General features: G+C 39.4%; 1 protein-coding gene across 2 annotated transcripts; it reads left to right on the forward strand.

Moving 5' to 3' along the window:
- The first annotated feature begins 29,236 nt into the window (after positions 1 to 29,236).
- TANK (TRAF family member associated NFKB activator) lies at positions 29,237 to 59,141 on the forward strand. 2 transcript variants are annotated; one of them, XM_054209559.1, is made up of 11 exons: positions 29,237 to 29,390; positions 30,015 to 30,147; positions 33,988 to 34,134; positions 37,226 to 37,334; positions 38,182 to 38,294; positions 46,865 to 47,044; positions 48,332 to 48,408; positions 50,602 to 50,720; positions 52,353 to 52,936; positions 57,304 to 57,472; positions 58,667 to 59,141. In XM_054209559.1, exons 3-10 carry the CDS (start codon positions 34,036 to 34,038, stop codon positions 57,469 to 57,471), a joined length of 1,449 nt encoding a protein of 482 aa, XP_054065534.1. In that variant the 5' UTR covers positions 29,237 to 29,390; positions 30,015 to 30,147; positions 33,988 to 34,035; the 3' UTR covers position 57,472; positions 58,667 to 59,141. The 2 variants fall into 2 exon arrangements, with proteins under 2 accessions (XP_054065534.1, XP_054065533.1); XM_054209558.1 differs by having other exon boundaries at positions 57,304 to 59,141.
- Positions 59,142 to 72,089: the final 12,948 nt, after the last annotated feature.

Raw genomic sequence — 72,089 nt, forward strand, 5'->3', positions numbered from 1 at the left:
TACAAGTGCAGCATGTACTGAAATGTATCAAGAAAGGAGAAGCAGTGTTACTTTCACACCTCAAATATACACAAAGAAGAAAATCATGAGCTTTGTGATTAAAAATTTTGACAGAACATTATATCCATTAAGTAAGAAACACCGAGTTAGATGTACTGCTTTTCTGTGGACTACTTCCCACCCCATCTCCTACTCTCAGCTTTCCTTTTCTTCTAATCTCATTACATTTCCTTTTCCAGTCCACAATTCTCCCACTTCAGGCATTGCTTCCTTTTCATTCAATTTTTCATCCAGTATTTTCTCCCCTATTTTTCACAAGGATAGTAGGGGTTCTATCTGAACCAAAAACATCATAAAAGAAAGCTGGCTGCAGTCAGTACAAAGACAGTGTGCTCATCTCAGTCCAGACTGTACTGGCTTGCAACATAAATAGTCATTTTGTGTGGATGGTAGTCTGGTCATCACAGAGACATGATGCCAGCACAGATTTAGTTGATTTCTAGATTAGACAAATTGATTTCTAGATTAAGATGTATTCAAAGATTTAAACTTGCCAGAATGCTTCAAGGGCTTACAACTAAACCAGAATCAGGAGGATTTTCATAGGGATGACAAAAGCAAATCTACCTGAAAAAGTATAGTTTCAGTCAAATTCTCAGTCCTTGCCTTAATTCAAAGTTCATTTCAGCATCTCAAATAAAGGTTATTCCATTCAATGTAGAAGAAGATAATTATTTGCTCCCCTTGATTTGCTCTAAGAAATTACTGCTGTTTGGAATTTTTTTCTAAACAGTTGTGAAAATCTAGGATGAGTAAGATGCTCACTAGTTAAGTGACTAATAGTTCAATCACTAACAGTTAAGATTATGAAAAATTCTATCAGCTAGAAATAGATCATATACGGGAAGGTTTGGGGAAAGTGATTATTGGGCCAGTACTGTCAGCCACATGTATTTGAAGAAAATTATTTTGGTCTCTCCAGTGTAGAAGCTTTCACAAAATAAAGAACTTAATGAAAGCTATAGAATTGCCAAAGAGAGAGAGGTCCAGAGAGCTGGTCACATCCCACTCCATCTGGCCTCATGTAGCACTCATCTGTAGAGCTCTCCTGCTCTACGACCAACTGTACCAGATGTAAGTGATCCACCTCATCTGTGGTGGATTAATTTCTAATCTCTCTAGAGAAGCTATGTTACTTCACTAAACTACAAAAGAGTTTGTGCTACTTAGCAGGACCCTGTGCTTAATGAAGTCATGCTAGAAGGTACATCCCACAGCAGCAGCTTAGCATTAGAGCTTTTTTTCCCCTTGGTCACTTGCCCAGATACAATTCCTACACCCAGCCCTCAGTCATATCACTCCAATATATGAGGTCTTGGACACAATGGGAAAAAAAAAGACTTGAGATTTTAATGGGCAAACATGACAGCTGTTTCTATGGAAAGCCCTGTGATAACTTAAACTGGCTTTTAAATCTCTCTGTATTTTTAAGGTGACTTCAGTTACTTTAATGAGCAGGGCAAAACACCAGAGCACTGTATTTCAAAACCTGCTATGATAACTTGAACCAGCTCTCTATTGCACCAGCTATTTCCAGGATATTTTTCCCCTCTTCCAAAAAGTGCACACATAGTTCCCCAGTTTCACTTTGAAAAAACTGGACTTTCTTAGTCTTCAGAGGAAATTATTATGACACAGTAATCCTGGTTTGCTTTGTCAAGTTGCAGAATAGATTTGCACCTTAATGCGGGTGACAGTGTTTGTCATTCAGTGAGATAAAAACATTTCATACTTGGTATATTTTATGCTCTGTAAGTACAAAAGCTGGACATTCCATCAAAGAGATTTCAATGTAAAATTAAGAAGAGTTAAAAAAAAAATCCATTGAAGTTCAGCATTTGTGCAGCATATTAGCAAATACAACCCAGTTTCAACTATTTTTATAGAAAAATTTCCACATTATAAATTTAATACAGTTTATCTGATAAAAAACATCCTCTTTATGTTTTGTATTTTGCATTTATTACATTTAGAATGTATGCAACACTGTGGTCTTCCACACCATATCTGAAAACCAGTTAAATGCTCTTGATCAAAATCCTGTGAAGTTATATGATACATATGGACATCAGTTAATTAGAAGAAATACTCAAATTAGAATTAATGATATATCATGGTTAGAAAGAAAGATGAGTTAATTAATTGTTAAATTAATGAAATGGAAATTTTTATTTCACGGTTCAATTTGCATCATATTTTGGAATACAGTTCACCCCATCTCCATGAAGTTGGTCTTCAAAAGTGTTATTAGCTTGAAGTGGCTAATATTTTTTCGTATGCTTTTCGGGTTGCCTGAAATGGCTGGAAAGTGATTATATATTGGCTTGATAACAGTGACTTATCCATTTGTCAGACTCAAGAAGAATTTTCTAAAAAGATATACCTGAACATATTCTTTTGCTGTCTTAGTATGTAAATACAAAAGACTCTTTGCGCAGGTCCACAGAATGACTTCAGCCCTCTCTAGCCTATCCACTTAGCTGTTACGGGCTGTGGACTCATGTATATATACCCATAGTTAGGTCTGGGATGGATTTGATATGCAGAGAGAAACCACACACAACAGTCAGGGTGAATCAAAGCCAAGAACTGGAGAGAACAAGGGAAGCAACAGTTCAAAGCAAAGAATGGTCAAGGACAAATATAAGGCCTAGTTTGAGTGCTAGAGAGCCCATATTCAATGGAAACAGCAAAAAGATACTCAGAAGTCAGTCAAGTCAACCAGGAGAGTCCAAGGTGAGGAGCAGGCAGAAATGCAACAGATCTAGGCAGGATGATCACCAGTAGGAATCAAGGCTAAAAGATGAGAAGGTCAGAGCTGGTATTCCAGGATCGGGGATGAAAAGAAATCAGAAATGGACCAAGACGGTGGGTCTTCCCCTCCAGCAGTATTTCTTTAGACCAATTTCATTTCCACTGCATAGCTGTGAGGGTTGAGCACAGAGGTTTGAGCTACTGCATGATTCCTGCTGGCTACAAGTTTCTAGGAGCCAGTAAAGATACTTATAAGCAAAAACCTGACTTGAGACTAGCAATAAGAGCACTTCTCTGGGAGAAGGGAGACCTGCACTCAGGTCCCTAATCTGCAGGACTGCTTCTTTTTCCAGTGTTTTCAGACAGTAAAACACAGAAATAGAGCATAAGTTCTTGGGGAGGGGTAAGGAGTGGCAGGAAGGAAGGTTTGTTTGAGGAACTTTGGAATTTAGGAACTTTGAGTATCTAAACTTCTGACATGGTGCGGAAGGGAAACACCTAAAATGTAAAGACACAGGTTTTCAGACAACCTTTCTGCTTTGGCACTTTTACTTATGTAAGTGTGCTGTCACATTCTTCATTATTTTACTTTCCAAATGTAGAGTGTCCCAGCTATTGTGGTCGGCCAGCGTGGGGTCTGTGTACATTAAAAACAGTTTCCCCCAGCTTGCACTTCTTAGAGCTCTCTGAGAATTGAGCGAGCTAGTAGGGACGATAGATTAGCATAAACATCATAATTACTAGTACTATATCGAGTCCTGAGGACTCAATATTGCCATTAGGAACGGGACCCTGGGCCAAGACACACTCCAATACGCAGCACGTGATGGCGGTGGCTTGCTCACCCAGTACTTCCCGAGCAGAGGCAAAATGCGGGATGGGGGGCCGCAGTTTCTGAGGACACTGTATGCTAGGGAAGACCTCAGCACTTCACATCTTCTGTGAGTCAGAACACGGAAAGTGGTAAAAATAGGTATGTGGGAAGTGGGGAAAGTGCATTCTAGTTCTACTTTAATTACAAATGGATCATTCAAGTCATGGCGCCTGTACGGAGAGGCCATTTTGTATTGTGCAGAAAATAGCAACAGGAGGTTTAATGTACTGCAGAAACTAGCAGTGTTGATAAGTGTGGGGCAATCCTAAAACAGGTGGGTGTCATGGGTGTCTGCGTGATGTCAAGGGATTATAATTTTTTAACAGAGATCGTGCTGGTCACCAAGCTGAGCTGATCTGCTGGTTTTTTGCCTCCCTGAAGTTTCCTCTCACAGACGCATAAAATAGAACAAACAAAATTAGCCCAACAAATTGATTAATTACCTACAGTTTAACCTTCTCTTCAGCTTCTATGTGTCTGAAGCTCATCTGAACTATCTCTGAAATGTACGTGTTTCTTAAATTACATTTCAAAGGGAGATTTTCATTTTGGACTTCCCAAAGTGTGGGAAAAGGTGAATTGATTCTTCTGAAGTATACTGATCTCCCACCATTCAAAGCTATAGTCGAGGATTTGCTCACAGTAGTTTGAGCCAAGCCAGAACATTTTATGTTCAAGAGCTATTGCAGATGCAGGTTTCTCTCTTTACTTTGTAAAGTAGCTATTTAAAAGTTTATTTTTACCCTTTGATTTTAATATAAAATCTAGATAAATGCTGGTTTGTACTGTGTATACAAACTAGATGTCTGCTGTTCGCTGAAAGATGATGGTATTATTCATCATTTGTGCTGTAAATGTATAAAGAACATAGCAGTACAGAGTGAATTATTTGGTACTGAAGAATTATCTATCTAAATTAAAATGAGAACTTAGGCATGAAACATCAGCCAAAGTAAGAGGAGGAGAAGGGGAAGATGAGGAGGAAAAAAGAATTTTTACAGGGTCACATGGAAAGCTAATCCTGGTTCTCGATAGGAATGAAGACTTTTCCTGTTCAAAAAAAAGAGATTATTTATAGCCTATGGTGACAGTATGACTGGCTCTTGGTTTCTCAAAATTACATCTCTAGCATGTCTATGTATAAAAATTACCCATAAAACTCTGTTGGACTACCTAATTGCATCTTGTTGAAGACAGCTTGCTTTTTTCTTCCGAAAAGCTCACTGAAGTAAGAGCTATTGAGTAACAAACTCAGCATTTGAACCTTGCAATGCACAAAAGCAGTGTGAGACTTCCATGCTGCTTTCTGAATGAAACTTGCATTGGAGAGGAAGATTCGCACAAGATGAATAAGCGAATTATACTTAGATACTATTCAGTATCTAATTCTCAGAGTTTAGTCCCCAGGTCCCAGCTGGCACTCAGCACAGTGCTAAATTTCTCCTGAGTCAGTTACACGTACTGGATTCAGTTCTCATTTGGTCTGTCCCTGGAGATATTCTCATCTTGATTTTTAATACATGGCTGTTCTTCAGCCATACCTCTGAAAAGATCCTCGCTCACTTGCTATCCTGACACTGACAGTGGATCGCGCGTGAATCTTTACCCCGTGCCAGACTGACTGGGGAAGCCCTTGTACCGGTTGTGCTTTCAGGAGACTGTTCAGCCCATCTTGAACTAGTCTGAGTGCACACCTACAGCTGAACACAAAGTAGAACTGAATACTTGTGGCAAAATTTTCAGAGCAAATTCAAATTATTGGTATTGTCATAGGTAATATTAAAACATATCATTGTAATGGCTATCACACATGTGTATGAAATTGCAGCTCAGTTCAGAACTCGGCAATAAAAAGGGCATCTTAGGGTATGTTTACAAGTATGCCTGCCATATGCTACACTTAGGAAAAATAATGCTAATTACTTAGCAAAGACATAGAATTGTTTCAGGCCTCTGGGTACACGAAATACCTGCTTTTTGCAATGGGACTAGCTTTGCTCGATTTAGAAACTAAAATAGTTTCAGGTGATTAACCTCCCAGGCTTAAAGACGTAACAATACAACACAACAAATCAGAGTTGAACCATCTAGCAATACAAACAAGATCAGTGCATGTCTCTGATAGCCAAAGTCTGCGGGACATTTCTATTTTAGAACTCATTATTTATTTAGGCCAAAGAAAATGCTTAGTGCTTTACAAAAAGGAAAATTAGAAAGTTCCTACTTTCAAATAAGCAGCACATAAATCTTGGCAGCTGGAAAACAAAACTGCTGACACAGAGATTTGAAGTACCACCTGCCTAATCCTGCATTCATCACTTTTTGTCAGAACTTATTTCAGAATCAATGTGAATCACACTTCTATGAAAATTACAAAATTACCCCCCTACTTTGTTAGCATGATTACTACTTCAGCTCTTATTTCTGTTATGACAGCACAGTATAGGTCTCAGATTTTGAGAGTTCACATACTGTACAAATACACAGAAAACAATACTGGCAGTCCTGAAAATCTTAATTTGATTTGGAGAAACTGTGAAGAGAGGAAGAGAATAAGAAAGCGAGGGTCATTTATTTATACAGACAGAGGGGGAGTACTAGTATACATAAAGGTATCAGTATGTGGCTTCTATTTTCATATGACCATAATTTCTATGCAGAATGTACTTCTGTTTCCTGTAATTAATTTCTTGTGAGGAATCCGTTTTTGTGACAGGTTTTGGGGAGGTTTTTTGTTTGTTTTTTTTTTAGCTGCAATTATTCTTTGAATTCTTACTCATGTACTTATGTATGTTATTTCTCTCTGCTTTTTATGTCATATACATGTAGATTTCTAAATATTCTGTACACAAGAATAGCCTCCATTTTTGAGGGAAAGTTAATACAGCATATTACAGAGGAGACATATGCAGGGATTTCATTAATTCTTTTGTTTTCTCTTTAGCTTTTTTTCTCTTAATTTAAAGGAAAATTAATTCAGACAGAATGTCTAGAGTTGATCTTTGGGTAGGGAAAAACATGATTATTATTCATGCAGCAGTGTTTATTTCCATCTGTCACCATCACAGTTCTTTTAATAACTTATTATACAATTAGTTCAATAGCCTTTCTGCTCTTTTTCTACCACTGCAACTTGGAACTCTCTTATTCCTATAACGTTTTCACTGTCCCCATTTTACCATCCAATCTATTTTGAAGGTTTTAGTGGTATGCTGAATATATTTCCTATGTAGATTCTAAGATGAATCTCCTAAACACTTTTAGAAGCTACATATTAAAATGCATACAAGGTGAATTGTGAGAGAAGAAACCAAGGACCATTTCTAGAATCTAATGAAATAGTTCTTACATCTCAAATTAAAAATAAATTTTACACCTGCAGAACTTCTACGCATTTCTTCATGAGGACATCAAGGCTCCCATTTCATCTTCAGGTAGGTGGTTGAGCTCCTTCAGATCAGCAGCTTTTGGAGGATTCACCAAGGAAAACCAAAATGCATAGGCCTTGCAGTCCTTCACAGGAAGTTTTGGAGCAGACAGAGGACATATGTGGTAAGTTTATATTTACAGAACCAGCAGACAGTCCCTCGCAAAAAAAAAAAAAAAAATTAAAAAAAAAACCAAAAAAACAACACCAAACAAACCAAAAAACAATTGAGTGAAATGTTATGGGGAAAGGAAAGTAGATGTTGGGAGTGGAGGGGAGAAAGAATAGGAGACCAACTGGCTAGATAGCATCTATGCAGAAAAGGACTCGGGGTCCTGGTGAGCAAGTTGGACATGGGTCAGCCGTTGTGCATTTGTGGTGATGAAGGCTGTATTAGCAAGGGCAGAGGTAGGAGGTTTAGAAAAGTGATTTAGCACTGGAACAGGCTGCTCAGAGAAGTTGTGGAATTGCATTTGGGGGTGGATTTTTGAAACTCAACTGGATGAGTTCCTCAGGCACCAGATCTAACTTTGAAGTTGACCCAGCTTTGAACTTGAGGTTGGGCTAAATGATCTTCAGAGGCATCTTCCAACCTAAATTACTCTGTGATCCCAAGTATAATGCTACAGAGGCACATCTCTTTTCTTCATCATATCTCATCTTTTTGGCTAGGTCTGCTTAGTTAATATTCCCACCCTTATAGGAGAAAACATGAACCTGAGAGTTCATTTGATCAGTTCTGTTCTTCATTTCCAGCCCATGTATCTCTAAAGATCTGATATCCAGAGGATAATTTCCTGCAAAATCTATCCCACAGAACTACAAAGAAAAAAGTATGTATTAGTTAGGGAAGAATGTTTTATTTCTATTTTTTTAAAACATGGGGGAGAAATGCTTTTGATATAAATGTTTTAAATGATCACACTAGGCCACGAGATCCATTTAAAAATCTGTTAGAAATATATAAATACAGAACAAGTGGACGAAAAAGAAGTTGTGACTGCCATCTGGTAAAAAAAACCAAAGAGGCCAAGGACATCTATGGCCTGTGGAGATGCAGATGAACAAATACAATGAATAGATACTGATATTTCAATAGTTGTTATTTCAGTAAAAAAATACAGAAACCTGTTAGTGAGTGTTGTACTACTGCTTATTACTTCTCATTGTAAGGCTAAAAAAGCACCCATCTGCCATTCTGAAACTTTAAACAGTCTTCGAACAGGAAATGTAACTAAAAATTTTATATCCAATAGGAAAAATGATAGCATCACAGTACCAAAGAACACAAAGCTTTACAGTTTTATATTTGTGGCAAATTGTACATAGATTTCTGCAGTCCTGGAAGAATGAAAATGTATTAATGTTATTCATTCTGTTAGATATATTGTAGAAATGGTAACAAGCTTCTAAGTCACTCTATGGATGGTCATCACTGAAGAAGTCAGAGAAGAACCACATTAGCAAGAAATAGCAAAAAACTTGCGGGAATTTTAAATCTCTCATGGCTACCTGGATTTCAAGCATTGTGCAAATAGTAATATTAACCTGTTTCCGTCAGCTTCTGTCAATACTTCTGGTCAGCCAGCTTTTCCTGAACTTACCTCATCCTCGCTCACTGTTTGAGAAACATTCCTTTGTTAGTTGCCTCAGATGAATGCTATGGGATAGTTATGACGTTCTCCCCCCGTCTCTTTCATAGGTCAGAACATGACGTCTTCTTAAGCTGCAGCATACTGCTGCCAAGACACTTCTGTTTGTTTAGTTCAAAACAATTCAAAACTCATGATCTAAAATCTAAATATGTTGAGAGATAAGAGAGACACTCAAATAAAAATAGGCATGCTGATAGAATATATATATATATATAAAAAAAAAAATAATGTTTAACTAAAAAGGCTTTCTTCCTGCTGTAAAATGAAGATAACCAGTGTTTCATAGGCAGCTGGTAGCCCATATGCCAGATCAACCAGATCTGAGGAAAGGAGTTTGGACTAATCTAGTAAGTGTGCTATGGGAGAAATGGGGGCAGATCCTGCAGCATTTTATTATATCAAGCAAAATGCCAAGAAATGTAGCTATTTTGGCCTGACCTAAACACATCACTGGCAAAAAAGGGATCCTGGCCATAAGAAACTTGGCCATCACCAAACCACATATCATTTGTTTCTCTTCACTCCATTTGTCAGACATGTAACCTTTTCTTTCCTGTATCTTACAGAACCTCAGTTCTTTCTGCTTGGTTGGGTTTTTTTATTTTTTTGATTCAAGTTGCTAGCTTTTTTTCCCATTCAAAGTAGAGAAACAAAGGTACTTAGAGACATCCCCTTTCTGAAGAAATAGGACAGCTTCTTATGAAAACCCATGGTTTATAATAGAACCTTTCTCTATTAATTATTGCCTTCGTGCAAATGCGTTTGGATTATAGGTTTTCTTTCTATCGCACCTCTTCCTGCAGAAGTTCCTTTCAGCATATGCCCACAAATCTGACTTCCCACTGTAGTCACCCACCCTCTGACTTACTTGTGCTGAAAAAGGCACCTTCGCAATGCCAGTAACATTCTTTCAAATACTCACTCCCCTAAACCCCAGTGTTAGACTGAGAAGAAAAACACACACGAGAAACTCCAACCTGTTAAAAGACAGCTTAGGTATTTCTGTATTGTGTCAGTCAGGAATTTTCGACAGCTAATCCTTATTGGCCATATTTACTAAATTCACATCTGAAAGCTCTCCTTATTCTTCCCAAAAAACTTTTGAGATTTGTGACCAATCCAATAAATTACCTGTTAACTCTTTCATTCAGAGTTTATCATAGTGCAGTCTACAGTGAATGGTTCTTCCTATTTCCAGTTATAAAATAATATAGAAAGACAATTGAAATCTCAACAGTACTTTTCTAATAATACTTTTTCACCTGAAAAATGGATATTGCTACAGCTGGACAGAAGCTTCAACAAAGTAATATTCATGGAAGCACTATAACTTCAAATAAGGAAGGAGAGGTTTAGTCTCTGAAATACTGATACATATCAGAGTTTCTGCGTTAGAACACACAAACACAGTTATAAAACATCCTTTGTGACCATTCTAATACAGAGGGCCCTAAAAATCTCTAGTTCATTGAAGCTGAAGAAAAACTGGTACATAAAGTTTTGACATTACAAGCACAATCTAGTGAATGACAGATAAGGAAAGAATACCATACATTTTGTGATCTATGTGTTTTTCTCTTTTGAAAGAAGTATACATGTGTGTATTGCTCACTGCTTTGTAAATGTCGTATCCTTTCTTTACGTTTAGCTTAACTGTACAAATAAGAATGACTGACCTGGGAAAGATCACAGGATCAAGCACTTTGCTAGAACTAGACTGTTTAATGTTTTAATTAATGTCACAATCCCCGTAACTTCTAAATAATTGATTTGGCTTTGTGAGTAGGTAGCAAAAATAATAGCAGTATCCAAGGGTATATCATGAATAATCAGTAAGAACCTGTATTATAATGTGCATAGAAAGGTATTTGCAAATAACAAAAAAGTTCTCTAAATGTCAAAATATAAAATGATATGATGAATTTCTGTATTGAGGAGAAATTATAGATTGACACGTAGAATTCTGTCTACAGCATAATTCATATTTAACAGATGAATCTGAGGCATGATGAGTGTAAAGGAAATGTTTTCAAAAGCACCTTAATTAGTCAGCAAGAGATTGCACATAGCAGGCAAACTTATCATACAACAAATTTATAACACCATTATCACCTGTCTTGTGAAGTCAATCATTCTAGCTTGGACACCTATTTATGGCACTATTTTGATGAGGGGTCTTTTGAGTAGGCTTCACTGGTACAGGGGAAAGACCTGAGCAAACGAGAACACCATCTGCCCAAAGGGTTCCCTGCTAGTACCAAAGGTGCAGGTCAGATGATAGTGATGATTGGGGAACTTGGTAAAAACTATGTATTTTTGAGAGGGCCAAAAAAGTCGATGACAAATAGTGAACAGAATGTTCAGAATGTTTTGATTCCCTTGTGAACAAACCACAGACCTTTATTTCACAGCGTGCCCAGAGAAGTTATCATCATCAATATTGGTACACTGGGCATAGGCAAAGAAAGCAGAGAATGCAGCAAGCATCAAGACAGAGTATGGTACGAACCAGGGATTATACCCATCCACCGTTGCATACTAAATTACAAGAGCAGAAAAAAACCAGAAAAAGCGAAGAGGAACAGAGAACTTCTGTGTTAGTTGTGGGGAAGTGGAATCTGTGCACATTTCTGACAGCTAGAAATGTTTAGCGCATATTTATACTGGAAATCATAAAGCCATCAAGCCTGTTTGATCTGCAAGCAAACAGAAATCTAATTAGAGTCAGGTAATTCTTGGTTATTCTAATTGGAAGAAGCATTTTAATGAGACAGCTAGAAACTATCATAGAAACAAATGGCACTAGGTTGTACACAGATCTAATGAACAATGATGCTATAAACCAAGGTTCCCCTTGGGAGTGGCTGCAAATTTTAAAAAGGGCAAAAAAAAGGCCAGCAAAGCATAGGACAGTCATGTGCTACACCTTATAAGGGAGTCAAGGCAGCTACTTTGGGAAGCAGGAGCAACTGAGAAGTCAGACACAGAAATTGTTAGCAAAGAACTCTCTGTTGTTGTTTATTCCTAAAGTATTCACTGAAAAGACCTGACCAGAAAACAAAACAAGAACCCTAAAATACTTGCAACCATTAATTAACTCATTCATATAACAACCAATCATACAAGGTCTCAAATGCTGGCTCACTGCTTGGGTCAGGGAGCAGTAGAAAAGCCTGTTGGTAAGAACTACCTAGTTTTGAAAAGTCTAGAATGCCAGTTCAAAGAATTTTAAAAAAACACAATAATTTAAGACGTTATCAAGCTCAGTAATATGAAGCTCACCATAAAGCACCTTAGCAAGCCCAAGGCTGTCTTAGCTCTGAAGAAAAAACACACAGACCATTGCCAAAAAGGAAGGGAAACTAAACTGAGGTTGCAAATGCTGCTCTACCCATACATGGTTGGTGAAAAAGAGGAATGCAGAAAAGGAGACAAACCAAGGACCAAGGATGAGGAAAAGGCTGAGGTACTTAATGAAGTCTTTGCCTCAGTCTTCAGCAGTAGGACCAGTTGTTCCCTGAATACCCAGACCCCTGAGCTAGAAGACAGGGATGGGGAGCAGAATGAAGCCCCTGTAATCCAAAGGGAAACGGTGAGGGACCTGCTTCAGCACCTGGAGGTGCACAAATCTATGGGGCCGGATGGGATCCACCCAAGGGTATTGAAAGAGCTGGCGGAAGTGCTCGCCAGGCCACTTTGCATCATTTATGAGCAGTCCTGGACAACCGGGGAGGTCCCAGCTGACTGGAGGTTAGCAAATGTGACACCCATCCACAAGAAGGGCCGGAAGGAGGATCCGGGGAACTACAGGCCAGTCAGTCTGACCTCGGTGCCTGGGAAGGTCATGGAACAGATCCTCCTCAGTGCCATTACACGGCACATGCAGGAGAACAGGGTGATCAGGCCCAGTCAGCATGGGTTTGTGAAGGGCAGGTCATGCCTATCAAACCTAATATCCTTCTGTGATAAGGTGACCCACTTAGTGGATGAGGGAAAAGCTGTGGATGTTATCTACTTGGATTTTTGCAAAGCTTTTGACGCTGTTTCCCACAGCATTCTCCTGGAGAAACTGGCTGCTCATGGCCTGGACAGGTGTACTCTTTGCTGGGTAAAAAACTGTCTGGATGGCCGTGCCCAGAGAGTGGTGGTAAATGGAGTTAAATCCAGTTGGTGTCCGGTCCCAAGTGGTGTCCCCCAGGGCTCGGTGCTGGGGCCGGTTCTCTTTAACATCTTTATCAATGATCTGGATGAAGGGATCGAATGCACCCTCGGTAAGTTCGCAGATGACACTAAGCTGGGCGGGCGTGTTGATCTGCTTGAGGGTAGGTTGGTTCTGCAGAGCGATCTGGACAGGCTGGACCGATGGGCTGAGACCAATGGTATGAGGTTCAACAAGGCCAAGTGCCGGGTCCTGCACTTGGGTCACAACAACCCCATGCAGCGCTACAGGATTGGGGCAGGGTGGCTCGAAAGCAGCCCGGCAGAAAAGGACCTGGGGGTGTTGGTGGACAGCCGGCTGAATATGAGTCAGCAGTGTGCCCAGGTGGCCAAGAAGGCCAACAGCATCCTAGCCTGTATCAGGAACAGTGTGGTGAGCCGGACTAGGGAAGTGATCATCCCCCTGTACTCGGCACTGGTGAGGCCCTACCTCGAATACTGCGTTCAGTTTTGGGCCCCTCGCTACAAGAGGGACATTGTGGTGTTGGAGCGTGTCCAGAGAAGGGCTACAAAGCTGGTGAGGGGTCTGGAGGACAAACCTTATGAGGAACGACTGAGGGAGCTGGGCGTGTTTAGCCTGGAGAAGAGGAGGCTGAGGGGAGACCTTATCACCCTCTACAGCTACCTGAAAGGAGGTTGTAGAGAGATGGGGGCTGACCTCTTCTCCCTGGTGACAAGTGATAGGACGAGAGGAAACGGGTTCAAGTTACGTCAGGGGAGGTTTAGATTGGATATTAGGAAACATTTTTTCACTGAAAGGGTTATTAAACATTGGAATAGGCTGCCCAGGGAGGTGGGGGATTCACCATCCCTGGAAGTGTTTAAAAAAAGGGCAGATGGGGCACTTAGGGACATGGTTTAGAAGCGGCTTTTGTCAGGGTAGGTTAAAGGTTGGACTTGATGATCTTAAAGGTCCCTTCCAACCTCAGCAATTCTATGATTCTATGATTCTATGATTCTATTGCCTCTTAAGTGGTAGGAAAAATATAACTGTTTTTAAACCAAAATAGAACCTGCTCTCTCTCCTTTCTAGCCCTGCTTTGTAAATACTAAGCCAAATTCCAAAATTAAGTTTCTTCTAGATTAGAAAATTATTTACTGAACAAGGCCAGGAGTTGAATCCATAGTTCCAAGGGCAAGTTATATCCAAGTTAATGCCCACCTAATAGTCCTCAGTTTGTAGTTCCTGGCCATCAATATTCTGTGGAAAAGACTCAGTGTGGAAGTCAACTGTTGCATGGAGACATTTTCAAAGGAAATTTTGCAGGAGGAAATATGATAGAAAGAAAATCAAGAGCTCAAACCTATTTACTCAAAGGCAATAATAAAGACTTAGGAAAATCTATGGTCTAGAAAAAATCATCCTATCTCTTTAGAAATTACATGTTTATAAATACCTTGCTCCTATGCTTTGGGTAGGAATACGGGTCTGTAGTCCTTGCCTCTTCAGAAGATGGGCATAATATTTGTCTTTTTACTAGTCACGAGGAACTTTCCCTAATCATCACAACTTTTCAAAAAATCTTGAGAGAGGCCTTACACCACCAACAACCAACTCCTTTAGCACCACCACATAAATCCCATCTGTCCCATGGACTTACATATGTCCACTTTACTCAAGCTGATTCTGATTCAATTGTCTATTGTGGACAGTAACCTTCTCCCCCAAACTTCCCTGCTAGGAGCTGCTGTGAGGCCTCAGAGCAGCCTTTGCCAATAAAGACAGAAACAAAGACAGCATTGCTGTCAGCCCTCATCCTCATTATTAGATTGCTTGCCCTGTTCATCAAGGGGCAACGTTTTCCCAGGTCTTCCTTCTGCTGCCAATGTACCCACACAAGTTTGTCTGACTCTTTTTTTGCTGTTAACATCCCTTTCAGTTTCAGATCTAGCTGCTCAGCTCTGGTGTTCCTAATTCCATCCTTGCATGCCCAAGCAATGCTTCGATATTCCTTCTTGATAGCCTGTCCATGCTCACACCTCCTATACATTTTCTTTTTGTCCTTGAGTTGCCAAAAGGAATTTATGGGATTGAGAATGGGTAGGGATGATCTGTGAAATTATGAATGGGCAAGAGACAATCCCAGCTACAAGACCATATTGATGCAAAATGTGATTAATTTGACGATACCTTCCACACATAAAACTTACAAGGCTCTATGTTATTCCTTACCATCAAATAATTCTGGGTTTCATCTGAACGTTCACCACTGCCTCAGTGACCTGACACAAAGTCTTGAAACCCATTAGATAAGAGAATTATTAGGAAAACTACAAACCTGAAATTTTGTGAGCAATCAAGGAGCACCATCTGTAATGTTCTGTTCAAAGCACATTATAAGAAAAAACTGTTGAGGTGGGATCTCTATCGGTTTGATATTCAAAAACATACGGTGAACCCAAATGCCAAACCATGTATTTAATGAATCATGCTGTTTTATTATACACACATATAAAAAATATGAAAATTAAGGTCATAAGAGGACAGCATTTTTAATAATTTCCCAAAACACCTTTTGTATTTGACAACATTTCAAATCTTTTAGTGCTTTTGTATTTTCCAGTAACCTATTTTTATTCTTGGTATTATTTATGTAGCTGCTAGCCGAGACATGCTTACTAGCAATGTATGCATGCTCATCTTCAAGTGTTAGCAAGAGAAAAGTTAAAAATAATAGGGAAATGGTACCTGCAGCACAGATGGGAAAAATCCCAAAAGAGCTGGATAAGCTTCAGGTAATGCCGTATTTTTTAATTAAAAAAAAAAAGTTCAAGTCAGTTCTTGTTTTCTCAGAAGCAGTTCAATCAATCTTAGCCAAACTGTTTGTTGGGGTATTTTTTTAACATTACCCTAATGCCAAACACATTCAGATGTCAAAATGAAATAGGGGTGGAGATAAGGAAGATAAATAAATCTGATAGAATAAATAAATCTGGTAATATAATCATTGTATATTCATTACCCTTACTGACAGGCTGACATTTGTAGGGCCTTCAGATATCCAAAGAATGTAGATAGATATTCGCTTTCCAGTCAGTTTATTTTGAAAACTTACAGGTTTAAACAACAAGAACAACAATTTGGTTAAAAACCCAATCTAATATACTCTGAAAGCTGAGTGGATTTAAAGATTCAGTCTGAACACTACCCTGAGTGTTGTGGAGGGGGTGAGATTGGACAGTGAAAACTTTGCCTGACAGGGAAAAGGTAAGGATGGCCAGAGAGGTAACAAGCACTATGCAAGCTAGAACCCAAGTAGTCCTCTTTTTTAACTTCTGTCACTGATAGAATTTACTTCAAGGCTCTTCTCTTTTAATTTTAAATAACCCAGTGTCCTTTGTTATTCTTAGTCATGAGCAAGCCTGCATCTTGGCAAATAGGATTTGTTTTTTCACAACTGCAGCTGGTCTTTAGAAATAACTCTAAGCTGACAGTAGTCATGGCACTATCCAGGTTGCTAGTTGAAAAATTAGATTCATCATCTATGTAAAGATGAGCTTGTCACATACATCTCAGTTTGTACCTATGAATCCCTTGTTACAGCAATGTTTTCTTCATCTCGTCATTTTTCTTCCACTCTGATCATCTCTTTCAAGGCAGGTGAATTCCTGCTTTCCATGCTACTTTTTCCACTACTTTTCTACTTCATGTACTTTTCTACTGAAGTATTAAGTCAGCAAGGAAGAAAATTCTTCTAATTACCTTATCTCAAGCACCGGGGAAGCTTCTTTATGCTGCCAGTCTATGGGGCTGGTGTTTTTTATGACAGAATACATATGCTAGAAACATATGCAAGTCACTGTGAAGAAGTATCTAACTGGGAAAAGTCATGGTGGCCAAAGAATTCAAAGACTGGGAGACTTCTGAGGTATAAGAAGCAAAAGAGGAAGGATTAGCTGAGTTAGAGAGAGTTGGTGGAGTCTGGGCAAAAGCAGAGCAAAAACTGAGAAACTCTTACAAGCCATGCAGAAGCAGCAGAGGACAAAGACAGGAGGATTTAGAAGGGATGGAAACGATTCCGGGGGAGAAAGAACAAACAGAAAGACCAATGCATGCTGTAAGACAGACAACGCCTGGCTGAAAGAAAGGAAGTTTTACCTAGCATTCCTCAGTTTTGTTGGCAAAAATTTCCCAATATACAGGACCATTCCTAAAATGCTTTGTATATTAGTTGACTGCCAAAGGTAGGAACAGGAGTGAAAGCTGTATTTATAATGTAACAGAACACTATTATTACAGATGAAATAATTGGTGTCTGACATCTCTCCATAATTAACCTTTTTCATTATACTGTATACCCAGCTTAACCTCTTGTCAACTACTGTTTTTTTCCTGTAGTGTGAGACATTACACTCTCATTTCTTTTAATATAAAGGAGGCCAAGAGATTCATTATCACTGTTTATTATCATTATTCCTAATGATATAATGAGGTATTACCCATGGCATGTTACTGTATGTCTGCTCAAGTAGATTGGGATTTGCAGCAAGGTCCTGTTTAGACATTGAATGAACCCAACAGTCACGTTTAATAAGTCTTATGTTCTGTCAGAAAAAGCAGCTTATTACTAATGAGATGTATTATGTTATTCAATACCCAAATAAAACTGTATTTCTCAAGTATGCATGCCTGGGGCACAAATCTGACAAACACTTAGGGAATCAAAATGCTGTCCAAAGAGACAGCGATTAATAAAGACCAGTTGGGGGGGAGGTTGTTTCCGTGTTCTAAAACACTGGCTTTGCTATACTTATTTCTTGGAGTGAATCCAGTTGGCGAGAACAGTGTAAGTATGCTAGGGAGAGCTTCAGGGAACGGAGGAATATTCACAGAGTCTCTGCCTACTGGCTGAAATGCCGACACCTTAAATGGCTCTGTTGCTGGAAACAAGAAGAAAGATTTGCTCAGCTACTGAAGTGATGCTGATCTTTAGTTTCTCTAGTTGGGGTTGAAGCATAAATAAGAATTATGGTGAACTAGCATTACAATTTGCAATACATTTGCATAACATTTTAGCCTGGCTACCCACTATGAATATGACCTTTGCTCAAAGATAATTCATATCATTCAATTACCACAAAATGCTTTTCACAAGCTACACTGTGGAAGAAAAACCGTAATTGCTTGCATCTTCTGCTGGGCTACTAGTGGTAAAACCTAAAACATGATATGTCTATACAATGAGCTTACACAGCTTTCTTACACCTTGGAACTGTCACATCTACAGAACTGATGGTACCCAATGCTAAGCCACAATCACCTAGTCTTTCCATGCTTACTTCCACATTCCATGCCTTTATTGATCCAGAGCCTCCAACAGCAACTAGAGGTGGATGCCTAGGCAAGTGAGTTCTATGCACAGAAGATTCTCCCAGTAGTTTATTTCACCCTTCCTACTTCTGCTCCATTTAATGTAAAGCTCGCCTCAACACACCTGCCAGGTGGCCAGAAAACGTAGAAAAGCCGACACCACAGAGGAGTCAGAATACAGCAGAAATATTTTGGGAAATATACCCAGTTAGTGTAATCATAGATAATATTTATTTTCAAATTCCTTACATGTAAAAGCAAAAATTCTTACAGAATTTAAGAGAAACTGATTTTTGTTATTGTCATGGTTTAACCCCAACCAGCAACTAAGCACCACGCAGCCGCTCACTCAGTCCCCCCTGGTGGGATGGGGGAGAGAATAGGAAGGGTAAAAATGAGAAAACTCATGGGTTGAGATAAAGACAGTTTAATAGGTAAAGCAAAAGCCGCACATGCAACCAAAGCAAAACAAGGAATTCATTCACTGTTTCCCATTGGCAGACAGGTGTTCAGCCATCCCCAGGAAAGCAGGGCTCCATCACACATAACGGTTACTTGGGAAGACAAACACCATCACTCCAAACGTCCCCTTCTTTCTTCTTCTTCCCCCAGCTTCATATGCTGAGCATAGAATATCCCTTTGGTCAGTCGGGGTCAGCTCTCCCAGCTGTGTCCCCTCCAACTTCTTGTGCCCTCCCAGCCTGCTTGCTGGTGGGGTGGGGTGAGGAGCAGAAAAGGCCTTGACTCTGTGTAAGCGCTGCTCAGCAATAGCTAACGCATCCCTGGGTTATCAACAGTTTTCAGCACAAATCCAAAACATAGCCCTATACTAGCTACTGTGAAGAAAATTAACTATCCCAGCCAAAACCAGCATAATTACATATTCTATAGCAGTTACCAAAAAATTAGCAAAGGTAGAAAAATGCTAGTCTCTATTAAATTATATGAATATATTGAATTCTCTCCTACTGAATTCCTCTTCAGCAAATTCTACAAAAACTGTCCATGGAGGTTTGCAAGTTTGTAATTTTCTCCTGTATTTCCTGGTTGCTTACAAAATATTCAAATATGTTTATACACTCCAAATACAGATATAGTTAGGTTTCTCCTTGAGACTGTCCTTTTTTTTTTTTTGAAAGAACACTTAATTTTAGCATTTATTAATTGTTATTTATAATCAGTATGATGGTATTGACTAATTTAAATATTTGCACTGATATTACAAGAATTTTAAAAATAAATTAATTAAACCATACAGGAATCATAAAATGGCTGGCATTCCATTTGGCACAATGGAAAAGAAGCACAGTAATTATGTTTTCACAACACAATTCGTGTATTCAAATATAAGGCTTATGATTTTATAGTCAACATGTTGTCTTTAAGTGTTTTTATAATGGAAAAAGTGTTTTAAGACTCGAGAAAGGGAATACTGCGATACTTGATCAAGTCTCATATTGCACAGATATAAGAAGGAGCTGGCCTTTGGAATAATGAGTAGGGAAAGCAGTCTGGGCAGAGCAGAAACTACTGGGTAAAGAGTAAGGAACAGGTTGTGCCTATTTGTGCTGCTTTTTATTGTTCCCAAATAAATGAATGTTAATTGAGAAGAAGTGCTGTTACATATTTTATGACACTCTGGGTACATGCTCTGAAATCCCATGAGGCCTGGTTTAAATTCAAATTAATCCTAAACTACACTTAATTAGCATTGCTTGTAGTTGATTTTGCTTTTTCTGTCGTAAGGAAGAATATGATATCTTACAGTTTTGCTGTTTTCAAATGTTAAAATATATGATGGAGGTGAAGAAGTGATTTGGTAGCTGAATGACTTCCTGGCAGGAGAGAATCTGACAGGATGGCATTTTACTAATTAAGAAGAGTGCTGGACTAACCAGATGGGAAAAATACATACTGAAACTTTTTTTCTTTCTTTCGTTCTTTTTTTCGTTTCCCCAAGACAATGTAGAAATAAACAAGGACAATGAAGGGCACTGGTAAGGCAATTTGCTAGCATAAAATAAACCTACACAAATCAGATAGTAACCAAATAATCCTGCTTTAATCAGATCAAAAATTAGACAGTGATGTGAGCAAGACATTTCTGTGCTTCAGACCCACCTCTAACATAAACATACAGTGTGACTTCTGGCAAATTAGTCAGGACTAGATCTATACAGACATTTCAAGTGCCTAAATCCAGTATGCCGACATCATTATGATACTTGGAAAAAAAAAATAAAATCAAGGAGTTTAAGAGATTTTCCATCTCTCTTAGAAAAAGAGGAGATAACACAAAACAATCAATGCTAGTGACAAAATATGTGATTTAAAAAATCCTAACATGCTGAATAACAGTGAGAAATTTTTTTAACTGCCTTGAGCTCAATAAAGTTTCTACTTTCTATGCTCTGAGTTAAATTACTAAGGAGTGTAAAAGAATAATGCAACAATGTAAAAAAGGTGGCAAAATCAGAAAAGTTAGAGCACAAAATGGGATCATAGCAAGGCAGAAAAAAAGATGTATTCTGGTAATACATCTGTAGCAAGACAAAGACAAAGGAAAGAGAGATCTGTTATTCACTGGATGATTAGAGATGGTATTGAAAAGGCTGATACCTTTTTTACTTTTCTTCACTACAAGGGTCAACTTCAATCCGCTGGCTAAAATAATTAGTATTGGTGACAAGGGAGGGAATACAGGCTAGAATGACAACTTAGATAAAATATTTCAAACCAGCTGGGCTTGAAGAAATTCCTCTCAGAATACTTAGAGAACAGAATAAAGACATTTTGGAGCCATTAGCAATCATCTTTGAGAACTTGTGGAGAACAGATGAGCTTCTAAAAGAATGAAAAAGGACAGACGTCATGTGTGTCTTTAAGAGGAGAGAACAGAAGAAACCAGGGAATTACACACTCTTCTGCTTTACTTTCATTCTCAGAAAAATACTGGAGCAAATAATCGAACAAGTTTGTTGCAAAGCTTAAGTTTTTGTCTTGTTTTAAGGATATAAAACAGTCAGCATGTATTTGTTGAAAACTATGCTGGAAAGTCTCAGATGGAGCATATTGTCCAGTTTGTTCATTGTACCCTGTGGAAAGTGTGGTTCAACTGAAGAATAATTAGAGATTTAGAAAAAAAAATCTGTAAGAAAGAACAGAAGGTCCCTTGGGAGGCTGTGAAATCTTTATCACCAATATAGATCTTCAAAACAGGCAAACATATGTTAGAAATGGTTTAGGTAAAGCTGATGCTGCCTTTGGCAAGGATGGTATCTTCAGAGGGCTGGTTCTAGGCACCAGTAAAATAGAAAATCAGTCAGTGAAGCTGATTGTCAAAAGCAGCGAAGTGGGAATGACCTACTGCCTACTGTGCCATAAAACATGCAAACATTGTTAGAACAATGGCTGGAGGCTAGAACCCAAAGATCATTGTAGCCATGAGAGTATAGAATTATAATCTCTGTGATCTGCCCTAATTAGTCCATGCAAAACTGAATTTTCATCTCCAAGAGACATGACTAGAAAGGATTCAGGACTACAGAGTATTACCCGGAGACAGCAGTTCTACTTAAAGCATTGCTTTTCAGCAAGCCTCATACTCTGTGTAGGAAAGAGTTACGTACCAGAGGCTGTAGCAGCCTCCATGAAGCCACTGGTACCGTAACCCTAAATTCCTTCTGTGACTCCTGTCTTTACTATCTGTCAACAGAGTAGGAGTAGACAGGTTGGAAGATACAAATGTATCAGGGGTTGGACTGATAGAACAATACTTTATCAGCCCATTGACTATGAAGAATTTGGAGAAGAAATTTAAGATCACTTCTGTAGTGATCTATGGCCGTAGTGTAGATCAAATCTGCTAAAAGAGACTTTAGAGACAGCTATCATTTCGGCTGTACTTCAGAGTATGGATGGAAAGGTAAAGCTGAGCATCAGGAAAGGAGGGCTTCTGCTAGTTCATTTTCTTATTCCCAACTAACCCAACATCTCTCACTTTATCTTTCCTGGATTTACTCCCTATATTAAGACTTGCCTTTTTTTAATGCCTTTTGCGATTTAAAATGCAGTCGCTGCTCACCGTGGCAGGGAATTATTTTTCAGTTCTGTGTAGAGTTCTCCCATTTGATTTAACACACAATAAACTGACTGCAGTGCAATTTAAGAGCGCTGGCACGTACATGGTAACACTACAGGAATGGTCAATACCTAGTCAAATAAGTGTATTTCCAAATGGTGAAGACAGAAAATAATGTGAGCAAAATGCCACTTAGAACATGTTATTCTAGGTCCTCGGTGTACATCTACTGAAGGGAATTGGTAATTAATACAGACAAATTAACGTATAATAGCTTTATGAGAGTGCGGCAGTTTTGAGTTATCCCATGCTTATTCAGATCTCTGATACAAGCCAAAATTCTCTTACATCTTTTGCTTGCAGGAAGCCAACAATAAATGGATACAATGCTAGAAGAGCAGGTGTGTTTTCACTCAGAGGAAGCAGCTACGGATATGAAAATGACTTAGCAGCTGGTGAATAAGAAGACTGAAGCTGTGCCAGACGAAGTGAGCGTGTGTGTGTGTGTGCGCATTTTGCCACTAATTATGCAAAAAGGCCCAAACCCATTGATCATGTGTTTCCCTCCCTACTTCACCAGGAATAAATCTTAGTGTGACAACTCTTTCAGAAAGTCAGAGTTATTATGAGTGATGTATTTTCTGTATTAGAACTGAAAAAACACAATGAATTACCCTTTTTTCTTTATCTTTTTGTAAACATATTCCTATTTACAGCATGGTAAGAACAAATATCATTTGCAAGAAGCTGGTTAGCATTTTTGTTTATCGTTTAGTCCTCAGCATCACAGACAACGAGGCCATATTCAACCAAGCACAGTGTCAACATGCTGTAAGCCACTACAGAGCACATAGCTTCAAGCTTTCTTTGCTTAATGTTGGGGAAGATTTACTGTAAAATTCAGCAGGCACAGCTGCTGATTTATCTTTGCTGCATGCAAATATCAAGAAATTTTAGCTAAAACTTAAGCAGCCTGACTGCTCAATAACTGCTCAAATCTTTTTGGTTTACTTGGTTATAGAACTTCACTGCAATGGTACATTTTAAGATTTACAGAAACACTCATGTGAGCATCTTATTTTGTCTTACACACTCTAATTAGTCAAGCTTAGACCCACCAAACTCTCATAGGATGTCTATGAGTAAGAATCAAGAAAAGAACTCTGTTGAAGTCACAAAGCCATCTTTTCATTTATAAAACAATTTTTAAATTAACATGAGGAGCTGGAATAACTATATCAACAAGAAAAAGACTGCAGAGATGAATCATCCCAAAATATTTTTTCACTGTGCAGAGAAACAGAACTATTTATTTTCAAATACCACTGTAACATACAATCAAATAATGTTGAAAGGAAGAATACCAACTCCATGTGCCAGGGAAGTTATAGATGTATCTTCAGTTGCTCTATCATCTGGTAAAAATAATTAAATGGGATTTGTGTTTTCCTTAAAAAATGAAACAAAATCAAAGCATTTTACTTGCTTTCTGTATAAATTTTACTTTAGGAGGAAGCCTGTAAAGTTTATTCCATTGTACATTTTTTAACCAGGACAACATTAGCTGGTGTATATGGAGACCCAATTCAAAACTCCTGCACTAAATAAACTGCGTTAAATGGTTAGATGCTGTCACCAGCTGAAGAATGGAAAAAATCTCTAACCACTACTCTTTGTGAGGCCTTTTCCTCAAGATCTGTTTCCAATGCAGTGATCAAGAAGGTTGCCTTGCTGTGTATTTACATAGACATACCTTCTGTTAAGCTTTGTGTGCAGTTAGAATGATTACTAACAATGAAAGCCATATTATGCAGCTGATCGGTTGGTCATTGCAATTTAACTGTAAATACACTAAAACTATACACAGCATCTTTTCAGAAACCACATAAAATTCACTGGTGATCTTTAATAAACCTGCTCAAAGGTTTTATCTTTCAAATGGATATTCTAAAATAATAAGAAATAATTCTGAACAGATGTTCCAAGATCTTTTGGAGCTTCTGCAATAGTAACGTTCCCTATCCTTCTGCAGTATCCTGTCTTTTACAGGAGACTGTTTAATGTAGAGAAATTCCTACACATTTGTATCAGCACGAAGTCATTAACATAAGAACATATGCCACATTGGTTCAGACCCATCTTCTCTTCCGCAGTGGCTAGAAATCAATGCCCTGGGAAGAATAAGAACAGGGCAAACATATGTAATACTTCCTCAGAGTCTTGTCCCAGCTGCCAGCTATTTTCAGGTCAGAGAACTTCCTGAGATTGATGCTGCCTGTCTCTTTAGTTTCCCTCAGTGAATCTCTCAAGAATTTACTTGTCCAATCTCCCCTTGAACACATCCAAAATTTTCACATCCTGAACAGTTTTGACAAGAAGTTCCATAGGTATACTAACACAGGTCCATTAACTTAATGACTCTGCATCAACATCTGTCTCTTCCTTTTCCCCAAACTTTGGAATTTTATGAGACTACAGAAACAAAAATAATACCATGGAATCTGTGATCTTGCTGCACTGCATAGCTCCCCTTTTTGCAGAAGAGGAAAAGAGGCCACAAGATCCCAGAAACTAAATGTGTTATTTCAAATACATCTCTTCTTTTACTTCTTCCACTCTTACTCCACACTGACAGCCTGAATAAAGGCTTGGGATCAAACAACAACTCAACAAATAATGCAAAGCCTCCTTAGAGCAATCATTAAATTAGATACTGAATATAATGTAGCTCTATCTAAATCAGATGCCAAGATTTATTGAATTTTAACAAGGAACAGAGGGAAAAGGCCTATTCAATGTAGTTGATAACAAAATGTCTCAATTCTTTACATTGACAGGTCTAAGGAATTAATGCTTATGTGTAAAATCTCCTGAATACTTGTCTCTATGGCAAAAAGGCACTGATGCTAGAGAAAAATAATTTTCCAAGGTAAGTGTTTTCCCTACGTGGTTCAGAAATTCAGTTTCAGTATACAGTGGTTTGGGGGGGCAGAGGGGAAGACACAATAAGGATAAAACTTAAACAGAGCTCAAGGGTCTGCACAATTAAGTTCCTTTGGAGCTTAACTAAGAATCAATGAATTGGCTATTCTTCTCTAAGAAGTATTTCACCCTCCATCTTCTTGCACCCTCTCTATATGTAACACAGGTTACGTTCTATATAGATGAATAGCATTAGTTTTACAAAGCTGTTGCTACTTTCTATCAGTGTCATTATCATCACTGGCTTTTTCTTCACAACATGTTAAAAAGTATGTATTATATTCTGTACAATAGTTGCCGTTTCCAAGCATGCAGGGTCGCCTGTTCATGCGGTGCTGCCTTTTCACGCAGGGTAACCTTTCCCCAGGGTAGCAAGCCTCCAGAGATCATTGACATCACTCAAGGAAATAAGGAATGTTGCAGTGGGTCCAAAGCCAGTTTGTAGGCTGTTTCTGCTGAAGTCTCTGCTTCAGAAAATGCCTGTCTACTTGCAGCTGCATTTAGGGAAGTTCTTCAGTTGGGTATTTCTCAGTGGAAGTTCCCAGCTAATATTAGCCATAAGCAATACTGAAGTACAGAACTGCATTTCATAATCCTGTTGACACTCCTCCCAGGCAACATAAAAATTGCCTATGCTGTTCTAAAGACACGAGAAAAGAAAATCTAAACCTTTGGTTTCTATACTTTGTAAAGACAATGAGTAAATTATACTTAGGAACTTCAGCATTCAGATATATAGAAAAAGCACAAGATGAGCTACGAACTTTATAACTGTACTAACACTACTTTTACGTCACTTATAGTGCACCAAGTCTGTATGTCTACACTGTGATTAAATATTCTTTAGTTAGCTTCTGGAATCCAGGTTTTGTCTGTTACAACCTATTGGCAAAATACTTACCTTATTGGCATTGCATATATGAAGGTTTCCACAGGCTCATCAACTAACTACTCTTGCTTTCAAAAAAAAATGAAAAGATTTCAGCCTCGCCTTCCTTTTCACTACAGAATGACAACATTCAGTCTAAATTAATCCACAATTCTTCTTTCCTGACCAGGAAAGGCATTTCAAGAGCAAAATACGCTTTTTATTTTGCTAAAACAACAGCAAGAAGCTATTGAAAAAAGGGAGAAACACCATAGCGTAGGGCAGACCCTCAGCACCCAGCACCATTCCTTCGGGACCACAGTTTAAAAGTTCTGGAAAAGGTTTAAACATCTGACGTGAGCCACCTAGTGTCTGAACGGATGGCTGCATTAAGAAGTTGCAAGAAACATTTTAACCTCTTTCTGAGAGCTGCTAGAAGCCAATTTGTATTTATAAGCTTAAAATTGCATAAAGGAATCAGAGTTAAGCTTTTGCTGAAATACAGCCTTTTGGCAACTGCGGCACCACAAGACTACCTTAAAAGAATCAGTTCCTCTCGAGACCTCAGCGCAGTTTAACCAGTGAGCATGCTGTTAAAACATCAGTAAAGACCAAGTAAAATTCCTGTTATAATACCATTTCAGAAGTAATGTCAAACAGTAAGCTGTATACAGATGATATGAGGTATTTAAATAGACTGCTTGACCCACTCCGAGCAAACTTTCAGATTTTCACTCTGAAAAAAGTATCAACTTGCTGATTCCCGGCCCCCCCAAAAAAATATTTCTAAGTATAATTAGTCAAAATAAGACTCTCTGAGTCTGAAGACAAAGTGAAATAAAATAATACAGACATGAACCTCTTCACTACCACCCCCAAACTCTAGATAAGTGGTTTTCAACAGTTTTTAAGATTAGTAGACTCCTAACATCTTAAATAATTTTTCACTATACTGATATACGCTTGTTCTTCCCAGTTATCTTATGAAGAGTACATATAGGAAAGCAATTCTGCCTTAACAATGACATAAAAATGTGAAACACTGATGTGGGTCAAAAATACAGAAAGTCGTTACTGGAATAGCTGTAGGGAAGGAAATACAGAGACTGAAGAGGCGGAAGCAGAAAAAGAGAAAGAGAAAAAGAAAGCAAGATGAGGACGAAAAGGGAAAAAAATAATCGACTGTAAAGCAGAAACTGCTCTAAAAGACCAAAGTTAGAGATCAAGCTAGCTACACAATACAGGGCTTATATTATTTTCACAGGTGTTTTTCTTTTCTTCTATTTAAGAATTTATTCAAAGGGTTGGAAGTCTCTGAGAATGTCAAGATGGTTTACTGTAAAGCTTGTAATATACATCTTACTGTATTTGGGGAGGAAATGTAGTAAAGAAAAAAACACCAATGAAGATAAAGGAAAGACCAGCTTCTCTTGTGCTTTATTATGAAAGAATAATACTGATAAAGTACTAAGAGAATGATGCATGTGATTTGAAAAGTCATGTTTGTAGACAGTTGTCACTTTTGCTTTGACAGGTTTCAGACCTTCACAGCAAATTTACATTAAGTATATTTCTAGAATTAAATACACTTATATTTCCTGTAACAATTAATGTGCAATGATAGTGTTTCAGAGATGGTACGTATGTTATGGCTCTATTCAAATTCAGGTCGCCATCATCTTAGTTAATACATGTTTATCATCAGATAGCACCTGCTTGCACTTTTCTGCATATTATCCCTTTTTAAATACAGCATCAGTTAAATTATATTTACATACATTGATCTGAATTTAAGAACTGCAGGTTTTATTTCAATTGCTAACTGAGATATGCGTTACCATTTCAAGTGCAGAACTACGTGGCAAGACTGAATAAAAATTAAAAAATGTAGAAATTAAAAAAGAAACAATAGCAGCCTTTTGCACCCCTTTAAAAAAAAAAAAAAAGACCTGGTTGAATGAGACCTTAACTTGGATGTCTCACTCTGTCTCTGAAAGGGGAAATTGAATCCCCCTTTCTTGGAAACATGCTAACAGAGCAAACCCTCTCTGAACCTTACTAGTTCATTAGAACCCCACCTGAAGTTCTCAAAAGTGACTAACCAGGAAGTATATTTATTGCCTCATTAAACTATCTGCCTATAAGTCTTTTCAGTCTTAGTACAGGCCAAAACAGACCGAAAGAGCTGTTAAAGACTTAGCAGGAAGGGTAAATTGTAATAGAAATAACCTTCAAAAGAGTACAGAGAACAACGCCTGGCTACTCTTCCTGTGGGTGTGTTTGAGCTCAGACCTGGGCACACCCGGGGTAGGTAAGGTTGCCATGGCTGAAAATGCAGGTTCCCATCTGTGAGTGGGCAAAGGGACCGGTTCTGCTCTGGCGGAAGAAAGACCGCAGCCTGGCTGTGTGGCTATGGGCACTGGGGCTCAGGGGTGGCCGAGGCCAATTCAAAACCCGTAATGCTTTTCTGCAGCCGTACCCTGTGCAAGTGCGTAAGAAATGCCTCATTTTCTTCCATCAGCTCCCTCCTACACACCTTCAAGAAAAAGGTTGCACTCATACGTGTGACCTAAAGAGAGAAGGGCTTGCAACAGTAGTGAAATTAAAACTGTGTGTTTCCACTATATTCGTATCTATAAAACTAATGGCCTGAATGAATTAAATGCAGGGGGAAAAACTGGCCACCTTAGAAATCTACAAAAGCAAAAGACCCTCTGGACAGAAAGTACTTTGGGCACGAAAAATATAGTTATGCTACAAATATAAGTACAGTTATTTACAAATCACGCTGGATCATGTAAAGACTGCGACAGGAAGGGACCTGTGGAAGGCGGGAGCAGCACAGACCCTGCTTGAGGGGGGGTGCAGCGGCGCTGCCAGACCGACGGAGGGGAGCCGAGAGACGCTGGCCGGAGAGGCCAGCTTCGTGCTGCCTCGGCGGCGGGGAAGGCGCCGCGCCCGGACCGCCAGCCCGCCGCTGCCCGCGCCGGCCGCTGCCCCGACCCGCCGGGACCCAACCGGCGGAGCGGGCAGCGCCCGGCGGCCCGTCACGGGGCGGGGAGCGGCACCACAGGAAGTCAGTTCTGGTTCCTGGGTTAAGGTGCTCGGGCAGCAGCGAGCGCCCTGTGCCGGGAGCGACCGCAGGCTCCGTCAGGCGCTCGTAAGTCTGAGTCGCTTTTCAAACCCCCCCGCTCCCTTCCGCGGGGAGCGGCGGGCGCTCGGCCCAGGGGGGTGTGGGGTGCGGGACCCGGCGCCTGGCGGCCGGCTCACCGGCCGCCCCAGCCCGCGGCCCCGCCGCACTTCCGCCATCGCTCCTAGGGACGCCGGTTCCCCCCCGCCGCCGCCGCCTTGCCCGGCTTCGGGAGCGGGACGGGGGGCGCGCAGTCGGCGCCCGCGGAAGGTCCGGGGCCGGCACCGCCGCCCCCGCCGCTGCGGGAGGGCCGCGGGAGCGGGGCCAGCGGGCTCGCCCGCGGGTGGCGATCGCCCGTGGCGCGGTGGCGAGCGGAGGAGCAGAAAGAGGTGCGCCGTCTCCGGGGCAGTAGCGGCGCGGGGGGGTGTAAAAGCCCGGCTCCCCCCTAGCCCCCGTCTCTTGCCCTGGGCGCGGAGGGGCAGTCTGCGCACCCAGCGCTAGCGCTGCTGGCGGCTCCTGCTGGCGCTCCGGCTCTTCCCGCAGTCGGGCAAAGAGGGAGTTTTGTCCATTAGACACACACACAAAAAAAAAAAATTCCAACCAAACTGAAAGTGCAGTGAGCTCTCAGCCTCTCACAAATGATTACCTCAACAGGTTTCCAGTTCCCAAGATGATGGCAGTGTAACTTAGAAAATATTTCCATTGAAGAAGCTGTTTTGAAAGCAGAAATATATAGAGAAGTACTTGCTTCTGGATGGCATCTGTGTTCTCATTGAACCTATAAGAGGTAGGCATGTGTATTATGAATGAATGTGTATATACACATGATTAGCTAAAACCTTATTTTTTAGAATTTAAGGTGTTTTCTGAGGCACTATGCAAACTCAAAATGTGCCTCTCCAGTGATCTGTGGAGCTGGGATTTCAGGATGTACACAGCAGTATGTTGCTAATCTTTGTTGGGGCTTTTTTGGCATTTGACTCACAGAAAATTCATATTACTGCTGCTGGGTTTTTTCCCACCTATATTGGCAAAATGTTTCTCATTTGAAGCAAGTATTTTAAGAGCATCTGCAGGCTTCATTGGATTTGTTTACTTAAAAGTTTGTCTTACAACATTTACTATAGCCAGTTGTTTTCCAGTGTTCAGATCTTTACTCAAAGATGAAATTCTAATTCTCATTGCCATAGCTCTGGCAACACAACATTCACAGGTACTCGTATTTGCAGGATCCCCTCCTCAGACAAACTCTGGAGCTGATCTCTTTCTCTAATTCTGTCCCTCTTAGGATAAATGCAGCATTTTGTATTGCTGCATCTGTTCTGACTACATATTGCTGTTAATAATTGTGGAAGTCATTAGGATTTAATGAACATCTAGAATGCCCGTTGCTAAAGATCAGGCTTGACAACTTTGGTCTGAGTATGTTCCAATTGCTGTATGGATACAGCGTAACTAAGCCTGATTAAAATAGTGGGAATATTTGTTTGGGGGGTTGTTTTTTGTTTGTTTTTTTTTAATTACTTTAGGGTTGTTGAGTTGGTTTTTTTTCCTCCTAACTGGATGTAGGGAGCAGAGTAAATGACAAGGAACAGTTGGCAAATTCCCTGATAAATATTGATGCATATGAAAGAGAAGCAGGAAAAGGAGCCAGTTTTTCTAACTGTAAGGAGCTCTGGATATGAGATAGATAACATAAGAAGCAGTTATTTATTCCAGCAGCAGGCAGTTCGGGGTGTGACTACAGAGTAGTTTAATCCAATCTAAATCTAGACTGCTGCAGTCCTGCCCACGGCTTGTCTCATGTTCCCACTGCCTCCTTGTGTTGGTCGTGGTGCTCCAGCAGCCTCGCAGTCAGCTAGCTGCAGTTTAAATTTTGGGTTTGTTTTTTTTTTAGGGGGGGGGTGAACTTGCTTTTTTGAGGAAGTAGGGAGCTACTTTGGCACACTCAACTGTGTGGCACACAAGTGCTAATACTGGTACAAGTAAGTGGCAAAAATTCACAGCCAGAGATGGGGGAAGGCAGGAGTATCCTCTTCTGCGTGCAGACTTACATCACCGTTGCATAACCCTGACTTCGTGTTACAATTTCAAAGCCAGTGCTGCCATTGAACACGGGAGTTCTGTCTGCCTCTTGCTGATGTTTTCTGCTCCTGTGTTATTGTGCCATTTGAAATGGTCTGTGGAGCTGATATGCATTAAAACTAACACAGCAAAAATACCTTTAGCATTTAGATTTAAGCTGGATTGGTTTGCTGATAAGGTTTACAGTAAGGCTGCTTGTGTGGGAAGAAAGGGAAGGGTGAGGTGGAAGCAGAAATGAGTGTATAGGGTATGGGGGAATACAGGACCAATTCTTCTAGTTACAGTTCCTTCTTAAAGTGTCACTATTAATGACTATTATTGCCTCTTTCTTACTGCATGGAGTCTGGATTTTAGGGATCTACCAGTAAATTAGCTACCATTCTCCTTATTTTTGTCTACCAAGTAGAAAATCAGGTGCAGTGCTGCAGTTCTGCCTGTTGGATCAACTACTTTTGGTACCAACAGTCCAGATAAGCACAGAACTCTTTGTTAATACTCCCAGGCTCAATCAATCAGCAAGTAAAAGGCTGGAAGTTAGGTATATATTTTAAATACTGTTTTTTTCAAATTGAGATTTGAATTTGCATGAATTAAATTAATGCCTTCATTTTCTATGAAGTGTGAGTCATGTGGAGCTGAACCCCATTCCCTCTATTAGAAGCTGAACATAGTTTTTTAAATTCCATTGCACTCATTTTTTGAAGTTACCTTTTATATGTACAAGACACTGCCATTTATTAGGTAAATTGTTACAAGTGTCTCTGGAGAATTCCAGAAAAGTACAAAATCAACGTCGGTGCAAACTCTGCAAGTTTTTAAAGAATGTGATAGGTGAGAGCACACTTTCAGTAATTTTCAACCATAACAATATCCTTCTGCAGTTCAGTACCTACCCCTGAAGTCAGCTGTAATATCTGATTTTATTCATTGAACTGCATAAAACAGTCCTTCGTTTGAAACTGTAAAAAAGCCTACCCATTTATTAAAGATGTGCCCCAGGTATTAGAATGAATATTCCAGTTAGTGGAATATTCCTCTTTGGGGGAGGAAGGGGGTGGATGAAGTAGCCTGGGTTAGTAACAGTGCTTTGAGACACTATGCATGGACCTGAGATCATAAACTACTAAACTAGTGTTCAGAGAAAAAAAATAACACAAAAACCGTTCGTATGAAACAATGTAGGCGTTTCACACATAACTTATAAACTTGGATTTCAGTAATACTTGTTACATCAAAGGATCCCTAAATGATTCCAAGCTGATAAGGAATTCACTTTGCTACTAATAAAGTACAGCCAGGCTGGAGTTGAGATACAATTGCTCTTGCAGTGCCACTAATCTTTAAAATAAAGTTTGCAGGACAAAAAGGTGTGACAATCATACGGCAGTCTGTTGCACCTTCTAGGAAAGTCAAACCACAGTTCTGTATTCAGGCTCTATGATACGGAAGATATTTAAGAGCAAGGAAATGAACAAAAGCTCAAGCTGCAGTCCTTAGAATATTGACCAGGGTCCAGGACAAGTTATCCTCATACTCTGCTTGCTTGGCTTATCCTCTTCTGACTGCACTGCTTTCCTTAATAGTATCTGTGGTTTACGCATAATCCCAGAAGATAGTGAGAGATGATAGTGGCTGTCTGTACTGTGAGGTAACCGTGCTTTAAATATCGTAAGAGTAGATGTGAATTACTGCTTTTTTATTTTTCTTAATGCTGGTACTTTTGGGGGGGTTTTTTGAGACTTCATGAACCTATCCTCTACTGTACTTGCATTATGATAAATTTTTAGCTTAAAATTCATGTCATATATTACTATAGAAGCAAAGCATTCTGTGTTTGCAAAGTTCACTCTGTCTTGAAATTGAAGTCTGTGGCAATTAATAGTGTTGTCTTATGTGTCGAAGTTCATGAGCTGTATTTTCAGGAATTGTTATTGAAATTGTTCACAAAGTGTAAAAAGTTGATAACATTGTGTGAAAAGGTCTGAGTCTTGCTAATTCTTACTGGTTGGTACTACTGATTTTTAGATAAAAGGTGTTTTAATTCACCTCATAGTGTTGCTTGTGTTGCCATTTTCAAATATGGCATAGAATAGGATAGGTCCACATGACCTAATGTTACTGAGCTTTTTCTTTTTATTGCTTAATGCCAAAAACTGAGTTTTGTTTTTTAATGCTATCTGTTATTTCATAATTCAGTAAAGATAAAACTGTTGGAAATGTCATAAAACTGGTGATCTGCACCAATTGTAAGTCCCAGCTCTCAAATGCTGTAACTACACGTACTTTTACGCATTCTGTACATCCAGAATTTGATTCAGAGTTAACCTGCTTTTATTTGGCTTTTGTTTAAACCTATCCCTGGACACAAAATTAAATGTTGAAGTGAACGGAGCTATAGTTCAAACTATTATGTGAATTAATGCTCAGACATACCGCACATATTACTTGAATTTGATGTTAATACAAGTCATGTTATACATGTTTTTAGTTACATACTTGTGTTTCTTAGCGTTCTCTCTTTTTCCTTCTGATTACTTTTCAGGTCTGTTAACTTGACCATCTTTTCAGTGATGAAACAACATTGGGAATTATGGACAAAAACATTGGAGAGCAGCTTAACAAAGCTTATGAAGCCTATCGACAAGCATGCATGGATAGGGACCATGCTGTGAAAGAACTACAGCAAAAAGTATGTGTTGGGTTCTGAATTGTATCTTTAAAGCCATCCTTCCCATGGAGGATTGTGGTACATGCAGATTTCAGTTTCACTTTAGCTATGCGCACTTTAGTGCATCTGTTGAGGTTGGAAATTGCCGGTATGAAACCAGGCCAGTACGCTAGAGAGTAACTCATTAGGCTGTGAAGGTAGTGGTAGGTGGTTTTCAGGTTTTTGACCTGTAATTTTTTTGTAGTTTTAAAGGTGAGAAGAGTGTTTTCTGTTTTGGAGGATTAATGAAGTCTTCCAATGTAAACAGCGAAGATGTATATAAAATTTAACTAGCTTTAATGAAGTGCTTTCTGAAATTTACTGTGTTTTATTTAAAAATTACTTTTTAAATTATTAATATAAATAGCTTAAATCATTTTTGTGTTACTAAGAAGATATGCCATATGAATTACCAGTTTAATATGTTAAGCACTGTGCAAGCTATTAAGATGAGGTTTTGTGTTGAAACATTTATAACAAACTTACCTTAAAGAATAACTATTGATTTTTTTAAAAAACAGACATCTGTACAATTATTCTTTAATCATGAATTAACAGAAAGATTCTGGAGGCAGTCTGACCAGTAAGGAGCAGCTTTGAATTTTTACTTAGTCAACCAAAGCTCCTCTAGGACTTATCATCATGTATGCCAGTATATTGCAAAGCTATCAGCTTTGAGCTGAGTTTTTATCATGCATGTTCTGCCCAGCAATGGAACCTCTGTTATAGGAAGGCTTGAATGCTTCCGATACTGCAGAAGTGGTAGGCTGGGACTTCGTTCAGGGGCAGATGAACCATACTTAGTGTCAAGTTATGGAAGCAGTAGTAGAATTGGGAGCAGGAAAAGGTCTACTAGAGAATGTTCTGGTATCTGGGCACAATCTTGCCACCCCCTTGCATGGCAAAATAAACTAGCAAAGGCATTGAAGAACAGGTATCAAGTCAGTCGTGTGTGCAGTCACCCAGCTGTGCAGTCTGTCTGCATTGGTAGTCTGTTGCAGCAGCGCTGGTGCAAATCTGTAGCCTTTTCTGTACTTAACAAGCACAAGTAGCGTGTCAGTACATTTTGTAACTAACTTAACAAAAGGCAACACATTTTAAAATGTTTGGGAGTCTTTTAAATTCTGTCTCTTATGATGAAGAATTAGTTTTTTGAAGGAAAACCAGTCAAGTTAATACTCCTGGGTCATCTAACAGTACATAAAAGAAACTTCTGCCCAAAAACCAAGGCATCAGGTACAAGGTCAGATAGCCCTTCTAAAGGCTATGGAAGAAAACCAGAGAAGGGTGTGAGATCATCAGTGTTAAGGGAACTAAATGCTTGCAAGATATCTCTCTGCATTTTCTCAGGTTCAGAAATTAAAAATGAAAGCCTTTCATAAAGGTTTACTACCAGTTCAAATCTTTGTCCCAATCAAACTTTCAGTAGTTGGATTTCATGACTTCCAAAAAGAACAAAAGTATTTTTTCAAGAAGAGTTGATGGTTTATTAGTTGGGTTTTTTTTTTTTGTTTGTGCTGTTTTTCAGGTTTTTTTTAACCAAACTCCTGGTTTTTGAATGACCTTTGTACAACGCTTTACTCATTGTGTGGCCTTCACACGTTGTTGGATTGTCCACCATTCTGTTGTTAACAGTTTACTACTTAAGTTACCGATAGGCCACTTGTTTTGCCAGTCTCTAGAGCTGGGAGCCATGTCAAGCACACAGAAGCCAGAGTCATCTCGGCCAGATGGTGTTTGATACAGATGGATGGTTGGTTGTCATGCAGATCTTCTAGTTGGTAACTTGTTGCTGCCATCTGACTCAAGGAATAATTTGTGCACACTGGCTGTCAAAAGCATCTTCTCTTCTGTCTGTTTTAGCTGTCATGTCTGTGCTCTGTACAGAAGTGTTGACAAGACATTGCTGTTGTACATTTTCAATTTGGTTCTCAGTGATTTTTCTGCTTCATGAGGTCTCTTATAGCTGCTGGAGTGTACTGCTCTTTGATTACTTTTTTTTTTTTTTTTAAATAAACTCTCATAGTACAACTGCTACCTGTCCTTTTAAAATAAATTTTGCTTGTAGATTTTTTCCTGCCTGCTTTACAGACAAACACATTGGGCAGTAGAGGGGTGTGGAATTTAAAGCTGACCGAGATTTGAGAATTAGATAGCAGTATGTGTAAACTATGAATAGACACGAAAACAATGCCTAGTCTTGTTCCAAATCATGACTGTTCAGTAATAAACATATTCTTAATTTCAGAAAAATTCAGTGCATTGCCATAAGTTTCTTTGCTGGAACTTCCCAAGTTTTCTTGCTTGTTTGTAGCACTACCATAACTGTAACATTAGGCATGTGCTAATGAAATAATAGTTTTTGAATATTAGCATCTTCCTGACACCTGGCCATTTGTTCAATTAACTGTCTGTCTAACAATATTTATACACTTTGGTGAAATGTGAGCAGTCTTATTAGGCTCTGTATGGCCTGTTTATAGCATGAGATGGAGTATGGCTAGATGAAGAATGGGGCTGCTTCCTTGCTTCCCCCCCGCCCAGTCTGCTACATTCAAAGGAACAGGCAAAAGTCTCTTCATAGGCAATTAAAGTTATTTACAAAATATCTGTGTATGGAATAAGCAACCTTGTTGTTTTCCATTTAAAATCTATCTTTTTGAAAGCCTGTATTTATATCATTTCTTTGTTAGAAAGTTTGGGGGAAGAAAGTTACTTCTTTCTATAGATAAACTAACTGACCAGCATTCTGAAGAATATTAAAATTCTAATTTTAAAGCTGATGTGTTCTATGCCTATGAATGAAGAATCCTATACTTAAAAGTTATCCTATTCTTTAAAACTGCCATAGGTGAAACAGTTACTGAAAATCAGGATTTATTTCCTATAATACCTTTTCTAATCAGGGCAGTCTCAAAAATATGGACTTGCCAAAGGTGACTGTAGTTGGGTTTTCACACAGAGGCCCACAACTACAATTATCTTTAAAAATCAGAGCTGCTTTTTATATGCCAAATAGCAGACCCCTAGTCAAACCAGGATAAGATTAATGCTAATTATATTGTATTTGCAGACAGAAAACTACATGCAGCAAACACGTGAACAGCAGGAAAAGATAGAGCTTCAAAACAGCATTATTGCAAAACTGAAATCACAGTTAGCTGCTCTGAATGCTAATAGAGGTATGTACTCCAGTTTGCACATTATTTCTTTTTATGCTGTGTTGCATTGATGAATAGTTCTGACTTTGTTGCTTCAGTTTTTACAATATACATCTCTCAAGGCAGTATCATACTTTTCTGTGAACGTGAGAGTTAACACAAATGTGCAGTTTCAAAAGCTATTTATAAAATGCAACACTTCTGAGGTCTCTCTTTATCCTCTTCAAGAAATGGTGAGATTTTCTTTGGATGTAGAACCTGCTTACACTGAAGCCAATAAAAGTTATGAAAATATGGGCTCAAATCATTCACTAGAATTAAAAACAGAATTGATACATATTAATTTTACAATTATCTGTTAATAAGTTTAGCTCAGGTTGTTCTAGATGTGAGTGCCATGGTTATATGTCTTTTATGTTAGATGAGTCTTGTGATGGTTATCTTGTTGGATAACCAAAGCTTTATAGGCAGGTAATTCTCTTTCAAATCAAATAGTCATTGATGGATAATTTTCCACTGTTTGTCTGTATTACATAAATAAGAGAAAAGAGTCAAAGTAACCATGTGTTAATCTGCCATGCTCATTAAATATTTATTCACGCTAGCCTAACACTCCTGGTTTTCATAAATACTAGCAAAGTGGTTGGCTTTTATTTTTAAGAGTACATGTACGTTCCTTATTGCTGGTTTAGTCTTGCATTGTCTCTAAGCACAGATCAGGGCTTCTCTTGCTTGTTCAATATGAAGGTTTGCTCAAAGAAAATAAAGAAGTTAATATAAGCCTAGCTTCTTTTAATTTTGCTTGTACTTAGAAGCTGGCTGGGGAAAAACACAGTAACAATTAGCTGCCTGTTGTTTTTTTTTTAAGGTAATGCACATCCCTACATTCTGATGCATGAAGACATTGAAACCTCCAACTTATCTTTCAGCCAGCTCTCTGAAAAACTGAACATAGCAAAACAAAGAGAAAAACTCTTAAAGGTATGGTCGCCTGCAGTATGTTTAACATAAGAACACATTTGTTCTGTGATTATACTATGAGAACATAAAGAGATAAGAGAGATTTTTACTGGTGCCTTTGAACTGCACTTCTTCTAATCAAGATCCTCACCTGAAGTGCATGAGTGTTGTGCCACTGCGGTGTACTTAGGTGAACTAAGCATCTATCTTTGATCCTTCACAGCACAATTGCTGTTTGGCCATCAAGCTCCCTAGAATAGTTTTGATTATAAAGTAGGAACTTACTTGCTTATTTATTTCTTAACCTGCCAAAACCAGTGGTCAAGAAGGGGTTTTCTCTTTCTCTCACAAGAGCTTTTCATATTGCAACCAGTCTGTGTATTTTTGCAAGAAATGGAGAATCTGCACTCAAAAAGTGATAGAGTCTGGAGATGCTGATGATTTGTTTGATTTTTTAAATAGCCAGTTTTAATACAATGTCTCTTCTGCCCCTCTTGACTGACATAACACCAAGATTTTCACTACAGCCTGTTGAGAATAACAGGAATAAGAATAAAGCAATAGTGCAGAAATACTTTGAATTAATTTTGCATATTGAGCAAAGACAGTGACAGAGACGCACAAAGTTGCATTGTTCTTATCCTAAGTCATCCTACAGTGTTTTTGGAGAACTGTCTTGTAACATAAAATCTCTTAATTTTGAATTTGAATGTCCATAGCAGTGACCCTGTAAGGGTCATAAGACGACCCTTATATGAAATCAGGCATTGGATTTATAAATAATTAATTTCAGGATTTGTTCCCTAAACCTGAGCTATAAACAAATTAATTATGCTAAATTCTCAGAAATGCATTTTTTAATCAGAAATGTTAATTTAAAAATAATTTCATTGGATGACTGTTGCTTGCTTAATTATCTTGAAGGAATCTCATGTGAGCCTAAGCCTTTGCAAACATTGTAAACATACTGTTACCAAAGATTTATATATACTCCTTTTTATTTTAAAAAAGTCTTTATATTTCTACACTAGAATCTGTAATTACAAGATGTCATTTCTTCCCTAATCTTTGCATTTCTTTGGAATACAACACAGCTGAAGGGTTAATTCTTTGATGGAGCATCTTTGCAAAGATGCTGTTTTGAGTTGGATAAAAATTATGTCTTATGGCTGCACATAGAGCCCTGACCAAGTCTAATGTTTCATACTCTTCTTTCTGAATGCTTGCTCAAAGACAATAGTTTCAAGTAACTCAGTCATATAATGGCTAGGAGAAAGGAAGATATGTTTTCTGCTGTTCTCTTGGGGAAACACTGAGAAATTACATGGTCTATACTGAAGATTACAGACAATGCATGAGAAGCTGGAATCATTATTTTAGGGGCTATTTTCTTAATGGAATATAAGTTATTTGTCTTTATCTGCATTTTTTTGTGTAGTCAGTTATTGCAGTTACATCTCTGCAATAGGTAGTTCATATAGATTTTGTTTCATCTGTGCCACGAACAGAAATATTTTGGGTATAACTCCATGCAGAGTAAACTACGCAGTCTGTCTGCGTTTAAATACAGGCTTAGTGCTATGCGATTAAGGTCTCTTCAGAGGGGATCAGCAGAGATCTAAACCCAAGCGAAGTCAGGTTGACCCAGCCTATTCTATGTTCCTATTATTGGGAATGTAGTAGCTCTCAAAGCGTTGAGAGCACGGACCTCGAGGAACGCATGTTTGACTGGCCCAAGGCTGGCTTCTGCAGAGGCACACGGATATCTTTGCACCATTCTTCCGATATAAGGAGGATCCTAATGTTTGGTGTTGTGCCTAGTTAGCTTACGCTAACCTGGCAAGAGTGATACAAAGATGTCCAGACAGCAAAACAGAGGTATGCACACTTGTATTAGCTCTGGCTGTGTCTTGGCCATGCCATTCATGGGCTGGCTATGGGTGGAGATATGCAGCAGTCTCTGTACGCAAGTCCTCATTTTATTGAATAAACTCAGAGGAGAAGAACCATATAACCCCATCTTCCTGTTGAAGATGATGGAAAATTAATTGTATTGAGATATGTTTTTGTGGCAGCTGCCAATTTTTGTACTTTTTAAAGGAAGAACTTTTGATGGATAAAAAGGTAGACTGCATAGAATGAATGTATGGAACAAGTTGGGGAAAATGAACAGTAGCGAATCACCAGGACCACATCAAGTTAACCTAAGAGTTCCCACTTCTCTGTCTTTCTGAATAAATGAAGTAAAAAAAAAAAAAAGGGGGAAAAAAATTGATGTGCCATATTCAAAAAATAAAAAAGCAAAACGGAGACAATTCTTCACAGGATAGGTAGTCAACCACTGGAAAACTGGACAACTTCATGGAAGAGAAATTTGTGCAGAGTTAATAAATACTTAGAAACTATTACTAAGAAGGTCCAGGAATTTATTTAAAGATGTATCCTGAATGCCTCCTGTTTTCTTGTACTCTTCCCTAGACATCATATTTTGACATCTGTTAGACCAAAAATCCATCATCCTGTCACTGACCCAGTATAGTTGTCTTGTATGTAATTCAATAAAGTATTGGCTTTGTCAGGTATTGAAATTTGGAAGCTCCAATATTCTATTTGAAAGCCTGTGTTTTTCTAATCATTTTCTATCCACATTCTGCTTTAAATGAAATAAATGTCTACAGCCATTCTCCATTACTGCATCAACTGCTTCCAAATAATAAATTATTATTACAGTCCTTAAGTTAAAACGTTGCTGTTTCTTCCTGGCCTTCCTTGAAACTCAGAGTCTTTCGTGGCTGGAGGTGCTTGGGTTTATTGATACCTATTGAAACTGTCTTTTGCTAAGTCCAATGGGATTTCTCAGTGGACTGTGGTCTGTCCTCCAGTAAGTTAATAGAAATCCTGAATCGATTGTAATAGGTGCATGGTTAGAGCTTAAATTTCAGAGGCTTAAAATGAGGGAGAGGTTAGCTTTTCTGGGTTTTCTAGTCAGTGGCCATACTTCTGTATTTCACCTGCTGTTGTCAAATTCTGTTGCCAATGTGTCATAAATTTATTTTTTTTTTGTTCACATTCATCTTCACGGAAAGAGGTGAGTGGACCAGATTGGCTGGGTGGTCAGTACCAAATTAAATACAAGATTAACAGATTTTTTCAGTCCCCTGCTTGAGGAAACCAAAGAGACCTAAATTGCTGCCTGTTTATGAGTACAGCCTGGCTAAACTTTATTAACTAGGTAGAATGTGGATCCAGTTACTGTTTCAGAGCCAAAGCCGCCCAGCAAATAGAAAACCTTAGTATGCAAATTACACAGTGTCAAGTAAAGCTTCTCTGCGTGCTGTTTTTAGCGCAGAGTCAGCCATCAGAATCCTTGTAAACTCCATAAAACATGAAGCTAAAGTCAATACCTGTGATAAGAAAACATGCTCATGTTCTTATTTTCCTAGGTCAAGAACCACAGTATTAAACACCATGTGGAGTTTGTTGATCAGAATTTCTTGTGCCATGGAAAAGGGGAAGAAACTGTGTGTCAGGAATCAATGATGCATATGGTGTACAAAACTGTTCATCCTTCAATAAATGCTTAGGTCTTTTTTTTTTGTGCAGGACATAAGCAGAGGAATAGCAGATGTATGGTAGTCATCTTTGTGCTCAAAATTATGGTGCTAAAATATTTAAGTAACTTAAGAGCAGCTACTGCAGTGCTTTTGTAGAGTTGTGTGTTCCAGTCAATACCAGCTTCTCTAGTATCACTTTTGTTTCCTGTCTTTGATGCAAAGAAAGCTCTACTTCATGACTTTATGCTAGCTGACAATTTTATGCATTTAGTTGTTCTTTGCTGCTAGTATGATGTATGCAGTAGGATTAGTTAGGCCCTGCTACCTGATATAAGAAATTCTGGTATCGATAGCCTTTTTTCTTATTGCTTCATCTGTTTCAGCTGTCTCTACCCAGTAGTAAAGAATAGTTTGTGGTTAAACTGTTTAAAGTTACAGTTAATATTCTCTGCGAGCACTTACAGTAGTTCATCAGTTGAATAGTATTTTTCCTTGAAATCATCTGACAGTTTGTTTATTCTGGGAAGCACACTTCAGGGAGAAATAAAAGGACCTGCCTTTGCAGCAGTACAGTCTGGGGACTGACTGGCCGTGGAGCAGCTCTGCTGGAAAGGAGCTGGGGTCTTGTTAGACAGCAAGCTGAACAAGAGCCAGCAGTGTGTCCTGGCAGAAAAGAAGGGCAGCAGCGTCCTGGGCAGTATTAACAGGAGCACAGCTAGCATGGCTAGGGAAACAAGGATCTCCCTCTATTCGTCATTCATTGGACTGCATCTAGAATGCTACATCCAGTTTGGGGACCACCGGTACAGGAAAGACATTGATAAACTAGAGTGAGTTCAGCAGAAGCCCCACTGAGATAGTTGGGGGCTTGAGTACATACCCCATGAGAAGAAGCTGCAGAAACTGGACTTGTCCAGCCTGGAGAAGAGATGGCTTCAGGAGAAGGCAATGGCTTTCCAATACCTACATTGCAGTGATCAGGCAGATAGGGCCAGGCTCTTAACAGTGGTGCATGACAAGAGGATGAGAGACAATGGGCAGCTAAAACATGGAAGGTTCAGACATAAGGGAAAACTTTTCACCATGAGGACATCCAGGCACTGGAAAAGGTTGCCTGGAGAAGTTGTGCCATCTCCATCCTTGGTGAATTCAAGACCAAACTGAGTAACCTGATCAGACATCATACCTGACCCTGCTTTGATTAGGAGCTAGAGAAACCTTGAGGTCCCTTCCAACTTGAATTATCCTCTGATTCTATAAAGCCTCTCCGAAAGAAAAGATACTGATCTGTTCATAATACAGATGTAACCTCTTTGCTGGTTGCCAATACCAGCATGCTTAAAAGATCCATTGTGTGGCCAAGTACGTAACTGAGCAGGTATGACCTGTGTGACATACTTATTTGTCATGGCATTAGCTTTATAACTTCAGCCAGTTTATAAATGTTACCACATTGTTGCAAACACCCAAACTCAGTCAGTATTGGAAACTGTAAGATCATCGAGCTATGAAGGGCTGTGTTATTGAAAGATCCCAAAAGGTGTAATCATTTCTCCACTGTTTTTCCTGTTGTGATATCCTGACTGTGCACAAAAATGATTATTTACATCAATATATACTGATACATCTTCATTGCAGTGTGTTGCGTGGCTCTTCTCACATTGGTTCCCATGTGGCTTCTCTCGTTGCTTGCTTAAATCTTGTCCCTGCTTCCTACAGGAGAATGTAGGAGAAATGCAGTCCTCCCAGATATCTGAAAGCTTTTGAAAGCCGACATGTTATTTGGAGCTATAATAGTCCCAAAGAGATCAATTATCTGTGTGCAGACCAATGCTGTATCACAGACTCAGTGAAAGAGTTACTGTCCTTAAGATGGAGTTGTTCAAGGGCAAGTGTTGTGTTTGACGTAAGCTTTTTCCTAGGTGTTTGGATTTCCAACAAATCATTTTCAAAGGAAAATACAGGAGAAGCTGCATCCTATTAGCTTTTTGAATGGGAAATGGAATTTGACCATGGAATGGTCAGACTAGATATAATGAAGACATTTTTTACAATGAGGGTGGTGAAACACTGGCACAGGTTGCCCAGAGGGGTGGTAGATGCCCCATCCCTGGAAACATTCAAGGTCAGGTTGGACAGGACTCTGGGCAATCTGATCTAGTTGAAGTTGTCCCTGCTTCTTGCAGGGGGAGTTGGACTAGATGACCTTTAAAGGCCCCTCCCAACTGATTCTAATGTTTGGGAACCCTGTGACCAAGTAATGGCTCTATGGTAGCTTGGGGTCTGTGAATGCACACCATAGAATATCACCCCCTTCCCATTCCTGGAATGGCAAAAAGCAGTTCCCCATACCATAGCTACTGTGACTTTGTAATCTTTAAAGAACATGGAAAAGGTAAATAGTTATAAAATTATGTTCAGCATCTGGCCCTTCTATAACTTTCTTCAAAGTATTTTCAGATCTCTTAAGAATACTTTTATGCGTGTCTCCATGTCCTCTTAACATAAGTTGTTATTTTTTTCCCCACATCACTAGATATGATTGTCTTTTCTCATTCATCAGATGCTTCCTTAACTTGCTTTGAACTTTCTATGCCTCATAGTACTGTAATTCTTCCTAGTGTTCTTGTTGTGCCATTCGAGAAAATGAAATCTAGCTGCTGTAGCATCAGTTATAGAAGATGATGTATGGGTTCTTTAGCCTAAAAGCTTCAGTCTTGTTTGTTTGTTTTTTTCGAGAACTATACAAAAAAAAATTCTCCTTTTTTTTGTCTTTTGCTGTTTCTTTGTGGCTTTTTTTTTTCATCTGCTTCCCTGGATTCTTATCTACCATGATGTATACAGATTCCACGCTAGAAGAGTATAGAAAATGTTTCATGATCTGTCCTAGAACTCTACATATATTGCCCACACCACCTGCCAGAAGTGCAAATCATGGAGGAAGGGTTAGAATTAAGGAAGTTAACAACACCTAAAGCAGAAATACCATGTCAATTCAAAGATTGAAAGAATGGGATATGTAAGATCTGCAGATGATGGTGAGAGAGGAGTTTTGCTGGGATAGAAACATCCCATTTCTAGACAACGTTTTGAACCCACTAAGCAGAAGAGGCTTAATCTTGATCCCTGAGATACCAGCCAAGTCCAGAGTTGCGTTGAAGCTCGTAGGTTTATTCTTCAAAGTCACAACTGACACTAAAGAAAAAAACAAATGCCTTCAAAGCCATTTTTCTGTGGGTTTTTTATCCAGCTAGTATAACTTTTGGAGGCTAAACTGTGTGTCAGCTGCGTATACACGCATGCGTGCTTAACCACCCAGTATGTCTGTAGAGTGGCTCTGGACCTGTCCCTACATGGCTGTCATTGTCTAGTAGAGTAGCCCTACCTGCCTAATCTCCAAAAGCACAACCTCACCCTAGTTAGGTCCCATTTGTAAATAAAACAAAATGTTCTTGAACAAGCACTTATTTGCTTCTTTCCTCTTCACCTTGCCCTACCTATCTGCAGACTACCTCACTGCGTTTCACTTACTTCTTGCATAGTTAACCCTTTGGGCTTACTTCTCTTGCAGAGACAGTTGGGGCTTCAGGCCACTTTTTGTTACACTTGATACAGTTCAAGATCAGTGTTTCTATAGATTTCATAAATTGACAGATAGAAGGTTTTCATAGCCACAGTTTTTAACCATAGGTTGTTTCGTGAAAATTATTCGAGGACTATCTTTGTGCATATAAAAAAAATTGTTCGTTATATTCCTCTTCATTCCACCAAAAAGCCCACATACATAAAAATTCAATGAATTACCAAATAGATAGTTAAAGTGGAGCCAGCCACTGCTTTTTATTTCACAAATCTTAATAGCATTGCAATATTTGCAATGTAATCCTGGTGATATATACAAACTGGGGGACGAGCGGCTGGAGAGCAGGCCCACGGAAAGATATCTGCGGGTTTGGGTTGATGGCAAGTTGATATGAGTCAACAGTGTGCCCTGGCAGTCAAAAGGGCCAACCACATCCTGGGGTGCATGAGGCAGCGCATAGCTAGCCTGTCAAGGGAGGTGATTGTCCCACTCTGCACTGCACTGGTGTGGCCCCACCTTGAGTACTGTGTGTGGTTTTGGGCACCTCAATGTAAGGAGGACATCAAACTATTAGAGTGTGTCCAAAGGAGGAGGGCGACCAAGATGGTGAAGGGCTTCAAGGGCAAGATTTATGAGAAGCAGCTGAGGTCACTTGATTTGTTCAGTTCAGAGAAGAGAAGGCTGAGGGGTGACATCACGGCAGTCTACAGCTTCCTCATGGGGGTGGGCAACAGAGTGGATGGTGCCGGTCTCCACTCTCTGGGGACCAGCAATGGGACACAAGGAAATGGAATGAAGCTGCGTCAGGGGAAGCTCAGATTGGACATTAGGAAAAGGATCTTCACTGAGAGGGTGGTCAGTCACTGGAACAGGCTCCCCAGGGAAGTGTTCATGGCACCAGGCCTCTCAGAGTTCAAGGAGCATCTGGACAATGCTCTTAGTCATATGGTTTCATTTTAGGCAGTCCTGTGAGGAGCAGGGGGTTGGGCTCGATGATCCTTATAGGTCCCTTCCTACTTCAGATATTCTGTGATTCTGTGATTCTGTTCTTGGGTCTGCTCAAAAATTAAGGTAGCTACAGAATATCACCTTCTTCAATATTGTTTAAGATTGATTGAAATTAATGAAATATTATTTTATATACTGTACATACAATATATTGTACATAAAATGTTAATGTCAATGATATAGTGAGCGAACCAAGAGAGTATCTTTATTTTTTATAAACATTAATATGACTTTCATAAATTCAGAACATACAGTTGTTTTGAGTAATCATCTATGATAAATTATGTCTATGTGTAGTGGTAGAAGTCTTTACTAACAGTTTAAAATTAATTAACTGGCCCTTACTTATGTTGCAAAAGCTTATTTTATTCTTGGCTGCTGAATAGTGATATTCCACAGGCCTCAATTCTATTAGTTGTATTGATGTTTCTAAAATAATTTTTTAGGAACAGTTAGAAAGCGAGAGCATGAAGTTGAAGCAACTTGAAGACAAAAACAATCAAAAGGAAAGGAAGCTTTTATCTATTATTTCCAACCAAGAAGATAAAATAAGAACTCTGAAAAGCAAATTGAAAGAATTAAATGAAGCACAAAAGGGTATACAGATGCCAACGTATAAAAGGGAGGTAAGATAAGAAACCAAGTTGAGATAAAATGAAAAACACTAACATTTGTAAATTATTACTTCTTTCAAACATGTTTATACTAATAATTCTAAGAAACTGATCTTAAATTTTAGCATTATATAATTACTAGGAAATCATTAAAATATGTAAAGCACATAGGGAACACCGAACTATTAAATACATATTGGTTGTTAATTGTGTGTTAATCATTCTATGTTATGTCATTAAAATTTCAGTGTTTGTGAAAACTCCAGATTAGCATTTCTGTTTTATAATTTTCAGTTGGAAGTTTTCATGAAGATTGAGTTGATTTTTTCTCTTTTATGACACCCTATTTTTGTCACAGAAGAGTATCCAGAGTGCTATTCTGTCCCTGTGGGATAGCTAGAGTGCAGTCATGGATGTGAATCTAACCACGTAACCACATTTTAGTTAGCTAATTTAAAGTGAACGTAGATAAGGGGAGGAGCACAGCAACACATAACTTGTTGCTATTATACTTGCCAAGCATTACTTAACTTACCGTGGTAAGCATTTCCAACCCGTGTTGCTAGGTGTAAGGCAGCTCAAACGTGTCTACGGGAGCCGCAGCGGCACTTTAGTGCAAGGTAAGAAAGACAAACCTGGAGGCTGTGGGTCTGTGATTGTAAACAATGTATCATTGCAGTCAGCTTATTTGGCAGACATATGATCAAGTTCTGTGTCTGATTTGGAGCACATATGAACTACCCAGGCCATCTGGTAATGTAGATCTAGTGGAACTGCAGCTTAATGACTGGTTATTATAAAAACTTTCCTTAATGCCTGGCAGATTTAAAACTGTGTAATACTAGAGTTAACCACAAGGTGGTAGTCAAAGTTAATAACTTATTTAAAAACCTGCTAAAACTCTTGACATATTAGCTTGTGATGTGTTCATTGAAAATTTCAGTGAATAAATTGATTTTTAATAACTAAAATAGCTGGATACCTCACTAACAAGCCTATACACAATATGTAATATTACCTTATACACGACTGAAACAGAATGACAGTCAAGCAATATTCTTAGAACCGGTTTCCTTTCAAGGGAGTATGAGCAGAGGAATGCCATACTGAGTTGCTAAGTTAAACTAAAAATAGGAATTTCACACAAACAGTAAAAAACTGTTTTTGTCATTTTGTGAATGTTTTGAGAGCTTCCAGAAGGACTAGGTGAAGGATCCCGTGATATTTTTATTCATACCAGGGTGAAGAACAGAATTAATATGCTAACCTGTGATCAATATTTTCATCTTTTACTTCAAGGTGAAAAGTAAGAAAATTGTTCCAGGTAATCCTGAATTATCTCTAGGGATCTTGGGTATTTCGCCTATGCCTGAAAGGTAAATACTTTTGCAGCATTTTTTAAATTTGCTTTTAATTGTCTTTTCTGCTATTAAACAAGACCAGCTGCTTCCCTCTTTTCTACACAGTACCTTAAAAAATGGATGGGGGAGGGAAGGGGGAAGCAGCAGCGGTCAAAGAGGCAGTGTGGGAAGATAATAAAGCCAGCAACTATATGGAATTATAGCTGAGGCTTTGCAAGTATGTAAGCATAAGCTGGGAGGAAGAAAAAGAGCCACTTGGTTCAGCAGGAGGTTAAACTCTGTGGGAAACAGCAGCGGATGTTAATGCTGGGGTTTGGATAAGCATTAACTCCCTTGCGTTAACTCTCTTCAGAAGAGGAATGTACAACCGTAATGGATTAACTGATGGCAGCACAGCAGAGGAGCCTGCTGCGCTGCCAGGAGGAGGTCTGATAGACAGCATGAAGAAATAATTCTTGGCCAGATCCATCCTAAATGAGAGAGTTTGAAACCAGGTTTATCTATAAGCTGAAGCCAGACAGCCCTTGCTATGACCAAGGGACCAAAAGCAGTATATTTCTTACACAAGTATTCCCTCTTCTGCCAGTGTTTTGGGAAAAATATTGACCAAAGTCTTAGGTTTGTGTTTTTCACAGGATAGGCAGTAATACCACTTTTAACAATTTTGCTGAGGTCAAGTAGAAGATTCTCTAGGAGAGTATTAGGGAAAAGTATCATAAACTCTTGCTGTTTTCTTATACTCTTGCCTAGGCATCTGCTTTTGGCCACTCTCAGACATAGGTTGGGTGAACTACGTCGATCTTTAGTCTGACTCTCTACTGCTTTATGATAAGAAAGAGAGGAAATAAGACTGTGATGTGATGTGATGTGATAAAGACTTCTTTGTCTTTACTGATTTATATCTAAAAAAATGAAAAACCTTTACCTGTCTTCTGTCTCCCTCCTCTCAAATAGCTCCCTTACTAAAGTAAAGTTCTTGGAAACAGGTATGTGACTGGTAAGATTACTGGTAATCTTACACTAGTAAGATTATAGTATCACAAATGTCTAGCAAATGAAGATTGATTTGTCTAATCATATGTACATTTTAAGCTCCGATTAGAAACTTTTGTTAAGAGTCTTTTTTAATTTCATATTTATCAAAACACCTGAAAAATGGTCAGAATGTGTTAACAGTAGCAACTTTAATTCCTTCTATAGAATTTTTATTTCAAATGAGATACAAATAGACATTTGTGTCTTCCAAAAACAGAAGCACAGCAGAAGTAGGAACACAACTCGTGACACTTCTGATTGCTATATGAATACTCAATAAAAAGGAAAACAATTCACCGAATCAAAGAAAAATTTCTTTTGAGCTCTTTTGACACAAAGATGCAAAAGAGAACACAAATCCAGTTTGTCACCAACTTCACTTTTTCATCCTTGAAGTTTGTTTTATAAAATCCATGATATTGTGCTTAGAAATATAAATTCCTCAGCAAATTTATTAAAATTTCACAATGGAATTTTATGGATGCATCAGTAACTGAATAATGTAGTGTCTTTGGGCAAATAAAACTCACACCAGCATGAAGAACTATTTTTACCATTCTCAGTGCAGATAACTAAATATCGGATGTCTGTATGATACTCTGGAAAAGATGTAATATAAAAAAGTCCTCAAAATAAAAGGAAAAGTCATGTGATATTGTATAAAACAGAGAAGGAATCAGTTCATGAGCCCCTCTCCAAAATGTCAGGTAGACAGAGAAGGAAAGAGAAGTAACAAATGCTTTTGTGTTCCTTCTCCTGCAAAGTCTGAAGTGCACAGAAAACAATGGAAAACAATTAATGTTCACAGCAGCAGCATCTTATTTTCCCTACAATGAGATAGAAACAGTACCCTTGCAAAAGATAAGCTGTTCCACAAAATACCTGAGGGAACTGAAAGAAATGTAAAGGCTGGATTTTTGAGGGGGTCAGGCCCTAAGCTCGAAGGTAGGTGTGTATGATACAACTGAACAGCTCTTTGACAACATTTTCTTTTCCCTTTTCTGCTTGCTTTTACTGAGGAGAACAAAAATATGTATACATATGTTGAGGAACAAGGTATCCAAGAAAAGTAGCTTACACTATTGTTTTTCTCTGGTTTGTGGGTGTGACTAGATTAAAGGTCACAACAAGCTGAATTGGTTGACTCTCTAATTTACAATTTTGATCTTCCAGGGAGAATCTGGAGACTATTTTCCAGGACATGAAAGAAGAGTGTCATCGAATCTGTATGCTAGCCAGAGAACAAACAGACCAACTGAGTAAATTTAAGATAAAGCCAGAACCTGAAACTGGTAATATCATACTTAAGCTCTTATTGTGATTCAACTGTTTGAAAGCTTTGCTTTATATTTGAAAATACTGTAAATTACACATACATAGAAGTACTTCCACTGTTTACCATCTGCCTTTTTCAAGTCTGCTCACATGGTGCTCAGTATTTCACCAAGAAAACGCACCGCCAGTTTTGGCATTCTATGACGAATGCTCCAAATCACATGCTATGAAAGACAGTCATCACATCAATGGCTCTTGTAATTGTTTTGTCCCTTGGAGTGAGAGGCAGGCACTTACTACATGTGATATCCCATCATACTGTGTGAATGACAGCACTTGCTTGCTTTTAATTTAGCTGTCAGTTCAAAAGATGTCTGTTATGAATGTCTCTGGCCCCATATCTGCTAGAGGAAAACTGCCGGACTGGACTGAGGAGAGTCAGAGGACTTATTTTCTAGACTTTCTTGTGCAGACTTCTGAATACTGTTCTGTTATATGGGACAAGAGCTTAATCCAACAGGTCCTGAGAACAAAAGAAAGGCTGGATTTTTTTGCAACTGAAGAGATCCTGAATGTCTAGTTCTGCTAATGCTTACATTTAATGTAATGTAGGCTACTATGGGTATTCCCTACTAGTTTTTCTTAATAGTAGGATCAGACTCTTAAGTGATTTCAAAAACACCTGCCAGACTTAAACGGTTGAAGCAGAAGACACTGATTTCAGCACTTGCTTCTAATTTAGGTTATACCATTACTGAAGTTTTGTTACATGAGCGCTAATGTCTAGCTCATGTCTTCAAATCGCTATGTCTGATTGTTATATGCTGATTGTACGCTACTAAATGTTATTATTTGGGCGTGGGAATTTTGGGGGGTTAGTGCTTGGCAACTTATTTCAGAATGGATTTGTTTTCCTTAAATGAGTGCCTAACTCAACTGTGTGAAAAGCTATACATGATATAGATTGAATCTGCTTGATTTCTGTTACTTCTGTGGCCCACATTACTACAATATCTGAGTGATGTCAGAAGGCTGCAGTACAATAAATGTGTACTGAGGTTATTCTCTCACTTGATTAGGAGTAACCCTGCATATTATTACCATTTTTGTTAATAAAATGACAAAAATTAAGGGGAAATTCTCAAAACAAAGGGAAAATATGGTCCTACTTATGAATAGTTATTCATTTTAGATATTTACCTAATTTGGAAACCAATGGAAGTTTGGTACCTGAATACATTCTAAAATTGTGCTCATGGTGCTTAGCATGTTCTTGGCGCTGTGTGAAATGGTTTTGGTTCCAGCTTCTATTTCTGACAGAACACTTCCGTAAATATATGCAAGTATGTGTTAAGAGTATGGGACAACATAATTTTCAATAAAATGAAAATGTTTGTAGCCATAAATCAAAGAGAAATATAATTATTAGAACAGAATTACTTGTTTTATTTCGGTTCTGATAATTTTTGTGTCAGAGCTAGTGTTTGTGAATGAGAACTGCGCCTCAAACTGATTCCAAAGAGAAAAAATAAAGGTTGAAAAGCCAAGAAGAAAATCAAAAACCTCTCAGGAAAAATACCCCAGCACCACACCTTTAACAGTTATACTGCAGTGGACTATTTAATGTTTTCTTCGTTCTTTCTTCACAGAAATACAGTTTTCCATGCCGATACAGTGTACTGATAAAACTGATGAACAAGCAGAAGAGCTTTTTAAGCCTCGGGTTATAAAGGATATAAATAGAGGTGCATCATGCATCACATCTATCACACCAAGAGGAGTGGGCCAAGATGAGGACAACAACTCTGTAGAATCACTTTCTAAATTTAATGTCAAGTTTCCACCTACAGACAATGACTCTGCTTTCTTGCAGAGCACTCAGGAAAAACCAACAGTTCCTTGTACTGGTATAGCCGAAAACATGCTTCAAGATCGTCATTTTAACCTGGAGCACAGAGACCGTGCTGTTAACCTCAGTAAATTGGAATCTAACTCATTTGAAGCTCATGGAGTTGATCTCATGACCTCAGCTTTACAAAGCTTAACTACTGTTGACAAAACAAACCCCCCAAATCATGCAAACATGCCCATAGAAAATGCCCATGACAAAACCTGTTTAAACACAACAGACACTGGTTTCACATTTGTACCTAAGCACACAAACCAGGGTGTACCTGAAGTAATTTTTCCTTCTTTAGAAGCTGCTGGGACAACCATCAGAGGTCCTCATCAGGTATCTTTCTATAAATACTGTACATTTCAAAAAATGGTAATGATTCAGACAAACGCTTTGCAAAGATCTTTGAGACAGGATTAATATAGTCTATGAGGTATCTCATCAGTCTGTTTATAAGACAATATCTCATCAGTCCTTCCTTATACTGAAGTACATATACAAGGCACTTTTCCAGTGAAAGGGCAGGAATTTAAGCAGATGTAAGCACTGGATATGCTTGCACAAATTTCAGTTCATTTAGATATTAATTGCTTCTATATCTATTTCAAAGCTGTCATTAATTGTATGTTGCTCCCTAGATTGCTTTCTTTCTACCCTTGATCTCAGTTGAATAGGGCACATAATTGTTTTAATTGTTTTTAATGTACAGCAGAGAATATGACAAATGGACTAATTAAAAAGCTGAACAGATAAATACTTCACTGTGGAAAAATGTTCTACTTTTTATCTCAACCTGAGGTATAAACAGCACCCTATTCCTCCCCTCTAAAAAGACTTAAGATTTTTTCTTCATAGTTTAAGTAGTCAAGGAGGAAAGCATATTTATATTTTCAAAAGAAGGGAAGTTCACTGAAAGACTTTATTTTAGGTTTATGTAGGTACTTTGGGCTTGAATTTCAGTTATAGCTACTTGAAGTCCATGGAAGCTTTTGAAAGCAAGGCCCCGCTGCTGTAATGCAGAAAAACATTTCGGCGGGTTCTGACAATCGTGTCTCTGAATACGTTGCTGCTTTGGTGTAACATCCTGTCTCAACTGAAATTGCTGGCAAAATTATTATGGACCTTTATGGACTGATTTTTTACATTACTGTGGCTTTTCTCACACCTTGTGAGAGGACAGCTTTTCAAGAGTAACCAAATTGTGATATTTAGGAATTCTGTGAGGGTTGATTTGGCATATTTTTTACTATTTACATTGATGTGGGTTTGTGTTCTTTGCTAATGACAAGGTACGTGCAGCGGAAGAGCTTTATCTCTCAATTTGGCCACTGCATGACATGCAAAACCAGCATTTGGAAAGCGTTTGTAGGACATGATAGCTTGGATGTTTACTTCTAAAACGTACCCAGTCTGGTATAATTTTCTATGGCAAATCAGTTTTGGATTAAAAGTTTAAAGTGTGGAAAGTTTGCTGTTCTTCATCATTGTATTTTAAACTATAAGCCTGATTTTTCAAAATGTGTTTTAAATATCTATTTGTAATGTAGGAGATCTCAATTCTATACCAATTTACTAATCACAGTTATTGTGCTTTACTTTTCATTGGATCCTCAGTTAAAGTTGTGACTGAGTTAAGCAAATTAAGCCATTTATTTTATCACTGGTAGAATTCCTGTGGAGCTGTGAAGCATTCAGTCTATTGCTTGTTACTGTCCTCTTTTTCTGTATTCCCTCTCCAGCTTGTTCTTTTACTAGTTAGTCTGTGTATTCATTTTTCAATAGATGGCACCCTGCATTGTATATTACAGCAAGTGAAACAGCTGGTATGTGGTTATAAATTGATAAGAGAGTATGCAGCTTAAAAAAGTAGAAAAGAATTGTCATTGAATAGCAATAAGCTTTTGGTTTGATCATTGGTATTTCTGCAAAATAAGGAGATTAATTTGGAGACATAATTTAAAATGTAAATTATCTACTTTGTGGAGAAAATATAATAACGCTAACACTTGGAGAAAAGAAGGGCAATGGTGAACAGTTTCAGTATTTGTCATATCTACAATAACACCGTAGAACATATAGGACATTGATTAAAATGTTACATCTTATACAGAAGCTTGTTTGAAACAAGCCAGTATTACTTTAGGATCCATTAAATATACATCTGTGAATATCAGTATATTTAACCATCCATCACCTTTATTCAGCTGCCTTCAAAAGAGGTTTTTAAGTATTTTCCCAGTGAATTGGACTCAACTTTAGATTTCTCTGACTGTTAATTGCGCTAAAGATTTGACTCACAGATAATATGTATGTAGATTAAATACTAATGTTTTTAAAAAGTTACTTGCATACATGCCCTTTCAACTGTATTTACCTTAACTAAATTTCTGCATAAACTTGTTCTTAGTATTTTTATCACTTTTCTAAGGGGTGGTTACCCTGCTTACAGCTTCCATCATCCCTGCCACTGGTGAGGCTCCACTAGGGAGGAATTATATACCTGATTTTTTTTTCCCTAGTGTAGATAAAACTTTCAAGTATTTACTACATATGTTAACTTATAAAATGGAAAACCCCATAAATGCAATAGATTTGGCAACAGTAAGTTCTTGGAACTGCTCTCAGTTGCTGTAATAAATTTAGCTCTTTCCTTCTATGTGGATACTAAATGTGAAAACTCAGTACTGTTTTCTTAGGATGTAACTTTTTAAAAAAAACATGTGACTGAAAAGAGCAGCAGATTAAAATAAACATGGATATTAGTGGACCTAGGATTTTACAGAATACATTTAACTGAGACTTGCATATAGACGCGTGTGTTTATTGGTATTCACAGTTTGAGGGGGTTGTTTCCACCAAAAGTATTTCTAAGAATGTTCATGATTTTAAAAGTAAAACAATAGTATCTTGATCTTGATCTGAATATTAATGTTTCTGAAATAGAACATCTGCTTAAATAATGCCCGTTCTGAAAAGCATATTAAGCACATGCTTAACACTCAAAAGAAAGAAATGGAAGTTAAGTGCCTGCCTCAGTGGGTTGCTCCCTGTGTCACGCTTGCAAGATTAGAAATCTTACTATGTCCTTTGTAAGGTTTTTACAATACTATTTTATCTTTTTTTAAATGGTGCTTTACATCATAAGATACTAGAAACAAGTAATTCTAAGCACATTTCTGTAGGGATGTTTAAGTGTGTCAGTGTCTAGTAGATTTAATATGCAATTTACACCAGCAACGTACAATAAGTAGACTCTTTGAGCTGAAAAAAGTGGTGTGATTGCACTTAATTACTAATTAGTCAATTTAATTATATGGATTGCTGACCATAATGAAAGACAGTAAATCTGCTATTGCTATCTGATAAGCTAAACACTGTTTAAATAGGGAATAGACAGGAAATTGACTACAAGAAGTGCAGCTGCTTTAAAAATGAGGTTTAACTGCTATGAAAGCCAGGTTAGTTGTACAGTGAGTTACCATGGGAGGAATAAACAATAGATTCTAACTATTTGGCATGATGAAATTTGAATTACAGCTGAAAATTAGAACTCTTGGGTAAGTATCAATAGCAAGAAATTTAAAACTTCTGAAGAAACTACTTTCTGAAGTATTCTCGCTTGCCTTTCCATGTGTGAGTGAAGCAAGAGAGAAGAAAACGGAGCCAAAAAAAAATGTAGGGTGCTCTCCTCTTCTAGGTTCCATCCCCACATAGAGCTCATACCAGCTTGCTGCCATTCTGGCTACTTTGCAGTCACGGCAGTATGCATTAGTTTTCAGTTTACTCAAAACCTAATCGTCTCGGCCGTATAACATAACTATGTATTTTATCTCGTGTTGCTAATACTTAAAGTAATGAAACTTGATTCTTAACTTTACTTTGAAAACTGATAAAAGACTTTTTGATTCCTAGTTGGTAGGAAGTACGCTCTCACTTAGAGTATATATCAGGCTGAAGTCCCTTGACCCCCCACATCAGGTAAACGGACTCGCTGGCTTTGAACTAACTGGCTCAGGGACCAAGAGCAATACAGCTGCTGAACCAAATTTAGCATGGTTTACAGAATTGCCTGAATGCATGGATAGGGATTCAGATGGTCCTGTTGAGTTTGATGCTGTCGTGGCAGCATCATCAGGAATCCCAAAACAGATTATTTGAGATACATGTACGCTAAAAGGCAGTGAGAGTAAGTAAGCAACTTAAGCCATATGACATTGCTCTGGTCATTTTGTAAGTAAACTGAAAACTAGTTACGTGTCAATAAGAACAGAAATAAAATATGATTCATATTAACTCTCTACAAGAAACACTTTATTCTAAGGTTAAAATGTGTTGTCTCATTCCTGTTAAATGGCTGTTTATGTACTATGGCTTCTACAATAAAATACTGAAATGCAAAGTTAAAGAAAAGCCTTAATATGTATCAGACTGATATTACAGACTTTTGCTTATAGCAGTATTTATCATTAATAGATACAGAGGCATTTTAAGTGTTTGCAAGGATAGTACGTTTATAGAACTTTAAAAAAAGTTCTGTCTCGCTTTTCTTAAATGAGGACTCTATAGTTAATGTCTCTGGCCAAGTAGGTGTAGAGGACACCTAGTTTAAAGAGGCAGGTATTTTTTTAATATAAATATAAACCACAGCATAATGTAAACCACATTGTAAACCACAGAAATAATCATTTTCTGTTTTCTTTTAGCTCATTTGGCAGCCTCGAGACAATGATTTGCTGGCACAAGCTTATACAGACCCTGAACTGAATCAGTGTGGAATATGTGAATTCTGTCGAGAAGTTTTCCCACCATCCGTAACATCTAAGGACGATTTTCTTCGGCATCTGAATTCCCACTTCAAAGTACAGTCTTAATGTATGAGAATTCAATGGATCACTCTTTTTGCGTACATTTGATTTTTTTTTTTACTCAATAGATACGCTAAGAATTTAAGACTTCTTGTAACAAGAACTCATGACTGAAATTGTTTGTCAGATAAGCACATTTTTGGTTGTCCTTTGACAAGGTGAAACGAAACTGTAAGTCACTCAGTACTGTAATTCATATTACTGCTTGTTACGCTTCAATATTACCTTTGAGAGTGATGTTAAACACCTTTTTTCTTTTCTTTTTTTTTTCAATTAATCATTGTCTGAGTATGCCCAAAGTCATGATTATATTTGAGTGTAGACTTGCAGGATTAATACCTTAATGTGTCTGGGGAAATCGGTGTAATGCGAGGATTTTTTTCTCAGTATCCAGTGATGTGATTATGTTTTCCTAGAAGTAAACAGGAAGAGAAGTAGGCTCTCATTTTTCATTTCTGCTATAAAATTTCCAAATTTAATGTAGAATAGTGAACCTCTTAATTCAGATTCTTGTAAAATCTTCACAGTAACTGAATGCCAGGTGTGCCAAAATTAAGATAGGCTTGTTCACTAGTAAGATAAATAAACGGTTGACTTTGCCAGATGAATTGTTTACTAGAGAGAGTAATCAAACACAGCACATAAACGACCTGTTTGCCAAAATATAATGGTAGCAATTTTATGGATATCTGTTACATGTTATAAAAAAATAACAATTTTGTTCATATACCTTTCTAGCATTAATAATTAGTAAAAATACTTTAATGGAAAAGGTTATATTAATATGAAGGACGGAGTGAAAAAAGGTTAAACTTTCCCTAAAACTAAGAATACCAAAGATTATTTCTCTTTCTTTCTGGTCTGCTAGGAAGGATTGCTCAAGTCTAGAAATGAAAGAGGAAAACCTAATCACCCAAATCTCAGTGACTTAATTTTTAACTTGAATATGCTCAGTGGCTTTCTCAATGCAATTTAAATTAGCGTTTAGTTGAAACATTGCATTCTGATAAAGTTTGCACATTTTCTGGATTTATTGGGATCAAATTAAAAATGGGGGATCTTACTAAGTAATTTAAGTTAATGATAAAGGGTGACTTGGAGCTTTTTGCATTTGAACTAAATATAGATTTTAGTCCTGATATTTGATAATTAGCATTAATATTTTCATAGCAGCAAAGCACAACAGTTTCTCTTTTTAAAGATTTGTTTGCAGGTGACCAATTTCTGGAAGAATGAACACCTGCATAATTTTTAGAAATGGATTTTTCTGCAATTATTTTCTCCATTTTAAACATCTCATGTTTGTGACTGGCTGTCAACAGAGTGTACTGTAATAAACAGCAGTGTACAGTGCGTGTCTGCTGCATGACCTGGAGAAAGAGTTTGTTGCTATGAGCATCTCTAAGGCCCAGCGGTGCCCAGCGCTGCCGAGGGTAGGTGCATCCCTGGGCTCGGCGTGCGAAGGACCTCCCCGGAGAGCACGGCTGGGGGTGGTTCCTGGGAGAGGCAGAAGTTCCAGCACTGGGAGGAGGGAAGGGGGATTCGCACATCTCCAGCCAGCCCGACACAAAACCGACTTGTCCTCTCAACCGCGAAATTCGAGCTCAGAAGCTCACGTTATGAAGAGCTGATCAAACTGCGAATCACCTTTAAAGAAAATAAAGTCATCTATCCGTGTCCCCCCCCCATGCGTGGACGTGTTTTCCCCATGAGTTCTTCTGCTGGCAGGGAAGGGCGGGGAAGGGGATGGGAAAAGGGAAGGACAGGGCAGGGAGCCCTGCGCCGAGCTCCCGAGCCGGGCCGCGGTTCTTTGTTGCTGGAAGCAGCCGCCCCCTCCACCCCCGCCCCGGCTCTGCCTGCAAAGCTGGGCTCCCCTGCGGCCGGGGCGGGGCGGAGCACGGTTGTCCAAAGCCTCCTAGACCAGCAGAACCCATCCATCTTCCCATATGAGAGCTCCTGCCTAGTGCAGCATCTTAGGCAGCTGCTTAAAACTTGCTGCCTGAGGGCGTCCAGCTAGGCTCAGAGACCACTGCGAGGGGCACCAGTCTGGTTTATAAATAAATAAATATCACGAGAAGCAGTTGTGAGCGATTTGAAGTGGGAGGTGAGTGTGGTCCCTGAGTGGGCCCCACTCATACAGCTTTCCTGGCGGAGGCTGCTGCTGCCAGCAGGGACATCTGCTTGATTGCACTCACCAGAGGAAGCTCAGTGTTCCTCCCCTCCGCTCCCCCTTCCACACAAGCTCAACTCAGCAGCGGAGGTTGAACCCAAATGGGAAGTGGGATTTCATTAAAAAAAAAATAAATAAATCTGGGGGAAGGAAGTGGAGCCTGAGAGGAAAGAAGGAGCAGGAGACTCGTGCCGAGGTGTTCTACCAAATTCCTCCTCTGCCAGGGCCAGCGGAGTTCTCCCGGGGCTGAAGCCGCTCCCAAGGCTCCCGCAGGGGCTCGCTTGTCCCGCCGCCCTTACGGCGGTATTCGCGGGAACTCGAGTTCTGACTTGAAAGCAAGGAATCAAACCGCTCCCCTTTTCTACCCGGGGGGGCACTGAGGGGCAGGCGGTGGCGTTACGGCTGCCTCAGCCTGGTGCGAGGGCTCGGTGCCGGCGGCCGGGTAGAACACACGTAGCTCCTCTGTCTCTCCGGCTAACTCGACAGCTGCTCGTAGCTCCAGTAATTAGACTGTCAGTGCTTGTTAGGGGAGAGGAAAACGCTCCTATGACAGATTCCACGAGTCCTCTGTTTTTTAAGATCTCAAAGAAATCACCAGAGCATTAACTGGGATCTCGTATTTCTCCAGAATCAGAAGGGAAGAAGTTCCCTCTGCCATCTCGCACTCCAATGAGAGCTCTCTTCTGACTCCCATGAAACACAGTGAATTCACTTTAAGAGGCTCAGAAGTTACCTTCCTTCCCTGCCTACCAGGGAGGAAGAGAGAGAGCTTCCTTCCTAGCCGTGTGAACTTAGTTTTAAAATCCCCTCCTCGTATTGCTGAATTTAACTAAACAGATAACTGAACAGACATGCAGTCTTTTCTCCATTAACTGAGCGGAGGAGTCGCTCCACACACACGATCCTTCCCCATCCGAAATAATGTTAATTCAGAGGATGCTCAGGAGAGACTGTTCCCTCTTACGAACAAAAGCACTGGAGGATCAAGCCGAGATGCTCCTACCCCCACCCGTGGTTCACTCAGCAGATGAGACTCAGAGGAGGCGATTTCTTTTCCTCCCTACCGTATATTCCCCTTTCCCCCGCAATCATACAAGGTTAACTCAACAGAGGAGTCTCAATCCAAATGGCAACCGGGATTGCATTAAAAAAAAAAAATGAAGGAAGGGGGAGAAAAAAATCAGAAATAGGGAAAGAAAAGAGAAAAAGCAGCAGGCTGATTACGAGGTGTCAAAACTGCCAGGAGCAAGAAGGTGATAGCAATCAGGGGTGAGAAGAGTGCGCCATTCGTGTGGGGCAGCTAATTATCCGTCTCATTTGAGAAGAGCAGCATTCGAGGCAGCAGCGTTCGCCTGCTGAACGGTGACAGATTGGCGCGGAGGAGAGGGGAGGTGTTAAAACAATGGAGCCGGGCTTGCGAGCGCTGCTGCATGCTAATCAGCCCGGCCTTCTTCCTTCCTTCCTTCCTTCCTATCCCTCCCTCCTCCTCCTGCCTGCCTGCCGCGATCCCTCCTTCTCGCTGGCCGCATGGCAAGCCCAACACAATCAGGCCCCCTCCGCAGCAGGCAGCACCGCACCCGGCATAGGTGGTAACCCAGAGAGGGTCCCGGTGGGACCGGGCGGCCGGGCAGGCAGCACCCGGAGGGGGTCTGGCAGGCTGGTGGGTATCAGTGGTAGATTGCAGACCTCGCCCTTGGTGCCCAGGCTTCCAGGAGCCCGTCAGTATGCGTCCCCACGAGGGGCAGAGGCGAGAGAGAGACTTCGTACAAGTCCTGGGGGTTCCTTACGCTGACATCCTGGCTTCCTCTGCCCCGCCGGAGGACAGACCGTAGCCGGCAGCGCAGCGGTGCTGCCTAGGGAAGCCCCGGACCAGGCCCGCAAATGCCGAGCTGTGCCAATTACGGATGGGCTCCAGGGGCTCCATTGCTCTCTTAGCTCTGCGCAGTGACTAGAGTCCGTAATGCTGAACACATTGTAAGTAAGTTGTACGGCCTCTCTTCCGCCGCTGCCTTTTGCCTCTCGGATTGCCTGGCCTTGCAAGCCTGAATGACCGCACATACCCAGTTTGCACCCTGTGAGGAGGTACAGCAAGGGCTGGCCTTCCCTCGGGCCAGGAACAACCGTTCCTATTTACAAACAGGGTCTGCAGAAAGAGGAGAAACGCTTTGTATGGAATCACTGTGGCCCAAGCTTTCCTAGAAAGTCCATGCTCTGCGGGATTCCTAGGGCAGACCGCGGCGCTGGAGCAATAGCAACCCAGCTACAGTGAGTGCTCCACTCTGCCAGGAGAAGCAGAGGAATGAGCGTTGGAATGTTTACTCTCCAATATTTCTCAGTTTCCATTCCATCCTGCCCTGAAAGATTTCTGATTACTATACACTTCAAAATAGTATTTATTACAGATTTACATAATCTGTATGTTTTATGTTAAGGGAATAACACATTGATGCTGTACTACTGAAAGGAGTTAATCTAAACTATGTAGTGTCTGCTATAACAGAGTTCCAACTAAAACATATCCTTGTTTCCTGGCACTGACAAGTAACACATATCCAGAAGGACACTGCCCGGCACATTAGGTAAGCTGCCAGGTGAAGCCATTGCTCGACTCCTGAACTATACGGGGTTATGGATCAGCACTCGGCAAAATTAAATGGTATGTGTCTCTGTGTAACCTCCCATTTAATTTAACAAGTGTTATTTCAAATAGCATGTGCCTGTTTTACGACAGGATTCATGCGGGTAAGCAAACACTGAAATGGATTAAACTGTTTGAGGCCTGAGGTAAGCAGCATAACTCAGGTTGAATGCTGTTTAAAATAGATTTGAGTGCATATATGGCTAGGCAGTAGTAATAGCATTTAAATTTTGTTATTCTAAGTCTGTCGTTGAGTGTACTTGATGAGATTGTCCATGAGCATACAGATGGTGAGATTTTCATGCTTCTGTGGCATACTGACATCTCAGGCTGTAAAAATAAATTCCCAGATCGCTGCAATACCTAAGAAGCAGAAAAATGCAGTCCACCTTAATGCTCAAATTGGAGTACCTTACGTTTGAAGAGATTTTGTAACACTAGATACACAAGTTTGTGCAAATTAGGAATTCTGACTTAATGGATTTATAATATAAAGCAAAATTCAATATAACCTCTGTGCCCTTTTTTAAGGAGATTATTTTTTCTGTGTTTCTGAATTTAGAGACCTGGAGGATGGAGACAAAAACTTGCCTTTCTTTGCTATTATCTATAAAAAATTTTTAAAGTGTACATAAGGATGAAAGCAGGAACTGACTTCATTAGGTCAAGCTTACTTTTCATTAAAAGATTTCACGGATTGTTTCTTGATTTCACATAATTTTCCAAACTAGTATCAAATTATAATACCTATTTTGATGATTTATCTGCACCAAAAACATATTTGCGTCAAAGACCAATGCTGAGATATCTTCTCGAATATAATAATCACTTTTTTTTTTTCATGTCTAAGAAGCCCTAGTGTGGACTGATCCGTGCATCAGCCTGGAAACCCACACTGATATTGCTCATAAATAGCTGGGGTAGGGCACCCCTATTGGTTAATGTCTGGCCGCAGACAAGGTGCTGTGCTTATCAAGGTCTCTGAGCTGACCGAATTAAAAAAATTTAAATAGATATATATAGCAGGGTGATATGGTGAAAATGAGCTAAAAGAAAAACATTTTGCAGGGACAAGTACATACTTTTAAAAGGTTTAAAATATTCAATTGGTGAAAAAAATAACTACTTGTAAAAACGTGTGTATTTTCATTATGCTTAATTTGCCATTCAAAACAAGTTTTTCTTAATAAGCTCTATTGTTTCTATCTGTTTTGTGAAATGTAATACGTGTGAGACAGAAAGCAGACTCGGAATGTGAATGAGTCTTGTTTTCTCTTTCTCTCTTTCTTTCTATCGTTTTTTAAATACAACTTTATTCATATTCACAGGCATCTTTAAGTCGAGAAAAGGATTAATGGAAGTGGCATGGCATTCCTGAGGTCACGATCTGAAAAGATGAAACATGAAAGCTTGTCTGCTAGTCTTTTCCTATATCCTATTTCTGTGCAAGATAAAAGTCTCCATAAGCAAAACATTCTATGCTTAATAGTTATGTTTTCGCTCTCAGCAGTGACACAAGCTTTGTCAGGTTTTCGCTGTTTGCATAGCCCATTAAAATACTTTAATAAATGATTCGTTGTTTTAAAAAATCGCCACACTATCACCCGAGTAAAAACATCTATATCCTCCCAATCCTGCAGTGTCAAAAAGTATAGTCTCTCGGGGCAAAAGGTTACGGAGCCTTCATAAAGGTTTCCCATCTGTCATCAAGCGCGACATCAAGCCCTCTAGGTGCTGTGAAAATGATTTTCTCCGGAATTCTCCAGCCCAAAGATGCCATCCTCTTAATTACAAGCATTTGAGATCAGGAACGCCACTGAATTCCCTGGAGATTCACAGGAGATATGCAAAAATAATCTCTTCTCTTGCTCGCCTGCCAGGGCTTCTGTACCTGCCCACAAGCGAGTCGGCTCATTTGCTAGGTAATGATGGATAAACCAAGGCAGCCCGTGCAGCGGCACTGCCACCCCTCCTGACATTACTGATATGCTGCCATTCAAAGTTTCTTCTTTATAATTGACCGCCAGCAACGGAGTGACAAATTATGTTCTATTTATTGTTTTTATCGATTAACTGCCCTTCTCGCCATCACAAGGCTCCTGTACACGGGTTACTCACGCACACGGGATAACGGAATGAAACAAGTCGTTGAGATCGCGGGCTGTGAGACTGTCAGAACATCCGCTTACAACAGGTGCCCTGACAGACCACGGAAACTGTTCCTGGGGTCAGCGTGCATGCAAAAAGAATACACGTACAGATGGGGTGCGGACTCGAGCCTTTGTGTGACACGACCGTGCCTGCACAGCAGAAACTGAGCCTCCGGTCGGGGGAGCATCCCATCTACGAATGTCCATTAGCACTTCTTCCCGAGATGACAACCAGGTGAAAGGCCATCCGACCCATCAATTTATCAACAGTCGGGCGTTGGAGGTTTCTGTTGGGTTAAAGGGATTACAGCAGTTGTAGGAGGAGGCACAGAATGTGAAGTGAGCAGGAGAAAAAATATCAGTGTAGTCTTACGCAAGTTCTCTTCCAGTACAGAACCAGACCAACGGAACTAGCTGGCTTGAGCGAAACCGTTCAAAGCGCGCATAGACCTGGTGATGGATACGTCTGGAGAGGCTCTGCTAGTGTTGCCAATCCGAGCAGCGTAGACTACATTTTTAATATGTGGAAACATGTACATAACTCTGGACATAAGGGTGGGGGCGTAAAAAAGTCACGTCCAAGCTCAATAGGAGCACGGGAGAGAAACCTCGGGCTCCATGCCATCCGAGATGTGAAAGCCCACGGAGACTCAGCAGCCAAAATCGCATACACTGATTTTTTAATAGAGTTCTCATCCATGTGTCCATTTAACTGCAGTTGATACAGATCAAATAAGCTTGTTACTTATAGATTCCCAGTTGCCTCAAGTGATACAAGACGGTAGCAACAGGAATATCCCTAATTAGAACGTATTCATCTGATTTCTTTATTCAGGGAGTTTAGCGTCCCTAAGTATTCAAAGAATTATAAAAGTCTTCCAGCATAAAGCCGCCAGGTTTAGCCCTCCTTCAGCCCAGGGAACAGGAACAGCAGGTTTCCTTTTACTATTAAAACTTTCTTTCATTCTTTTGTATAATTTCTGAAATCTCCTTCAGCATACTATTCCCTGCATTTCTCCGAAGTCTTAACTTCATGTAATTTTGTGTATATATATACACAGTCACACGTATTTCAGGCAAAATAAATCTGAGAAGAATACATAGCTGGAAAGTAATTCGAAAAATTGTATCATTTGGTCATGAAATAGCTTCCTACACTTTAGCAAGGTTTTAAGAGTCGTCATCTTAAAATTTACTTTGTGTAGTGATAACTTGGCATTATATGCCACGATTGCAATTGCAACCATTTGAAGACACGTTTAGTAATCTGTGAATGCCTCTTCTAAGATACCAAAATCCTGTATGCTTTACAAATTCCTTTAAAGTTAATTTAGGTTTACATGGTTTTCTTTTTTTATTATTATTTAAGCACGTGCGTGCTCCTTCATGCAGGTCTTACCGACCTGCGCACGAAAGAAGCAAGATAAGCGATACCCGCTCGGAGGACCCGACAGCGCAAACCTTGTGCGCCCGGAGTTTTACCCAAAGCTCTGCGGTGGCTGGCGTGTACGGGGACCGACGGCCAAGGGAGAAAAAAGCCCAACCAGATGTTATTAGCGGTGAGCCTCTAGTCATGCGTTCAAGTTCACAAGCCCATTAAAACGTAATGGGCGTAAGTGCAGTAAGCATTTATAAGGTAGCCTTGCTTTTTATTCCACATAGAATACCAGGAATGCCAAGAAATAGTCACCCGGCCCGAAGACGCTACAAACACAGAAAGAAAAGGCAGCCCCTTCAGCCTTTTTCGACCCCACCATCCCGTGGAAAATGGATGCAAGACCTGGAACGTGATGCGATTCTCAGAACTGTCAAACCTCTTTGAGCTTCAAGGGAATCGTACGGCCAACAAATCCAACTTCACTTTGATTTTAGTCAGTCTATCAAAGGGGAGAGATTACCAGAATAGCAGAACAGCAATTACCTAGCCCTTTGCGTGAGGGTAACAAGATGATAAGGATGATAAGAATCCCACAGCATTTCAGAAGGTCCATATTTCCCACTGGGCCTAAGTGACTTTTCCATTAAAGGGTGAAGAAAATGGCTATTATAAGAAAATGCCGGTGAAGAAAATGTTACTATATAACAGGCTGGTTGCGTCTTTTGATAAAAAGTTTGTAGGAAATAACACAGAGAGTGGACTTACTGGGTTGCTCTCCTCAAAACCGTTCCCTTTCCTTTTGTGATGTTTCGGAGACGAAGCTAAGAGGGCATTAGCTCCCTTGTAAACAAAAAAGTTCGTGGCGTGTGTGGGTGTGTTTGTGTCGGGAGGGGAAGTTTCTTTCTTTAAAAATAAAACTGTTCCTTGGACTTTTTTTTTTTTAACCAAGGCTAAAGGGACACGTCCCCTTCTTTGTCTTCAGAAGAAATGGCAGAAAGTTCGAATCTTCTCACTTTCTTTTCCCAAAATAAACGCCTCGTTACGATTAGATGTATGGTGCCCTAAAAAAAAAAAAAAGAAAGAGCAACAGCTTCCAGGTACAAGCATGCAAAAAAAAAAATTCAAAATCTTTTTGAAGAAGCAGACTAATCGCAACCTTTATAGTTATAGTCGCAAAGCTGCGGTAAAATACCGCTAAATTGGGTTCTTAAAGTTTTATTCGGTGGCATTTTCTTAGGTTAATTGTGTTCGCGATGAGGAGATGCTGTGAGCAATAACGCATCTCCCATAGGGACCCGTGCCGGAGAGCGCTGGTGATTAGTTGAGCTGCCATGTCTAGTAGATCAGAGGCTGGGATGTGCACTGGACTGACTTTACCGTCTTATTTAAATGTGATGATTTTCTCATTTGTTGCATTGTTTGTATTAATACGAATATCTTGTTATGTTTGTTTTGTCTCCTGGGAGCCAATAAAGCTGTGAAGTTTTTCTTTACACCAAATGCAGCTCTACGGGCGATCAATCAATGGGTAGTTTTTGGATAATCTGCGAGAGTGAGAAATCTAATAAAGCAAGCAACTAAAAAAGGAAAACAAAGTCTATTTTCTGTTAGGTTAGCTACGTCAGGAGTCAGGCTTTCCACCATGCCTTTTTAAGATATTTAAACAGCTACATTTAACTACCAGGGCAGCACCTCGCTAAATTAACTTGCTGGCGTATAAAGGAAAAAGTTTAGACATCGTGACCTCGGCAGCAATGTGGGTGACTTACTCTTACAATTAAATTTACTTTGACACTTGCATTTCTCCCCACCTCCTCCTCCGCAGTGGTATATGAAAACACACTAAGGCGAAATAGGGACCAATCATGAAGTGAGAGAACAAATAAGTGAAAATTTTAAATTACTGTTTCTTTCCTATACCTGGTATAATGTTAAGAAATAGGTAGACAAAGACGATATAGTTAACTTTTAGGTCGCAACAAGGTCCATAGGAAATCGTGCCATTTAATTTCAAGGCAGCAGTTCTCTTATCACAACAAAATGAGTTATAAACAGATCAAAATAACAATCTGAATTATCTAGCATTAGTGGTTGAACTGAACAGCCCCAGATTACGTGATGAATTGTTAAATTGCAGTAGTATTGTTTTGGAATTGCTAATTAAAAAATAAGTAAACCCCCATGACTCTGGATATGACAACTGAAAATACCCACAAATTATTTAATAAATGAAGCGTCTAACAACTCTAACACTTCCTGCTCGCCTTGTTAATAAATGTAATTTGAGGTAGATTTAAAAAATCTCCCATCTAAACAGTGAATTCATTACGCGACGTTCAGATCTCCAGATGCCTATGGACTCCTCGGAATTAGGTGTTAAATAGACAAAAGTGAACCAAACTGCCTTTAAAAGCACAGCATGACCATGTAATTCTTTTTCCAGTTTGTGGTAAAAAATGATGAAACTTCTTTCCAAGTAGCTATCACCCAGATTTAGTGTGAAAAGTAGTGTAATTGTAATTCACGCCATCAGGGTCTATCACTGATAGACTATCAGCTGTTCTGTAGTTAGGAAGGCTTTCTTTTCAAATAGGAAAGCTGCCAAGTGCTCTGTGATACCTCCAGCAAGCTTATCGGATGGAAGATCGGAGCCAAAACAGCAGCTGCACACATATGCAAATTGGCAATTAATAGTATAACATTCTGGGGAGGATTTTTTTTTTTTTTTAATATGGGAAAGTATAGTGGAGTTACCTTAATATTAACCTTAACAGTGACAGGGAACTTCTTGCCTGAGCGGCCAAAGAATAATTACCCTCTGGAGAGACTTTCACTCTATTACTTTCTTCCTTCACACAAAGATCAAAGCTTTGTTGTCCTACCGAGTTTGTCTCCATCATGAAAGTTAACTTCAGGCGATTAAAAAAAAAAGGGGGGGGGGATACCTTGTAGCTTCAGCTCTCGAAAGTAGGGAATCATGGCAATTCGCGCTTCCCTCCGCCTCCGCACCCCCCAAACAAATTACTAAACAAAAAAAAAAAGTTTGCTCATTTTGTTTTAGTTTAGGATGCTTATCCTGTTCCCTGAAAAGATATTCCGTGCTACATGGAACTCAGGACTCTGTATTTGTTACGGATACTCTAATCAACGACAAAGTAATTGAAAGGATTAGTTTTATATATTTTACCCAGCCTGCTGCAGCAAACCAGCTTGCTTTATTTAGCCCAGCATGTATGAATACAAGACTCCCAATTAATGCAGTTGCTTGCTTTAGTCAGAACATTGCCTTTCAAAGGATCCTCACATGATCCTTTTCTTGTAATAGCAGGCTGGAGCTGGAAAGGCTTTGCAAGGCTGCTGCATTTCACACCAGCCCGTCCCCAGCGCTTTCCCCACTGTCTGTCTGTCTGTCTCTTCTAGGACAGGCGTGGGGTGATTAGCTAATGTTTTCGATAATCTGTGAATTCTTAATAGTCTTATTTTCACGAATAAAGATCTCAGCGTGTTTAGCATTAGGAAGAAAAAGCGGATTCTCCACGAAGGCAGGCCGGGGAGTTTGCTCCTCGCCGGTGGCAGGTGCCTGTGCCGCAGCGCGCCGTGCGGCGCCGCCTGCCTCCCACCGCCGCCGCTTCTGCCGGCTTTTCCCGCTGTCACTTCCACTCCCATACTAATCCTTTTCCATTTTATTACTCAGTAATTGCGCGTTTAGTTGAAACACCTTTGTGCTCCTAGACTTCAGTTCTATTTCGGCCACAAAGAGAGGCTGTTTCGGCAGGCGATGCAGAGGCGCAGCGCGGTGCTCCTCCCGGCCCAGGCACGGGGGCCGGCCCCGCTCCGCTCCGCAGCAGCTGCTGCCGCCGCACAGCCCAGCATCCTTCTGCGCTCCTGCTTCCCCCTCACCCAACAGCCTTAAATCCGACTGCCCCCTCCCCTCTTCCTTCAAAACAGGCTTTCCCTACCCGAGTCCAACGGCGGCTTTCTAAATAGCACCCGATAATTCAGTCAGACAAAGAAAAGGTATTTAGATTTAGAATATAATTCTTCACCAGTCTGTTCCACCATCAAATCAATATCGCACCCAAGTTAGAGGAAAGTGGGGAAATAAACAGTTCCATGCATCCTGGTTTCCAGCCGGAACTGGAATATATACACGTTTATCTTCACAGATCCTTAAAAAGTCAGATCTTTGAGAAGGACAATTTTGCCTGAAATACTAGGGTTCGAAAGGCAGAATGATATAAACCCTCACGTGAAGTCGACTACAGCAAAGGAAGACTAGCTTGACTAAAATAGTAATTCGACTGGACACACAGAGGAAAAATCTGTTTGTAGGGCATTCAATAAGCAGTATTTACATTCAGATGAGTTTCCCATCCCTGTGCTTGTCTGCATTATTATTTGTGATGCCTTTTCCAGATTGCAAAGACTTCTTCGACACCTTTGTTCATCCGCTCTTTTATTTTTTCTAGTGTCTCATAAACACATAGAACATAACTGTTCTTTAAAAGTGCTGCAGTTTGTTTTAAAGTTTCATATTATCTACCCACATCAGCATCCCAATGTTTATACAAAATATCACAGGATCTGATAATTTCTCCCATTAAAGAATTTGCTTTCAATTTTTAATTTGGACAAAGAGTGGCCTTCAAGCCTTCTCATGAATATATATGTGTGTATATATATAAATAAAATATCTTGCTTTCACACAACTCCTTTGCTTCTTCTGTTCTAATGATGACATAAATCTCCTTAATCACCTAAATTTAAAGAACAGGTTTAGATAATATTGAACATATAATCTCAAACAATGTAAGCCACAACCTGATAAAAATAATGCTGATGTTTACAGTTTCATGTAAATCAACTGTATCCAGAAAATTCAGAAAAAAATTATTGTATTATTTTCATTATTAAGGAGAACAGGGTCTAGGCCTTCATCCTCAGTTCACTTAATTAAAACTGCGTACTGGAAAACATGTGGTGCTACATAACTGCATGCACTGCTTGGAGAGTTCTGTGACATCTGGAGATGTAGAACATAATCTCTCTCTCTCAACTTTGGGTATGGTTTCTATACAACTGTTGTCTAGGAACCTTTACATCACATACAGGTATACATACAATTGTGCAAAGAGTAGAATTTTATTATTTTTTCTGAGCACTATGCTATTCAGACATTTTTATGTGTTCATTTATCCTGTTTTAGGAGACAATGTGGTGGTGGTTTTTTAAATTATGGTCTCCAAAGAAAAGGAAAAAGGGGGGGTGTTAAGGAGCTATGGCCTATCCTAATAATTTTAAGATCTGTTGGCAAACTTCAACCAAGTTTGAATAAGAAATATATACTACGATGCTGTTGGGGATTTTTTTTAAACTGTTATGAATAAGCCTGTTAATACTAGGGGAAAGGCACAAAGAACCCAACTGTTATTTGTCTATTTGTCAGCAGTTCATTGACCAAAAAACCTACATGAGCTCTTGGACAAGTCTCCCCATGTGATGTCTCTTACGTAGCTGGCAGGCCAGAACTCAAAACTAGAGGTTATGGGAAAAACCAGAAATATTCTGGGGATGTCCCATTAAAGGAACAGAAGGTGTCTTGGAGGTTTTAAGATATTGAGGTAATCTAAGGATTACTTGAGATGCTGAGGGGATGGGAGCAGAGACAGTAAAGGATATAGAGCGATATAGGAAACAGAGCTTTAATAAATCAATTTTAATGTTAGTTTAACAGCTTTACACTTTGAGTATTCTAATATTTCATTATTGGACTGTGACATTGTCCTGTGACAACAGATAAGAATGACAAATCACTCACGATGAATTTCAGAACATTGTCCACCAATCCAGTATCAATTTTTGTGTTGTAGAAAGCAATCCTTCAACGTTTACAGCAATACATTGGGGCACAAGATAATTGGATGTACTTTTACAAGTACATTCTCCTGACATTACTAAAGAGAAGCTGTGAACAGCAAAGGTTGAAGAAGAAAACAAGTCAGTTAAATGTGATGGTAATAGAAGAGTCACAGTGCCAGTAGGCTACCTATGTTGGTTATTTCCACTCGATTCATGAGAACAAGGCAAAAGGCTTTGTTTTCTTCCTTTTGTTTTCCTTACAGTATTCAAGCATTTTAGTGAAACAGAGTCTTCTAACATTAAAAGGTGATGCTATATTGTTGCATTTGAAGGATGTGATTTGAACACTGTAGACCAAATTGCTTATGAAAGTTAAAAATAAATAGAAGGGAGAATTCCAGAGAAGAAGAACCACAAGAAGATTCTCTA

Source organism: Rissa tridactyla, chromosome 7, assembly GCF_028500815.1.
Source record: "Rissa tridactyla isolate bRisTri1 chromosome 7, bRisTri1.patW.cur.20221130, whole genome shotgun sequence".
NCBI classification, from domain to species: Eukaryota; Metazoa; Chordata; class Aves; order Charadriiformes; family Laridae; genus Rissa; species Rissa tridactyla.

What these genes read in the sequence shown, in the direction of transcription:
- TANK (XM_054209558.1), top strand. Translation starts at nt 34,036, where the DNA reads ATGGACAAAAACATTGGAGAGCAGCTTAACAAAGCTTATGAAGCCTAT. An exon ending in TGAAAGAACTACAGCAAAAA is followed by an intron (nt 34,135 to 37,225) that starts GTATGTGTTGGG and finishes TTGTATTTGCAG; the next exon opens with ACAGAAAACTACATGCAGCA. An exon ending in AAAGCCAGAACCTGAAACTG is followed by an intron (nt 50,721 to 52,352) that starts GTAATATCATAC and finishes CTTTCTTCACAG; the next exon opens with AAATACAGTTTTCCATGCCG.